The 72,089-nt window shown below is 39.7% G+C and overlaps 1 protein-coding gene and 1 long non-coding RNA gene across 3 annotated transcripts; one reads left to right on the forward strand and one right to left on the reverse strand.

Moving 5' to 3' along the window:
- Positions 1-951: 951 nt before the first annotated feature.
- Positions 952-25,592, reverse strand: LOC308072143. Of its 2 annotated transcripts, XR_013931544.1 has the most exons (3): positions 19,253-25,592; positions 14,383-14,647; positions 952-13,685 (listed from the first exon to the last, which is right to left on the reverse strand). It is a non-coding gene; the product is annotated as an uncharacterized lncRNA (long non-coding RNA). The 2 variants fall into 2 exon arrangements; XR_013931545.1 differs by having other exon boundaries at positions 952-14,647.
- Positions 14,642-55,818, forward strand: HAAO (3-hydroxyanthranilate 3,4-dioxygenase). Its single transcript, XM_080408624.1, has 10 exons — positions 14,642-17,033; positions 21,159-21,237; positions 30,267-30,350; positions 31,983-32,089; positions 34,989-35,078; positions 35,829-35,872; positions 48,023-48,168; positions 49,314-49,382; positions 50,526-50,608; positions 51,990-55,818. Exons 1-10 carry the CDS (start codon positions 16,954-16,956, stop codon positions 52,066-52,068), a joined length of 861 nt encoding a protein of 286 aa, XP_080264750.1. The 5' UTR covers positions 14,642-16,953; the 3' UTR covers positions 52,069-55,818.
- Positions 55,819-72,089: the final 16,271 nt, after the last annotated feature.

The raw sequence follows: 72,089 nt of genomic DNA on the forward strand, positions 1-72,089 counted from the left end.
AAGCCTGCAGGTTCCTCTAGCTATGCACAAAGGGAAGCTGCACATCAGGGTGGACACCATCCCCCTCCAGCAGCTTGGGCTGGTGTTCCAGTTACCAGGGCTGCACCTGAGGATGGTAGACTTGCTGGAAAACTTAGGAGTCCATGTTTTTAATTGATTTTTATTTCCCTACATCTAGTTATGGAATAACGAGTTGCCCTCTCTTCCAAGTGATGGATATGGCCTACTGTAATTGCCAAAATTCATATCTCATTTGCAAAGTGACAATATTTTTCATCTGGACCAAACCAAACTTGTTCACCTAGCAAAAGTCACTATAGAGGAGGGGAAAAAAAAACACCAAACAAACTTGTGAAAGTACTGCAATGTCTTTTTCACTGTGACCTAGATTAGTTGTGGTAACTAAATTTAGGTACACATACAGAGCTCTCACGTAGCATGGTCTGTCTTGCACAACCGTTACCCAAGAAGCAGTCTGACATTCGTGCCCTGTTCTCTACTATTTAATTGGCACTTCTCAGATCAACGGGACTACAGAGTTTATCCTTGTAAAAGACTTGAAGTACACACCAGATATTTTTGTTCCCATTTCACCAGTATAAATCTGAAATAACTCATCCTGACCAAGTGAACACAGACCTCAATTTCTACCAGTGCAAACAAATTAAGGATGTGAGCCACTGCACCAAGTTTAGTCACGCGTGGCTTTACCAGATACACATGATTAACAGTACAAGCCTGATCTGTCTGCCTTGCACCAGAGTAAACAGAATTATAATATACTACTACTGTATTAGAATAGTAGTTGATAATCACTTTGAACAGCTTGTAATCAACCTAATAGGGAACACTGAATGGAAGAAATAGGTCTCTTCTATATACAGGAGGACAAACTCATCAAATGATGAATGTTACACAGCCTGCCTCTTTGTTACCATATCTCATTTCTTAAAAAAAAAATCCATTGGAAAAATTCAGCCTCAATCATATAATCTAATTTGGTGCAGCCCCACAGTAATTATGGCTGATTCATGCTGCATCACTTACATTGATAAAAGGAAATTACCAGGAGATTCCAGAAGCATTTTACTGGACTTAATTCCAAGCGTAAACTTGTAAGTGCTCCATTGATGTCTGTCAGTTTGATTATGGTACAAATCACATACCAAGAAATACTAGCAACTATGTATTTTGCAGTTTTAGTTCCAGCAGTAGCACAAAGAAAAGGCAAAAAAGCCTTTGTTCAGAGACCAAAACCCTAATCCTTAGCTTCATTTTCTTATAGGATGAAGAAAGCCAAATTTTAAGAAAAAATTGAAGTTTGTAAAAAAATTACAGGTAAGCTAACATTTTACACTTAAGTTGATAATTTGTGGACATTACATTAAGACAGACACAAGATGAAAAGACTTTTAGTAACACGTGACAAACAGAATGTGTGGGAAATGCAGTCACAGTCACGCTACACTACAGCAAAGACTCATTTACTCAGAGTAGCTCATAAATACCCACTCAATAAAGAATGAGCAAGAAGCTTTTTGCCACATCAATATTCATATTTACAATTCCAAGCCAAGGAAACAGTAAAGACATTAGATTTGATTACACAAGAGACAGAAACAGCTTTTTTTTGTTGTTGTTCACAGTGCAATGGGCAACATAAGCTTGAAGTTGCAGCCACCAGTGCCACAGGACAGAAGTTCACAGGTTTGAAGTCACCTCAAGGTTTCTTGCAGACCACCAGCATGGTTACACTGATGCATGGCAACTTGAACCGACCACTAACTAGGATGACTTCATGGACCATTGGTGATCCATGAACATCAAGAAAACATCTGCCCTATCAAGCAATCACAGGAGATCCAAGTGCAGGATGTAAAGCACACAAGGAACCAAAACATTAAAAGGCAGGGCCAAGTTCTCCTACGATTTCAATGGATGCAGTTCCACTAACAGTGGTTTCAGTTTGTTTTGTTTTTTCAAACCTCCCACAGAAACCAAGCCAGATGGCTAAATGCTGCTACTACTAATGCTGCTAATACCCTTTCAGGATTATTTATTGAGTGGGACAGCTAAGACCAGCACTTTCATAGCTTGTAATCACTACCAGTTTTTTTTCCCCACTTTGTCTGTATCAGTTATAATTTTCTTTCAGGATATGGCTCGTTAGTCTCCAATGCGTATTGTTCACATCTACTCTAAGACTATTACTTAGCCAATGCATGTACAATTGAATGTAAATGCATTGTTCTTATTTCAACTATATCCAAACCACAATTGTTATTGGAAACTTCTGGTCTAAGTTACTTTCCAAATTGACCCTTAAACCCCTTTCTTATATTGTCCAGCAGTCATTTAACGGAGTGAGCTACAGGAATTTTCACCCCATTATCCCATGGATTAACTTCCAGAGAAAACAGGCAATTTAATAAGTAGAAATATTCCGTATAAAAATTAAATACAGTCCAATTTATATTTCAAACCAGCATTCACTGGAGACATAAAGGAATTGCAGTTTTCTAATTATCACACTGCACATAGAAGCAATCTTAAAGCAACAGCTCACCATGTGTCACACCTGATCAGTGCTGCTAGCCATCCTGCTCAACTCCTGGCTCTACAGAGGTCACACAGCAATACCCCTCCTCATTGGGAAAAGCCTGGTATGCATTAAGCTAAGGCAATCTAAGCTCCAAGAGCTACTAAAAGATGCCCAGGCTAGAGAATTTACTGTGGTAATGGCTCCTTCTATTATTTGCATTTCACTCATGGAAGGGACCTATTGATTTCTGAAGGTCCTCCTCATTCCAAATGAAGGAAACTGAAACCAGATCACTCAGTCACAGTGCTAGCCAAACACATCTGTTGGGACTACCTTGGTTCCATGTTTTAGCAGAAGGTAAAAATTTTATCGTATCAAATGACATGTAAGAATATTGCTAGGTGGCTCTCTATGTACAGGGTAGGAGACAAGCACTGCCTAATGTCAGCAGCCAATGCTATCAATTTCTATACTAAATAAAATGCAAAGCAAAAGATGAGAAAAACAATTTAGTATAAAGAAGTTCTCCCAGTGCAGGATGCATCTAGCTCAATGACCGCAAAAAAAAAAAAAAAGTTTTTAAAAGTCAAGTCACAGACATTTATTAGATCATCTACCAAAGCAGCACTATGCTGACTATATCCTCCAACCCAGCAGCCGCAGAACAGAAAGTCCCCTCCAAAATGGTGCCTGCCAAGTGCAGCAGTCTTCACACGATTTACTGGTCAATACACATAAATACATACAAAGGAGGCGATTATGCCCTTCTAATTTCAGGTGTCATCCAGGAGGATCATTTCCACAGTTTTAGCAGTGAATGTTCCAAACCGTTGCTGTTCTTCCCAGCAATTGTATTTTGTGGTTCTACTTCCATTTCCTTTACTATGTATGCATAAGCAGGAGGCCTCTCTTTGGCCTGAATTATTTACCCTGTAATTTGTGCTTCTGTTTTCAACTAGTATTTACTGCTGAATCACGCCAAAAATCACACATACTGAATATTGCAGTGGGTCATACTTTAAAGCCCCATGAATTTTCTGGTTTTCTCGCAGCCAGACATAAGCTTCCCATTACTCTGGGCCAACCTTTATCCTCTTATGGAACATCAAGCAAGTTCACTGACATCCGTGAAAATGCACCCGTTTGTATTACACATTAATACTACATTTCAAAAACAGCCACCTCAGTTTTGATTCCTTGACAGTTTGGCTTTTACTTTCAGAGGTATTTAGATGACAGAGGATACTCCTGCAAGAATACTTCAAAAAACATTACATTTGCAATAAGAGGTCTATTTGATAGCTATCCTTTACAACATCCAGATGCTTAAAAGCAGGCAGACAAACATCAGCAGACAGGCATCCCTAAACAGCTCTGAAAATCTGTCTAAGTATTGAAAGAATCCTGTCAAAAGGCTACAGTTATTAGGAACCTAAAGGCAATGGCGCAAGTACCCTAATTCTGTATTAACAAATTTGCCTTCCAACACAAAGGCACACCATGGCACTCCTAGTAACCCCCATGAAACACAAGCCTACAACTTCAGGAAAAAAATGGATTTTCAAAGGTGCTGTATGTAAAAAACTTAAATAATGACACAGCCACACCGAACATTTCCTTTATCATGATAAATAGTGGTGAGCATATTTTTGGCTACATTACGCTACAGGCACAGAATAGCTAAATGAGAAGGACAGACACCATCAGATACACCCATCGGTCACAACAGTGTTTTAAACAGATGTAGGCTACTATAGGTCCTGCAAACAGTTCAATATTACACTCAAATCTTCAAGTTAATAGGGTCTAAAATACAAGTGCAAGCACCTCTAAATCTCAATAGATTTGAATGTAGGCATTTTTTTACTGGCATTGATTTAAAGGGGTCACAGCCACCAAGCTGAACTGTCTTTGCAAGTCCAAAGAAGGGACAAGTACTCCTGGATTCAGGGCTGGAACCAACAAAGGACTTGGCCACTGAGTTGGCCCAAGCTGCTACCACCCTGCAGCCATTCACATCCACACAGCCCCTCCTGAGCTGCCTCAGGAAGGGGGTCCTCAACCTTTTTAACCAGGGGGCCGGCGCGCGGATGAAGCGGCAGGCAGTCATCTGCGGCTGCTTGGTTTCCCCCCTCAACCCCTGGCAGAGGGGTTCTGTAAATACGGGGGGCCAGACTGAAGACCCTGGGGGGCTGCATCCGGCCCATGGGCCATAGTTTGAGGACCCCTGATTTAGAGGAAAGCGCTTGCAGCTGCACCGAGACAAGGTGACTGGTGTGGGCCCTGCATTTCGGTGTGAAACCCTTGGAGCGCTTGACCAAAGCAGGAGACAAGTTGAGCCCTTCAGGAGGCAGTTGGGAGTGTGGGGAAGGAGGCACCTGAATGGCTGCTTCCTGCCTTCTGTGAAGCCACGCCAGCTCCAAGGCAGCCCTCTGCTGAGGCTGAGCCCCTCCGTGAAGGGGAAGGTGGCACTGAAGCAAGGTCAGTGGAGAGAGATGCAAAGTGGCCCAGAGCGCTCTAAATTTAAAGGCGCTCAATACAGACACCACCCCTCACCTTGGCCAAAAACACCCTCCAACCCAGCATCAGCTTCCTAGAAAACTCACCTAAACCCCTTAAGCGAGCATATTTTCACTTCTAAGACATTTTCAGTTTGCCACAACAACGTACAAGTTTTTGTGAAAGTGACAGCCATTTTCTAGGAAGCAGCTCACTGACAAAGCTACGCAAATAGTGGTATTAACTGCTTTTTAATATTAAATGGCTTTCGTACCTGCTGGCAAAAGTCTGATGTGACTTTCCTTAAAGACAGATGTATATCCTTCTTTAAACTCTTCTTTTAAACAGGATGTAAATAGTTATTAAAATTAACATATATAGCTAGCCAACTCTCATCCCCATTTCAATAGGTAGGATACATGAAAAAATAGATGCAAACAGTGAAGTCAACTGACTCTTGAGACCTTGCAAATAATTTTGGATGTTCACATTCATGCTCTTCACAAAACCAGTAAACCATCTAAGTCTCTAAGTTACACCATACAGCGACATGACCTGCAGCACAATGGCCCCTTCAGAATTTCACACTCTTTTCAGAGGACAAACATTTAAGAATTGTTGCTTTGTCCTCCCCCTATTCTTCACACGTATAACTTCACAGTAAAGTTCTAGAAGTATTTCTTAGCGCTGCTGTAAGTCTGCTATCCCATGTGTAAAGAGCTCTCAACAAAAGCAGTCAGTACAGGCTCAGTTGCATCCTTCAAAGAAGCATCCCTCCTGCAAAATGTTTAATTACAGGCTCTTTGACTATCCCCTGCCATTTCAGCCACTTCCCCAGCTTGTTCCTTCTCTGAGTCTGCTATAGTTTGTTTTGCTGTGTTTTGAGCCTTTTCCAAGGTTTCAAATATTTGTGCTGCACCAAAACTATTTGAAGAAACCAAGAGCCTTTTTCCACCTTAAAAGCAGAGCCTAACACAGCAAACTCAGCATAAGCAAGAAAATTAAACAGGCACAAAACCCAGTACTGATTGTCCATTTCCTTCCTCTTCCAAACCAGAAAGCTGGGCTCTCTAGCCCTCCCAACACCAGCTCAAATCCCTAGAGACACCCAGAGGTATCTTATATTGCCACACTAAAGTAACCACTCAAAACACAGAGAAGAAAAGCCTGCCTCTTGAGATCATTCTGCTCAAGCAAACTGTACAGGCCAATTTGCTTTCTATAGCAACTCCATCTTAGGTTGGTCCAACTGGCTAACACTTAGTCATTTGTTTTTCACTGCCCTAGGGATCACATTCATATAGCTATAGCCAGACGACCCGATTTTTTTAATTTTTCTTTAAAGCTTCCTTACCTATGTTTCTTCTACATGTTCCCTCCTCCTTTTCTTTGTCTCCCTACCCTTTCTCTTCTTCTTGTTCCCTCCTTGTAAAATACCCTTCCCCAGTTTCAGAAAGCAATGCACGAATTCTTTGTGAGCTTGCTTTTCTACCAATCTTTTGAGTTCTTCTCACTTCTCCTGTCAACCTGCGTTCCAGCCCTTCTCTTCAGCAACCAAGCTTCCATGTGACCATCTGACTTTTTTTTTTTTTTTTTTTAAATCTTCCTCCCCACCCTTACCCTACCTTGCTCCCCACAAAAGTAGCATATTTCTATTTGGTTTAAGAAAGTCCTTCCACACAGTTTACAAGCACCTACATTTTGTTCCTTTCCTCCCAGCTGCTGCTTCCAAGCCTACTATCTCCATAGCATGGGCACCCTCAGTGGGAAGCAGCTGCCTGGACTTCGGGCAGCACTACACAAAATCCTCTAACACCAGCTATTCTTTAAAAAAAATAAAATAAAAAAATCAAGAGAATCTAAGCCAGGCCTGCTATGCTGGCACTTTGACACAGTACTGAATTAATACAGATTTCGAAAACATAATACACCCCAACCACCTCTGTTACTCCAAACACGACTATTCAATAAATTTTAATTTCAAAAAGGTCCTCAAAAGGGGAAGGAAGAACCCAAAACAAAACCCAAACGCATCTATACCTCCATGGACTTTGTTTTCTAAGCAACCCTTGGAATTTTTGCCTATTGTTCTCTGCTGTGCACAACGGAGCATTTAGCAAGTGGTTTCTATTTTTAGGATGTCTGGGAATGCTTTGCTTTGGTTTTTCTTTCTCGCTTTGTGGGACCACAGTGCCATCTATTGGAGAAAATATGAAGAGCAGACCCTTAGCTACTATTTACTATTTGTAAAGACTTAAAACATTTATTACTTCGGTTTCAAAATACTTAGGTGGGCTAAGACTTTATCACAGGCTTTCATATGCATTTCTTCGGATATGCAAGCCCCAGTATTACTGAAGCTTTCAGTCTAATACATTCAAAGAAACTTAAGCAAACACTTAAGAGCCTCACAAACACTGAAACTGTACTAACATGCCAGAAACAAGAGTTACCATTTCCAGAAATAAACATTAGAAAGGCCTGTCCTGCATGAACCCGTCTTTGCTTCTCCTAGATCCTGCATCTCCCATTCCAGTGGGACTCCCTGTTTTAGCAAGATCATGTAAACAGAGTCTGCTCCCTAACCTAATTATTATTAATTCTCCAAGGTCAGTCAATAGCTAGATGTTTGTAAATTCTCCTTCCAGTAAAAAGAATCATGTGCGTAAAGTTTCTCTGCATCTATAAGCAACCCTTCATTCTTTCCACAGTCAGTGGAAACTTAGAACAGCCAGAATAAGCTCGTACAGTACATATAGTCTACACTCAACATTAAGCAAAGAACACAAGTTTTATGAAGAGGAACCTTTTTTAAAATGGACCCTGTGAGGATTTCAAAGGAATTAGGGAGACATCGGCCTGCAGGCATGTCATCCCCACCAGCAAAACTAATAGAGAGAGAAAGAACATGGCACAGGCTAGAAGAGGCAGCCCCATAAATAAACCAGGCAGCATGGAAGACTCACCATAAGGAAACCTCCCGAGTGCACTTCCAGGAGCACTTACAGCCTGCCCAAGCCCCTTGCAAGCTGACGACAGTCCCCTAGCCACTACCTGCAAGGGCAGCAATGAACACCCAGCTCAGAGAGGGGAGCATGAGGTCTGGCAGTTGGTTTTCAAAAGGAAAACGAGGCACAGGTGAACCACATTATTATTTGGGGAAGAGGCAGAAGGGGGAAGGAGGGACTACCTCCCTCTAGATCACATTAGCACAGCTGGTACTTTGCTTCGCTCACACACAGCTGTTTTCTAATTATGTCATCTGCATACATTAAAGACTTAGGAAAGAAGATAGCACTCACACGGTCATCAAGAGGTCTCCATAATGGTAGAAAGCTATCTTTACATGTACATATATATGTGTGTTTACACATATCTTTAAGCCACTAGCAACTAGCATTAAAGCATTAGCCAACAACTCAGGACCAAAAAGCCCAACATAATGGACGTCAGCAGAAAAAAAAACTCACCTAACTTTTTTTTCATATGCCTGTAAGACACGTAATGTTGAGGAAGAAGTTGCAGATACAAGCAGCAGCTTGGGACACCCCACACTTCAGCCCCTCAGAGCTGGTGAGGCCGTGATGGCAGCACCATGGCTGCCCCAGGTCAGCACAGCACCCATGTACACAGGAGAAATTCTGCGGAGGCCCAAGCCTGGTCTCCCTTCCCCAGGCACAGCTGCACCCCCAGGGGCACTTGGGCTCACCTCATCCCCACAGCAGCCTCCCAGCGAAGGAAATAAAACAGACTCACAAACCTCCGCCCCAACATGGCGCCCTCCCTCCTCAGGGCCTCCCCAGTGTCAGCCCCACAGCACCCCCCACGGGGCCGGGGCAGGAGGCCCCTGCGCCACCCCGGTGCCCGCAGCCACAGCGCGCTGCGCAGGGCTGTTTCTTCTTATTTCGCAGCCCTGCTTCCCTGTCAGGAAGCCCTCATGTTATAGCAGCAATTCACCTTATTTTGTAAATACCCGTTAGATAAATAACATTCTTGCACTGAGCAGGGATATCTAGTAAATCCCCACAAATTGTTCTGATTTATCACAATTTTCAGTGTGAAATCCCCATCTCAGAACGTGTTTCCCTCTGGTGTCAGGCATAGGAGTCAGTCAGGAGCTAAGGGCTCTGCTGCAAGGATGCAAAAAAGGTGACGCTTCAAATGGTGATTTGTTTTTTACTCTTTCTTTCACCAGAGGCATGACAAAAATCATCTTGGAGAGAGAGTAAAAGCTCAGGTAGACCAGGGGGATGAAGGAGGCCTTGTGCAGAAGGCCGTGGCACCACACAGTGCACACCACCTGTCCCGGCTGCTCTCTGGCACTACAGAGGCAAGGAGCAAAAAAGCCATGAAGGCAACGAGCAACACCTGCTTCATCTGCCTCATATTTGGCAAAAAATTGCACAATCGCTCCCCCAGCATGCCAAGACAGGACTCTAAATACAAAACTAGGGGTTCCTCCTTGTCCAGGGAGCACAGGAGCCACTGCCTGTGCCTGGAGTCACACAGGGGATGGGGGAGAAGAAGCAGCATCATCTCCACTCAGGTTCTGAAAAGAGTGGTTTCTGTCCAGGGAATGGAGTGCCTCTCCCTCTGCTAGGTGTTTTTTGTTTTGTTTTGTTTTGTTTTCCCCAGTTAGACAAGAGCAGCATTTTTTTTTCTGTCATATTTTCAGCACCTCTGCAAATATTCCTCTGTACTGCTCAGCACTGGCACATGGTACTACTTATGAAGGAGAAAACACAGAACTCACTGCAAGCAAAGGATGAATTTTATTTACCCTTCCATATATTACAAATCTCTCCTGCTGATTTAGAGTTCCTTACATCAATATGGCGCATGTGTCAGGCACGACCGCACATCACTGAAATCAATGAAGTTAATGTGAAATTCAGAGGGGACAAAGCGGTAACTAGAATGGGGAAGCAGTGATACTTTAAAACTTTGAAGTGGCCCATCAGGGAGTTAACACCTGTGGTACAGAGCCCAACAGGCTGATTTGGGTGATAAAGGCATCTCTGGCTGCATGAACTTGAGGGTCCCACAGATGTATCTCACTAGTAACTTTTTGATATAAATTGTACTGTGAAAGCAGCACACTAGGCCTTAACACAGAAATGAGTTTGCAGGATCTGGGCCTAAATATTCAGGCAGTGTCCCCCACACTTCTCTTCCAGGAAGCTGCCCTTTCCCCATGGCTCTGCCGCCTGTCAGGTAACGAAAATAATTCTGAAATTATTTGGATTATTTGCCTTCCTGCCACGGCCCACGCATTTGTGAAGCCTTACCGAGGTAATGAGCAGTTACAAAGGGCATCACTGCCAAAGCTGGCAAGGTAAGGGGGGAGATTGTGTCACCCTCCAGCGGTACTGACCGCACAGTCAGTATTTACAAGCACGCTGTTTGAAACAACAAAGCACAGAATAATCCCCGTGTTCTGCAAGTTATACAAGCAGCTCCTATGTGGAAGGCGCTCCCTGGCACACTGACAGGCCGCGCTGACCATGGCGGGCTCCCTCAGCGCCGACCGCGGCCCCGCGCTCACAGCCCCACCGGCCGCCGATGGGCGGCCCCACGCACGCCCCCTTCCCTCCCCCACCCCACGGCCAGCAGCCCGCCCGGGCCGAGGCGCGCCCCCGCTGCCGGCAGGGTGCACGCGTGGGGGCCCACGCTGCCGCCACGGCTGCATAATTTTTCCGTGAAGTTTTTTCTTTCTGCCGGCGCAGCGCGGTCAAGTCCCAAAAAAGCCCGTTTTCCCTCCAAAAAGCTCTGTGCTCCAGGTGAGGCTCGAACTCACAACCTCGGCATTGCTCGGCTTTGTACTGCTGTATAAGTACCGCGCGCTAACCGATTGCGCCACTGGAGCCCTGACACCAACTCCTCCCGAACGGTTTATCAAGGACTCGCCCGGCCCCGGCGGGGGAAGGGCGGCGGAACGCCCGCCTGCGCCCCGCGCTGGGCAGCGGCCCTGGGCCGCCCCAGTTTTCTGCCGGGGCGGCGCTCTCGTCATTGACGCCCGCGTTAACCACAGCGCGGAGAGGGGAAAAGGGTATCGGCGGGCGCTTGCGCACCCCCAGGGCGGGCGGCGCCCGCAAGCACGGCAGGCAGGCGCGCCCTGGCCGGGACAAAGCCCTCCCGCCCGCTGCCTCCCCAGGCATGGCGGGCAGCGCGGCGGGCCCGCGGCGGCGGGGAGTGCCCGGCCCCTCCGCGGCGCGGGCGGGGCCAGCGGCGCGGGCGGGGCAGGGAGCGCGGCCCGGAGGCGGCGGGGGGCCGCACCGCCCCCTGCGCTCCCCCGGCCGGCGGCGGGGCGGGAGGGGCAGCGGGCTGTGCCGCGGCCTGCGCCCCCGGCCGCGCACGGGCCCCGCCGTCGGCTGCAGCGGCCTCTGCGTGCCCTGCTGCGGAGACCAGCCAGGGCGGGGCGGGACCGGGCCTCCGGGCGGCCCTCGGCAAGAGGCGGCGGCCCCCGCTCGGCGAGGCTCATCCGCACACCACGTTTACAGCGGCGGGGAGGCAGGCAGTCGCCTGTGGTGCTCGGGTCCGAGCCTGGGGGAAAAGTAACTCGTTAGTGCCAATAAACGGTTGTCATTAGTGCCAATAAACGGTTCTCTCTAGCTGGCCGTGCGCCCTAGGGCTTTGTGGGCTGATTGCCGCTCCACCGCCACGGTGAGCCACACAAGGGATGCCCTGGCACCTTCAAAACAAGCAGTACAGGTTTAAAGGAACCATATACAACCATTTTTGCATGATGGTTAAAAGAAATAACCAAGAACATTTAGGTTTATCCCGGGTGGATAACTCATCAAGGGCTTACTTCACTGTAGTACAAGAACTTTACTGTGGAGCATCTGTAATACAAAGATGTCACATATATAGGGTCTAAACTGCTTGTTTCAATACCTGAAGGTTTTGTCTTGCTTATTCCTGAAATTCATGGATGGAATCAGCTGCTGTAATGCGAAAATCCTGAATAGATCTAAAAGGCTAACATTACTTTATATACAGAAACTACACTGTGGATATGATATATTTCCATGCTTCAAAACAGTTACTAGGAGAAAACACACAGCCTAACACACTTATTGAAGTATACTGCTAATATGGATTTATTCTGCAGTCAGGTCTGCCTTTATGTGGCAGGAAGATGGTAAACATAACTGGCATCAGCACATATATCAACCCAAGCAATGCTCCAACAGTTACATGGTTCAGACGGAGACACTTTCTTTTCCACCCATGCTTAGGCATTGTCACCATATTTACTTTCCTAGACAGCTTTGTTGGGTTACCAACATAAGTACTAGAAAGCGTTTTCCTTTCTACAGCTACTTTACAGTGGGGCAAAGCGAAAAGCCCTGGGCATTGCATTACGGGGCAGGTGGCTGTAGAGAGTGCTACACAGCGCTTTGGGTTTCTACAGCCTCTAAAAATGAACTGTTGGTGGCCCAGCAGCAGGTGACAGGCACTCAGCCAGTTTTAAGTAAATAGCACTGATCTTCCAGCTACTTTTGGCAGCTTGAGTGGCAGCTATGTGTGACTTCGTTACCTCCACCCCCCACCTCTGATCCATAAATGAGCTGAAACCTTTTGAGACCATTTTGGATGGAGATGAGGCGCTTCTCACTTGTCAAGAAAGTTGTTATGCTGTTGGTATACTGTAGGCATTACTTGGAATATATTTCAGTGATATACACCATTGGCAGGTGAAGTAACATTCAGTTGCTGTATCTGACCATTGATGAAGGTGGCTGGCATGGAGAAAAAGAAAAAAAAAGTTAATTTCTTAAAGGAATTTTCCATTATCTCATAGGTTTAGTTAGCATACCAGAAAACAGCAGCTGCCTTCATTACCCTTAGCAGGGCATCATTACCCTAGAAAATGAGATATTCTGTACCATGTAAAGATTGCCGTGAACATAATTTCATCCAAACAAGTGGTTTTTTTGGAAATACAAGAACGATGGGAAGAACCAAAGCTGAAGCTGCGAAAGTACAGACAAGCTCTTTATTGCAAATTTAACCTTAGACTCAGCCAAGACAGAGGACTCAGTGAGTCTAATTTTGGTGTTCATACAGATGATAATCACTGCTTGTTGTATTTTAATCAGCCTCTGCATAAAAACAACAGTGATAATGGTGAAGATTCTAGTAGTCTTCATGGGATCTTTAACTCTTCTGTTGTGCTTTGTAGTTCACTTGCTTCTTATGTTGGTCCCCGCAGAGACTGAGGCCCTTGATAATATGTTTCTGATATAGCAGGAAAATTGGCCACATGAATTAGTTTTTGGGCACATAACTGTACTTGGGTTCAAGTAGTAGGTTTGTTACTGATTGGGTTTTTTGTTATCAGCAGCTATATAGAGTTTGTTAACATAAATAATTCTTCATTTTTTCAAAAGTACTTCATTTGTATTTGTTCTGAAAGTACAAACAGAAAAAGCATAGAATTGACCAAAAATAGGAAGCATGTTCAACCAAGTGAAGTGGATTATTTCATTATATCTATGTCTTCGTTTTTCCATTTCGTCACAATATTAAAAAAAAAAAAAACAAACAAAAAACCCACGGAAGTTAAAGTTTCCTAATGCTGCAGAATGCTTGCTTCCTGCTGCTTGCAGAATCTCCAGATTATCACTTCATTGTAGATCTTTAAAAATAAAGAATAATCTTTAACACCAATGTAGATAAATTGCTCTCTGTATTGCACAGGGATGGAAAAGCAAAGTTGAAATGATACTAAAAGGATTTTATTCTCAAATTGCTGGTGAATGCAGACCTCTCCTAGTGAAGATTTTTAAGAATACTTCTTAGTGCTAAGTATGAAAAACCCAAGGCTTAAGAGCCAATTTGCACTATGCTGTTTGCTTTCAAGAGTAGAATGAGCAGAGTGGAGCAAGTAGCACCCATGCTTGCTGGCTTTGTGGCCTGTTTCCCTCTTGCCTTCCCAGGAGCTCTAAACCATTCTAGGTCTTTATTATCAGTTCTTTAGGTGAAAAAAAATAACATAGTAATGGAAAAATGACTAAATATCACTTTAACACAGATAAAAATCCTGCCCAACAAACCTGAATCACTCTTCTAACCAGAAACACAGTATTTAGCTTATGTGCTTTTTGTTAACATATCCTGTTTGCTGGATACCAGCTAGTAAATATAAATCTCTAATAGGTCTGATGGTTGGTGAAGGTAGGAAAATAGAATAGGTACTGTCCTAAACTCATTTTTCCACGCTACCACTTTTTTCGTGCATGGTTAATGCAAAATGTGGATTTTTGTGTAGCAGTTTTGTGCTTCAGTAGTCTTGCACTTCTCTGGCAGCAAAAGCTGACAAATTGAGTCCTTACCTTTGTGTAAAGGGAAGGATCTGAACCAAAAGCAAGAGCAGACACTCCAGATGCTGGAACAGGCTTTGATGGATGTGAAGTGTCATTGCAAAGTAGACTAGCAGGAAAAATTCGGGCCCCAGTCAGGTCATGAGACTTACGTATTTACTTGAGTCTTACAGAGAATGCAATGCTGGCTCTTTTCCTTGCCTCTCCAATACACTTCACAGAAATAGGGTTTCGTGGCCCAGTACTTCCAGGTCATGCAGACCATTTCTTAGCTCACCTAGAAAAAAAAAAAAAAAAAAAAAAGCAATGTTCCATTATACCTGTTATACACATGGAGAGGCCATTAACTATATTCTGTATTTTTGAAAACCTATTGATTTCAGAAGGTTGCAGAAAATTCTACCCTGTGATAATAACATCAGCTTCATAATAATGGTGAATTTTATAAGTGAGCTTCATTTGTTTCCTCCCTGAGTAGGTCTAGCTATTGGGTTTTCATACCTCCCTCTAACCACAAAATGGATTTATGAGACTGCAACGGAGACACTTTTCTCTGCAGGTAATAGTACCTTGTATTCTGCCTAGTGGAAAAAAGTGGAGACTAAGGATTAGAGTAGGGGTTGTGAACAACAGCCCTGCAGTTAAAACTGGCACATTAATATTGAGGTGAGCAAGGCTTGGCTCTATCTGTTCCAGGGTCTGTGCTTTTTCCTACTGTGGCTTTGTACAATCTCTTGGGTTTCATGCCCGGCAAATCGGAGTCCTGCTCTGCAATACACGCTACTAATGATGAGGTAGAGCTCAAAACCACAAACTGTGGTCATTAAAATAGAGTGTCTTCTATTCTCCTGGTTCTGCCAGGCTGGGTCACAATTCCCCTAAGGGAAAATGCATTTTGAGCAGAAGATCTCTTTCCTTCATAGCTAAATAGTGTGCCAGCAGCCTACAGTACAAAAAGCACTGAAATATTCCTGTCTGTAGGTTCAAAACAAGGCCTAATGACTTTGCTATGCACTGGTGTCTCACCACAGCCATTCTGATGGTAGAAATTTGGTGTCCTAAATAAATAATGTGGATTTTTTTATAATTCAGCGAAATAATAATTATTCTGGCCTTATTTCAGAGGAAATTATTGCCATTCCCATTGTGATTGTACTAATATAGCGGAACTGTAATCCACATGTGGATCTTTTTATCCCATAATAAATGGATTTTCTTTTACCAATTGTGCAATTAAACTAAACTGCAAAGAAGTGATAGAGATGAAGGTAAAACAGAGTCACCCTTACACATACTGGAATAAGAGCATGGTATTAGTTCAAACTCACACTGCATTGCTTTTTTCCATTGGAAATTTATAATGGTATAAGGTAAAGAACTCCCAAAGTTGTACTGTTCCAACATGCTGACTCTTCAGTCCAGCAGCTGCACTGCTCATATGAGCAAGCCATGGAGGATGTACCAGTCACTTTTAAACAAACCATATTATAACTCTATACCCATAAGCATTCTTCCACTAAGCATAGTGTAGATACAAGCAAAAGACTAAGCTATGTCAAGAGCAACTGGAAATGCTAAAATTTTGTAATGTCTTGGGGTTTTTTTGATTACCACCCATTTCATGTATTTTAGGTCTGAAAATAAATGTTTACACATTTGCTTATTAAAAAAATGGAAGTGGCAGGGAACAGAACGAGCAATCCTGTAGGAACTATGTAGACGTTGATCAGAAACTAATGAGGGAATAAAGACTAATATGGATCTGGAAATCCTGCAAGTTGTCAGTTTCTTGTTTGCATAATTTGACGACAATATGCTGCGCTTTCCCAAAAGGCATCACTGCAGCAGGTTCAGCTCTGCAGCAAGCCCTGCTACAACATTGGCAAAGAGTGGCTCAAATTAAAACGAGCATTTATGGAGAGCTGCTTTGGGTTTTACAAATGCAAGAGACATCTTTATTTTTGTTATTTGGCAGAAGAAGATGGCAATATTTTTAAACACACACCCCCAAAAATTCAGCCTAAGGAGGTTGAGGGGAGGTGGTGAAGAGGAAATGGGCCTCTATTATGACGCCTGCAATACCTATATATAGTAATACATGTATAAAGATATTTTTTATATATTATATGTAACTAAACTTTGAGCAACTGCTCTCAACTTGCATTTAGCTTTGAAACCTGGTTCTGTGTTAGACTTAAAGGGTGTGGATGCCCATGTCTTGCCCATTTTCCTAACTCTCAGTTTGCCTATGCAACAAGGCAGTTTTTGTGGAGAGGTACCGGACACACGGCAGTTGATGCAGTAAAGAGAATTAAGAAACCTCCTGTGGGCAGAATCAGTCTCTGATGAGAACAGATATTTAAAAACACAAGTCAATTATTAGCTAAGCTGCTGAAGCATTAGTACTCGTTATGCAGTAACCTTTGGCTGATGGACCTGTCCCCTTTGACACTGAAGCCTGGAGACACCTCTTCTACCAACCAATCCCCTGGGCTCCGGGGATGGAATCGCACGCAGTTTGCTCACGGGAAGAGCAACTCTGCGAACTAATATCTCTGTCAGAACTTTCATAGCTGGTGGACCATGGAGCTTCTTGTAAATGTAAGAAAATGGATAGAAGAAAACAAAACTGCGTTTTTGCCACCTGTGTGTAATAAGCTTATGTAAGTAAATGAAGGTTACGATTTTTTACCCAGTTCTTAGATATATAAATATTTCTAGCTATAAGAGGAAGCTGCTAAAATGTGTACATGGTAAAGATTAGTAAGGAACTGTAGTTCCTCTCAGACTGCAGGCAGGCAGAGTGCTGTTTCAAAGAACAGAAAGTGACTGAAATCTGTTTTGCAGTAACACAGCAGAAGCTGTAAAAATCAACTTGAATGTAAGATATTTGCCTTAACTCAAAGTCTCTTGTAGGCAATTAGACTGGGTTACGGGAATTTGTGTCAGGCCCTGTGACAATAAACTCACAGAAATCAAAGGAGATGGCATCACATCCACAAATTATAAGATTTAGCTAACAGATTGAGTGCTACCAAATTACAACCTGAAACAGGTGTCAGAGCTTCTGAGAGTCATTCCAGCATTGCAGAGGAACCATAGCTGCAGGAGTGCTCAAAAACCTAAAAAACCCCAACTAGCAGGACATATCGCTGAAAGATAAGGAGAAAGGAGTGGCAGGGACACTGGTGGAGCAGGTTTCCAGGGCACTTCCAAAGCTGTCAGGGCAGGATAGGGAGGCTGAAGAGGCAGCTTAAATCTGTTAACCAAATTCTGAATGAGAAGCTAATATAAGAAAAAAGTGTGGGCGTTATACAGTTGTACAGCATGCACATTTTCAGTGTGAAAGCTTGTGAACAAATTCCAGTGTAAATAACCCAATATGTGGTACCTTCTAGTCGCAGTATTAGCAAGGATGTCTTTTGTCAGTGAAGCTGAGGACAATATATTTTGCCTAAAACTCTATATACAGGCAGCTTTAGTGAGAAAGGGTTCCTTTTAAAGAGTGATATAAGCACAGTTTTTATTTAGAAAATAAAAAGCATTTTTCTTGCTTTTAATTAAAAAAAAAAACTTCACAATTTTAATCATTAAAAAAGTATCAAAGCATATACCTCTTGCCCTACCCTGAAGTGCTACCTCTAATCAAAAGCCAAATGGGCAGCACTGTAGCAGAGATATTCATTTCCATTTACAGGTGCAAGAGTTACTTTTCAAAGTAATGGTTGCAAGACAAAGATATGGTAAAGGGCATGTCCTGACTGAGAGATCTGTGTTGAAACCACAATTGTATGTTTAACTGAGAAATTATGAAAATTGAATCACTTACAGTAGTTTCGTAGTGGGACAGAATGAGGAAAGTGTCTTCTTATAAGTGTTTTCATTTATTTTGTTTTTAAAATGGATTTAGGAAGCATTTTGTAAAACATATCCATTTCTAAGACTTACCAACTATGGTGATAAAATTTTACTATTTTGCGTATATGGAATATTCATGGGTTTTTTTCTCATCAGTAAGATGACCCTTTTTTGTTATTATTGCAGTGTTCCCTATGCCTGCCAGCAGTTCTGTGTAATCCTGAGGTAACTCTGGAACATGACATCTATCATAGGTCTTCCCTATAAACTTTGCAAGAAGCCACAGTGAAACAAGGAACTTATTTTGTGATAAAAATTGCATAGATATAAAAAAAAAGTAATCCATTTTTCCAATGTAGCTTCAGCCTATGAAGGAAAGGAAAGCCATCTACTATAGGGATTCTAGGTCTCTAACCACCTGCTCTGTGTGCTACCTAAATGTTTTCAGGGTCTTCCAATAAGTTTTTAGGCGATTTTCCAAGAAATTACTAATAGATGTACAACATCTTTTCAAAAACTTGATCCTTTACGTGCTCAATAGAGATCTATAAGTCAATCTTCTCACTACTTTCTACATCACTGTAAGGCAACCACCTCAAAACATTTAAGTAACTTACAATCTTATATTTCAAGAGAAAATTAATGGTTAAAATCTAGGTCTTACAGCAAATCAGTAGGACTTATGGTGTCTAAATTTATTATGGCTTTCAAGATTTTATTTAGTTGTATTCCATACACTGGAGAAGATCAAAAGTTTCGAATACCTATTTGGGATTTCAAAACAAAACTTCAGTTCCTGAAGCACTACTTGTTTAGATTTTTACCAAAGTCAAGAAAAGGATACAATGTAAGAGCTGCAAGTTAATTACATGTATCTTAATGACACTATCTTGCAAATTTAAATGCTTTTTAACCTCAACAATGAGCAATTAGTGCAAAATCAGAACTCTTGACATAGCTGGTTTTTACAGGGTAGCTATGGCAGTTTTAAAGCCCTTTTTTGAGTTCAGAGTATGATACTTACCATAGGGAGACCTGACAGTTATCACGGAGTATTTGATTCTTCATGGTCTCGAGACGTTTTTAAAAGGTTGCCTGCTGGTACCATTTTCTTTATGTGGTTAAAAAGAGAAATGTAAGAGTATATAAAACTTAAGAGGCCATCGATTAGCACCTCATTCTAAAAATAGTACAACCAAGTCATTCTCACACCCCTGAAACCTTTATGATACTCTTAACTGCATTTTGGCAGTCTTAACTGAAACTGCTTTCTGTCCTTATGATTTTTCTTCTTAACTTAATGCAACTATATTAACCAGACAACTTTATTAAGTAATATGAACAAATAAACATATTGGAGTTTCTGCTTGTATTTCATAGCTGGAATTTTTTGACGATGTCATTATATAATTGTTAATGATGGGAATGATTAACACATAGTTGCCTGTTCGTTATGTAAAACTCAGCTAAATCTATAGGGTAACAGATTGGGAGATTTCCCAAACAAAAAGTTAAGCAACAATGATCTTTAGAGCAAGATTTTCACCTTTAGTTATTGAACTACTAACAAAACTGTCTGGGTTCCTATTAAAAAATTAACTCGTCTTAACAGTGGGCTACTAATTGTAAACTAATTGGATATTTGTAGACATTGATAAGATCCCCTCTCTGTCACCTCTTCTCCAGGCTAAGCAGACCCAGCTCTCTCAGCCTTTCCTCAGAAGGGAGATGCTCCATTTCCCCCTTCACTGGACCTTCACAGCCCTCCACTCGACCCTCTCCATTAGTTCCCTGTCTCTCCTGAACGGGGGAGCCCAGAACTGGACACAGCACTCCAGATGTGGCCTCACCAGGGCAGAGTAGAGGTTCCTTCTCATGCACCCCAGGATCCCATTGGCCTTCTTGGCCACCAGGGCACACTGCTGGCCTGTGGGCAACTTGCTGCCCACCAGAACTCCCAGGTCCTTCTGAGAATAAGCTGAGAATAGCTTCTCTTAATTAAGGCTTTTAATTAAGGCTTAGGAGGTGCTGCCATAGAGGCACATCATTCTTCCCCATGTTGCAGGGGAGTGTTGCTCTGCTGGTTCTTTGTCACTAGGATCTCCTGTTAGCCCAAGCATTGCCCAGAATCTCCTCACTAAAAAGTAGAGGTCAACACACCTCAATTCACATGTCAAAAAGAGCTTAAGAACAAATTCTGAATCACAGCTAAAAGGCCTGATTTATAGGGGTTTTTAGCAAATGAAAACCTGGTACCTTACCTCTTTATTAGTGTAAGTGGACTGACAGATACTTGGGGTGATACCTATTTTTTGTGGTAGCTGAGAGAAGTGTTCACTGGGGCTTTTAAAAAGGGCAGAGTTATGATAAAGGGCCTGAATTTTCTTTTCTGAATTAGCCATAGCCACAGTGAAAGCATTGTAATACTGTTCCACCTTAGCAAAACCAGTATAAATAGAAGAGAAATTAGCTGATAATTCCTACCATCAGTATCTCAGTAATTCTGCCAACGAGAAAAAAACACAACCTGGTTTTACCTTTATTAACCTTTAAAAGTGTTTTACCTTTACAGATCCTGATTTGATCAGCTGAGGTTGAAAAGACATTTTCCTGTTGTTCCTCTCTTACATAGCATTCTTCATCTTTACAGTTCAAAGCTCTTTCCACAGCTGGCAACTATTGTTGTCCCCTTTCAATAGCTGGAGGCACTGAAACACCATGTGGGATGTAGCTGGCCTCAAGTGACCCAGCAAGACAGTAACACAGGGAAGAGATGCATCCAAGGTCTTCTGAGTTCTCATTCTGGATGTGGCTTGTCACTCAGCATTGTTTGATTGACTCACTGTCCTCAAAGAATTAAAAAAAATACTTATAGGAAATAAAGAACATCATGAGTGGAGGTAGCTTTAAAATCTCACTTTCTTTCCTAGGCATCGCCATCAATTAAATGTGATGTTTGTTGGAGGGCCAAATGAAAGGAAGGATTATCATATTGAAGAAGGCGAGGAGGTAACCTATAGGCTGTTTATATTTTGTTGTTTTAATTGATTTAGTGATTAAAATCCAGCTACTTTTGAAGCTACAGCTACAGATTAACAATGCCAGGCTCAGTGATGTTGTATTTATTAGATCTGTTCAAAGACTTAAACAGAATCATTCACCAGAACCACACACCATCTGTGCACTCCTTTGAAACAAGCTCATGAGATCAGAACTGTTTGGCTATAATTCATTTCCAACAGGAAACAAGAGAAAATGTTCTGACACATCAAAATGTCTCATTTCAACATTTTGGAACAAAACTTTGGAAAGGTAACAATATTTTTAAAGTGATATTTTGTTGCAGAAGATTGATCTGTATTTCAAAATTTCAAAAGTACCTTTGAAATTTAAAAATTAAAACTAAATATTTTGAGTGGCTTGAAATTGTATTTTTCTGGACTTTGTGAAAGTAGTCAGCATTTTCAGCTTTCATTCAGGTTTGGAAGGTTAAGGAATAGAATCTCTAAACAATATTCAAAGCTGTGCCCTCTACTGCACATCTTCTGTACCAAAGGAAAGCCACCCCACTGCTTTGAGTGGTGAGTAGCCATTGTGTCCAATACAAAATAAAGGAAAAAGAGTAGAAACCTATTTTTTGAGTTTTTGACAGAACTGTCTGCTTGGCCTGAGGACTCCTCTGAGTCAGAGGTATCGCAGCTGGCTCTGAAGGAACCCTAAGGGAAAGGGGACACTAGAGGCCTGGCAGTAAGAATTTCAGGGTGGGAGACAATTTCCCGTGCTTCCCAGCAGAGTAATTTAATTTCATATAATTCCAATAAAATTTGGCCACCTGATTTAAAGTACCTTTGGAAACCCAAGCCTAAGCATCTACATAGTTCAAGGCAGAAATGAGTTAAGTTTAATAAATCCTTTCACAAATAAACAAAAAAATCTGTTTACTTACCATTGAATCATTTATCACAAAACCAACCCAGCCATTTCACAATAGGCTTCATTTTCTGTTACGGTTGTGCTGAGCAGGTGTTGTAGTCACCATAACCGCACCACTCTGAAAGAGCAGATGTTATCACTGAGTCATGCCAGCTTTGGTTTGCCACCATGGTCTCACAGCCTACCCGTGGCGGTGGGCACAGGCACGTCCGTCACTTACCAGGTTACCCAACATGGTCCATTATGTCCCTCATCATCATCTGCTGTGCAGGGGGAGCTCTGGCAACACCCATGACAATGAGGTCAGGTTGTTTGGGCTGGTAAGAAGGCAAGCCAGGTTTCAGGGCAGTGTGTGTAAAGTGACTGTTGCTAACCAGAAGGATTTAGCATCCATCATATATTTACAAGGAAATTCCAGAGATACTTAGCTGAGAGAAACAAAATGTGGTTTTGTCAACATCATTATGTCCCTGGGGAAGAAGCAATCCCATCTGTAGCATGACTGCACAGAAAGCACTGAGAAGATGATGTGCACTGATGTTATGGTATATTAAGTGTTATATGTTAGATTAAAAAAGAGTTAATTTTGTTATCAAGGTCAACTACATCAAGGTTTGACAAAGCATTAAATGAAGGTACATGAAGGTATATAAGGAAGTTAATGATTCCAAATATTTTTTCTGTAACTTAACCTTTTTGGTTTTATACAATTAATTTTCTTGCTCTGAAGAATACATTAGAGCTACACACTAAGGGAGAACATACAAAAATGAGCTTAATTTAACTGGTACAATGATTTCCACTACAATATTAAACGTATGGTATTTTTTTTTAGCTTTCTTTACGATCTTGCCTCTCCCTGCGTCTCTGAGTTCATACCAGATTATCCTTGGTCCCTCACCCATTCCTGTACTGTTTCATTTAAAAAAAAATATCTATCTTATCCTCCCCTTCCCTTAAAATGAAAGTTAGAGTAATATAATTTGCCTCTTTTTTTATTATTATTTTGCAAGATGTTCCTGTGTTCGAAAATAATCTGGCCTACCGTTAGTAAACCTAAACCTATTGTATGACTTCCCAACAGTATAAATAGTTAGCCGTATCTATAAAGACACAATTTAGATCAGTATGCAACAGTATAGTAAAATATTGCTAATTCAACTGGAAACAAGACTTTTTAGGTGTCAATACATCCTCATTTACATAAAAAATTTTCCACAATTACTCATCAACCAAATAATGGAAACATAAAATTCCTGTCAGACAGGAGAACTGGAAATATACCCATCAGAAGCGTTACCAGTTATGTATCGGTTTCACATATGGGCCAATTTTGTCCACTTTTCTGGAGGTACAATGTAGTGATAGCCAGGTACGGTTTTTTGTCAGACACATTTGCACCTTCCTGTGATCTAATTTAGATCCATGTTTTTCATTAGAGAAGAACTGTGAGGCAGAGAGTAACCTCATAAAAGGGCATACTCCTAAATTAGACTTGAGATTAAAAAAACATTCAAAACCATGTTTGGCTCATTATTTTGGCAGACAAAAGGTCATTTATAGTTCTGAGTGATAATTCAAAAGACAAATTATATAGGCATGCTGTTAGCAGGCCAAATCATGAATGCAAAACCCCACAATTTTTTTACGCAAATTTAGCTGATGTTATTCTGCTAATATTCTGATAGCAAAGAAGGGTTGGTTTAGAAAAGGAAGTTAAATTTAGGATTGTTTATAACTGTTCACTCATTATTTTATGCCTGTTATCACACAGCTTGTAGCGTGCCCTGTGGCATAACTTGCACTTGTCAGCCTGCAGTTCACAGCAGTGAAGGGTTCATGTGCAGCGATAAGGGCTTTGGAGCATCCTCCTGCTCCCAAGCTGTTCTCTGCTGGTGCTGTTAACGTGCAGGTGTATCGGGAAGATCACCCTGGCTGGATAATTATGAGAAAAACAGAGGCTTGATTTGGATGCTCTTCAAAGCCTTTTAGGATTGTCTCCTGAACAAGTAATTTAGGCTGAAATGACAGCTAGTCTCACACACTATTTTTCCTCCTCTCAACAAGCAGGAGTTTTCTAAATGTGTAACTCAACATGTTCTTCCTTCTTCATTTTCTCTGTACTACTTAACTTCTTTCTTAATTTTCTGTGCATTACTTATTTGCCATCCCTCTGCACAGAAGAGATACCTGAGACATTGTTTTCAGTTGGACAGGTTTTACACGGAGCAAGCTGCACCTTGCAAGAGATAAAACATTCACATTCTTTGGCTTGACTTTACCACTATGTCATATTCATTCTTTTTCCTATTTGTAAGTGTTAAGTTCCCCTGTGCTCCTTTCTCCATCAGAACAGAGAGAGAGTCAACAAACATCGACTCAGGTGTTTTCTGCCTCTAAATCAGACTCCTCCTCAAAATGAAACTGAATTGCTTTGGGAAATGCATCTTCTGTTGAAACATGCAAAATCCTGCTGTGACAATGCAGCCATATAGCTATACAGACAAAACTTTCTTAATATGCACTAAAAAGAAAGTGTCTGTGCTATACAGCTAGTTTTGTGAGGTTTTCGTACGAATAATTCTTCCAATGTACCTCACTTGCCAAGAGAGCTTTGGATTACACGGACTAGCGACTACAATTCTTGTGTAGTCAACTTGTTGAGACCACTGAAAGTGTATGTGGTGGCCCTGATGTGATGCTCAACCTTGGTAGCAGGTAACTTGGTAGTAGGTGCATGCCAGGTACCAGGGAACAGTCCTCAATATACCTTTGTCTCTTGAACTTTGCATCATACAGTAGCATTTGTAACAAGAAGAGTTTCGGCACTTAGCTCACAGATATCATGGTACATTTATTGCATTTTTCCTTACTTACAAAGCCTGAGGGGGGAAAAGATGTTCTAATCTTACCTTAAAAAATTCATGATAAAACTTCCAAAGAAATAAAGTAAGAGAAGAAGATGACTGAAGGGGACTACATTTTGGAGGAAGTTAGTGACAGACAAAAACTATAATCATAGCAAAGCTTAGCTGTAGTAAAACAATTTCAGATTTTCTTTACTAATTGCATAGGTTGCTTTGGGGGAAAGTGAGATATGATAACAGGTAAATCTAGGATCACAAAAGCAGTTAGGCTTCTGTCTCTTTGCCCACTTCACCACTTAAACACAAGGAATCTCAACTAGCTAACTTTGATTTCTTAAGAATTTATATTCTGACATTGAGTGTACATAAAAGAGTGCAGTTCCATGCAGAGGAATTCAAATCAGCCTTTCATCTGCCACCTGCAACACATTTGCATTGGCACAATATTATGCTTGGTTGTTAAAAGCCCTGCTTCTCATCATGCTGTGTATAACTTACCCTGGTTTTGCACTCAACATCTAGGTTGTTTTCTATAGATGGAGCCACCTGAGTACTGATACAGCCCCACAGCAGGCCTAAAGAGGACTCTCAGAACAGAAATTCCCTCTCCTTTGATCATCTTGGCCAATCTCTTCAGCTTCTTCTAGCATATTTACATGGTCTGACAGATACAGCAACATCTCTGAACAGCTCTGAAACACGATACAGATTTCGAGTCACATCTGCCACAGCTCATCTGAGTTTTCTAACCTCAGTTTTGATTTGTTTGTCCCCCTCACATACACACTACAAGTAAGACTTGGCTCCAGTTTCTGACAAATTACCTGCTTAAATGAAGCCTGGCCCCTTCTTGTAGCACATGCTGCTCTAATCAGCTTGCTTTTGAGAAACCCTCCCCTGGCAGCTCAATTCTCCCTTTACATTGCATGGTGATACTGGATGCCTAAGAAAGAGGGGAAAAGAGGGGCTAGGTGAGCATGCCAGTAGGTAGTTTGGCGGTGCTTATCTCCCCAATAAAACTGAGAACGAGTTGCAGCAAAGCAAGAGAAAACGTTTTGCTTCTTTACATTTTAAACCCCCCATATTTACCTGATGAAAACTTTTTGAATATTTTAATAAGAAACAAAGCACCTATTACAAAGTAATGAGTGATGGTCCTTTTGCATCAGAAAGATATTGTGGCTTCAGAAGTAAGTTTGCTGCATAGACTTGGGGTGAGTTTTTGCTAGTGTTGAAGTTGTTTCACAGATGACCGGTAACTGAGCAGAGAAAAAACTGAAACCCAAACCCCACAACAGTGTTTTCTCTACCTTCCTTATCTGTTTGCCTTCCAGACTTCTGATGGCTAAAAAACCTTGTGATGAGAGAGGGAGAAAATAGTTTTTCTGTGCTTAAAGAGATCAGTCGCCACCGACCTCTGGAGAGCACCCAGGCTCTACTCCCACATCAGAATTCGATTTGCTCTGCAAATTAATTTAGCACTTAGCAATCTGACAAGGAACACAAGCCAGGATATGCCAAGTCAGAGCCTAATTCCAGAAGTGGCTGGACAATTCCAAATTCCGCTTTCAGAATCAGTCAGTACGCAAAGTACACTGCAGGTATCTTTAGAGGTCTGTGAATAAGCTGTCGGCTAGAAAAGCCCTCACAGAGCTCTGGGCTCCTACATCTAGGCAGAGGTTGATAGCCAGGGTGGATCTAAATTTAATTGTATACATTGCTGTACATAAGATAAAATAGACTTGCTTTTTTATTGGCCTATACAAATCAGCTATAAATACTGTGTTCTTCCCCTACTACATGCTTCCTTTACTCTGCTAGGATACACATACCTGGATGAAGGAACAATACAATTCTCACCATGTTAATGTGGTGGGGATAATAGTTCTATTTTTAGGGTGATATCCACACTTTCTACTACACGGTTGAAATTAATTTCTACCAAGACAAACAGCTTCAGCTATGCTTCCACTAAAGGCAACAGTGAGCTCCCACCTCTTTGCACCTCCACCTATTGTCTCCAGAAACGCTGGCATAATTTATTTTATGAGTCTTTGTAAATGACTGAAATACCCCTTTACAGACTTGACTAAGATTCAGCAGTGGTTATGGTGCCTTTCAGTGCAGCTTAACAAAATACTATCAGGTTTGAAGCATGATCAAGAAGGGTGAAGCAGACTAAGGAAGGAGGATGCAATTTTCCTATAGTAAGTAGAGTTTAAGGAAAATTTTAAAACCAAACTTTCAATCTTAAGGTGCTTTCAGGTTAGTTTTCATAGGTATAACTGCAGTTTTAATGATCATATTGAGCAATGTTATGAAAACATGTTATGCTTAGGCTTAGGGTAAAGAATGACTTCTAGGTGGCTCATAACATCTAGAGTTAAGTGAGAATTAGTAAGAGGATGTGTTTTTAGTATAATCATAACAAGAAGTGCCACATAGTAAAAAAGAAAGCAAAACAAAAGGCAAAAGTCTGGGAAATGGAAGGAAGAAAAGAAGGTATAATAATAAGCAAATAAGCACATTTCACAACAAAAGGGATAAAAAGACTAGTGAACAATCTTTGTTTCTTTCTTGATCCATATATTCACCCAGAAAGACAAATCCATGTCCATTTTGACCCATTATGCAGTAGTAACGTACAAATCTAGGCTTTTCTACAAGGATAAATATATGTGTGTATATAGATATATCATATGTAACAAGATGCCTTGTCATTAATAAGGTGCTAATAGATTGAAAATGTTGCACATTTTCTCAGTTTTCAGTACTATGATGGAGAATGGATACCAGATTATCCCAGTATAAACAGACCAATTAGAAAAGCTCATATTTTCAGGTGGCATGAACTGTACTGACTTACTAGCTATATATATATGCATACAGATTTGTGTATACATATATACGTGTATGCACACCACACACCCCCACCTCCCCAGTACTTCTTTAGTTAGGCCTTGATTTTTCCAGGAGGTGCTTAGGAAAAGGTTAGATTTGCCTGGGAGGCAAAGCTCAGTCAGCATTTAGAAAAAACATTCCAGCAAAAAGAGAGTATGATACTGTATTGGGCATGGACTGTAACTCACTGAGATATTAAACAGTTGACAGTTTTCTTGATAAAAGTTCAGGGTACAACATAAACACAGCAGTAGATTCAGTAATTATTAGCATTTGTATTAATCACAGTTACGTCAGATGATTTATGGAAGACTGAAGGACTCAGATATTTCTCAAAAAAAAGTTTTAAAGAACAGACCATAATTTGCAGTGAAAGGTACTATTTAAATTCAGTCAGAAAACCACTTTTATTGGTAATGTGCAACCCACTTCATTTCTCTTTTCCCATTGCAAAACAATTCTTTTAATTCAAAATCTAGTGTTCAGAATCTTTCCTGATGACGGTGATGCTCAACTACTGAACTGGACGGCCCCTTTCCCTTCTCCAGTCTTTCATTACCAGAAAGTTTGCTTAGCTCTGTGATCCATGGTCACAAGGATAATAAAACCCTGCCTCTCTTGTCCTTTCCCTCATCTACACGACCTGTGCAAGTGTTCAGTAATAACTCCCTCAGCAGCTATAGGGAAGACAGACTCCAAAGCTCAACGTTTCAAAAAGCATCTTTCAATTTCAGCATTACCAGTTCCGTATTACCAATGGCTTGTATGATAATCCATCAGGATCTTATGGTCTTAAATAAGTCTTTTTTTTTGAAATGAAGGAGAGACCATTTCCCCACTCAAATCACTGTATGTTGTACAATGAGCAGTTAGCCCTGCCAGATGTGCTCTGTAATGAGGGTTGCTATAGCATTTCATACCGTCATTCAGTAACGCCAAAGCAAATGACAGGAAAAGAACATGGGGAGATGAGTGCAAGGAGGATAAGTAGCCTGGCGCTGTGGCCATCTAGGAGAGTTATAATTTACCCGTGGTGATGCCCCTGGCACAAGGTGGACTTTCAGTTGTGTAAGAGCTCTCAGCATGAGCTCTTTTCCAATATAACTTCAGTTCTCCCTACTGTGTCATTCCCTTGGGAGCATATTTATTCTTTATGTTCATAGAGGCGATTCTTGAATTCTCAGCGGAATGTATTAATATTTCAACACTCTCAGAAATAATCCCAATTAAAAAAAAATGATTAAGCTTTTCTAATGTTAGAAATAGGGGGGGTTATATACTTTGGTGGTTTCTTCTTTCCCCTATTTATTTTTTGTTTTGCTAAAATTTTAGTGAATTACTGTAAATAAAATTATTTTCATTCTAGTTCTAATTTTTAATGAGATTTCAGACAATTTCAGCTGCACTAGCAATTATATGAATTCATCTGTTTGATTTCTAGATAGGGCAAACAGATCACGGAAAGTATAGAGAAGCTTGGCAGAGTGGCAGAAAAGTAAAGTTGACTTTTTGAAGTATTATGGTTCTGTATTATATAAAATGAGGAAAACCATGCCCATTATTCCAGGTCAAAGAGAGACCTGCTTACAGCTCACAGCACAGTTCTGCCGTGAAACAAGAAGCTAGGTCTGAGCACCTCAGAGCCCCTACAAAGCTGCTCTGAAGACAAAGCTGTGGAAAGGTCACTGAAGACAGAATTATGAGTTCAGTGGTTCTGTCCTTATACATGCCTCGAATGTAATCCTTTTACACACACAGTAGGAAGAGGAGCAGCTGTTGCTGGGCTTTGAGAGTATCCACAGAAATAAAGCCGTACAGCTTTCAAATTGGCAATTATTCCCACATGAGAAAGCTCCATTACAAAATGAAAAAACACATCCAAAAAACCTGTGCATGCATATTTGGAGCTTATTTGGAAAAGTGACATTTAATTTGACTGGATGTAATAGTGAAGACCTGATACATGTAAAATGAAGCTTTATATATAGTGTAATTCACAGATATCTGAACCATAACATCCCAGCTCTACAAAGAGTAATCCCTAGGAGTAAAGACAGAGCAATGGAATTCCATTGGGTTCATAGAATAGCCCTATAAGCAGTTACAGGCTCTTAGACTGTCAAATGTATGTAAGATAATGGAAATAATACATATTTAGTAACCTTTTCAAAATGCAAGCAAAAATTGGAAGCCTGTTGTTTATTGCTAGAAAAAAATATCTGTAAATATTTGCAATTACAGATTGAATGTATTTATACATGTATTCTTTATATATAGAATACAAAGGATAGAATGTTTTGGAGTAGTCACCTTAATGTTATTTTCCTATTCCTTCAGCTTTTTTACCAGGTTAAAGGAGATATGTGTTTGAAGATAATTGAAAACGGGAAACAAAAAGACATTGTCATCCGAGAAGGGGAGGTAAAATAGGGTTGGTTTTGTGTTGTAGTACGTATGTATATTAAATGAATATTCTATGAAGTATTTAAAAATCAATGTATCCCTGCTGTGCAAGAAATGGCATCAGGATTAAAAAAAAAAACACCAAAAAACCCAACAACACAAAACTGGATGCAATATAGCAAAGTCCATGTAATTACAGCAAACGACAATACACAGTGTTCAACATTTCATGATTTCAATAACAGATAAAAGTATCTGTGAGCATTTGGGATACCCATTCAGACAGTCAGGAACATACTGAGAGGAGTTCTTACTCCCCCGCATGGCATGGAATCTGCCATGTGAATTCAGGTGGGTCATTCTTTTATTTACACATTGTCAGGTACGTAGTGCCCACCCACCCAAACTCGCCATTAAGCAAACTGCCTAGGACTTCGAAAGTTACGAGATTCAGCTATTTTCAGCCCTCTTTAGTCCTCACAGCTACCCTTCACAACCATCACAATATAAGAACAGTTTTAAAAGAGCAATTTATGGATAAAATGTATCCCGCTGCACTCAGTTATTTCCCCTGATAGTAGTGGACTTGCTGAAGTATAGATTGCAGTGCTCTTACGAGAGTGTGACTGGGTATTTTACTTCGTGTCACTACAAGTTATTAAATGTGCTACAACTGCTACTCATTATTGTCACAAGCCTGAACTGCACTGTCTTTGAATGGATTATTAGATCTAGTAGGGCCAGCCATTAAAAAGGAAGATATATATTAGACCATATAGCTTGATGTCATTAAAAGTATTACAACATTTTCAATGAAGAAACGGATCTATGTTTTCAAACCTATAGACAGTGAGATTCTGGTCACAATGGAGAAGTACATCCAGCTGAGATCTTGGCGTGTACCAGAAGCATTAATGAAAAGGAGCACACAATATCCTTAGTGGGAAGGCTGACACTAGTCTGGGTGAAGCACTGCTTCATTAGCTCTGTTTTGCAGAGAAATTGTAATGACTTGCCCAAACTTGAATAAGGAATCTGTACTGCTGAAGAACAGTATAGGCTTACCACCTTCCTACACAGTCAGACAGGTGCTAGTAAAAGGGTTGTTCTCAAACTTCAGTAATAGGCTTCTAACCAAATGCTTATTCACTTCATCATTTGCATGAGTAAGTAGCTCCTCATTTATTATTTCTGGAGAGAGTAACACTCCTCATCATGCAATCACAGGTGCTTCCTGTGTTGCAGGGATGCACATGGTTGATTAGTTCACACATTTTCGTGAGCTGACAACAACCTTGCTTTTTATTTCCATTTCTGCTACTGAGAAATTGCAGTACCTGTATAAATTCCGGATGACTTAACTGTTTAGCTTTTCATTTCATTGTGTCTAGCAATGACGATCAAACTGGGAGGAGAGCACCTGAATGCCACAGAGGCGGTGCTGATGGCAGTCAGTGGTCATTCACTGGAAAAGCAAGCAACAGTGTCTGCTAAGCTGTTGGTACCAAAGTGGGTGCAGCTGCAAAGGACCAACACAGGATCAACAAAGAGCAGGGGAAGAGTGGGGCAAGGATTTTGCAGGCGGGGGGGCAGGGGAAGGGCAACACAAAGAACAGAGACTTCCTGATACTTTCTCATTTCTTTGAACAGATGTTCCTCCTACCTGCTAGGATACCTCATTCTCCTCAGAGATACACAGACACTGTGGGTCTTGTGATTGAGAGGGAAAGATTAAAGACAGAAGTTGATGGGCTCAGGTGAAGTATAAACTGCTGGCTAATCTGTTAGGATTTGTAATATAAACTAATTTCTCATGTAAATACAATACTGTACTGTACTTTCCTGATATCGTATCAGATTCCCCCTGGCAATTTTGTACTAATATTATTCCACACATCTATTTATCTATATATACATAACCAGAGATCTCATTTAACATTTGATTTAGTTAAGGAACATGTTGAAACATCTTAACTGCATGTTGTAGTTATAGCTATCTGCTTATGTATTGCCTACTACTATCACCTTAAGTTTTAAAATCTCAGAGCTCTGTAACAATCCAAATTAAAAAAAATAAATTATCAATTCTGGCAAGCAGAACTTTAATTGCTTTGTAAGCACTGAAAACAGAGAGATGAAGAGCTTTCTTGGCAGGTGTGTGGGAAGCTGGAAACAAAAGTCAATTTTCTTAACACTAGCCCCTCTACATCGTACACACCTCTGCCTAGCTTTTATTGCCTTTTGAGAACAACATCTTCAAAGAAATGAGATGTTTTGTTTGTATTCTAGTGGAAGCAGAACTCAGCCTTGTCCTGTGGTCATACAGAATTCATAAGTCTAAGGCAGCAAGTCACAGCAGTAACGTTAGCCAAGTTAGAAAAGCTGTTTTGATATTAACTAGATACAACTGACCAAGGAGAGTTTACAGCTGTTCATGCACTTTATAAAGATTTAAAATGGAGATAATATCTGTAACATACTGTCCGTTTGCCTACAGCTTTGAATGCAACATAGGTGGTGTCACAGCAGGAAGACTGCAAATATGCAGAGCTAGGAAGATACACTTTTTCGTTCAAACAAAACAAAAAAAACCCAACAAAACTAAAGAAAGAAATAAGAAACTAAGGAAGGGACCATTCAGAAAAACATGTGATTGGAATTCCAAGCTAAAGACAAATCCAGTTCCTTTAAAGCACTGTTCATCTTTTGGCACTTGCCTCTTTTTTCCTTTCATTACAGGTCTGTGAATTGTGAGCACTTACGTTATTAAAATGATATTTTGATCCAGAAACAATTACCCAGTGATTCAGATAACAATGTTTATTTGTAATAAAGCAACATGATTAGCTTTAGGTAACTTTAAGTAAAATAACCTACCTTGTACATGAAGTCTGTGAATGGTAAGAGTTAAAAAGATGCTGAATGCCTTTTTAGGAATCCCAAGTAGATCTAGAGAGTGGCACTCTATCAATATAGTCATGCCTCTGTGGAGAAATGAAACTAAAAGCTACCATATGGTTTGCAGGTGGGAAAAAATAATTGGATTAACAAAGCATAGTCTTAATTGAAAATATCTCATCAGGTGCCTGAAAATAATTTACTCAGAGGTTTTCACACAGATGTGATGAACCTGAAGTTTTGCAAGTGAACAATCATGTCATACTTTTGAACCTACGTTGTCTTTCTGTGTGCTCCTGGGAGAGGTGGGGATTTACAACCAGAACCTCTCATCTTCTCAAACATTTTTCACTCCTAGCCACCTGCAGCAAAGACTGTACAAGAGGCAGTCATAATGAACTTTGAAGTACGCTGACTCAAGGTCTACTATTATGTTACTGTTCCATTATTAATCATGCCTATAAGGCTCAGTCATAGAGTCATAAATCAGACCCCCCAGCATACCGATTACTGTACAAGTGAAGAATAAGTAACCTGACTCAGTGTTTCAGCCCAAGTAATGATTACATGGTTTGTACTGTAAGAAAAATGCACTAGCTAATGTTAATCCTATGGCAAACAAGGACAGAAACAACTAAGTTTGATGTTAGTTGTGTGGTTGAATTCTTTACCTTTAGTAAGATGCAAAGTCCTTGCCAGGTACAAAGCCTTTTCCCAGCTGAGACATCTGTAGCATCTCCCTTCTCTGTAGATTCTCTGTGCTCAAAATCTGTGCTTGCAGCACAGCTTTTTCCTTATTGGAGCCATTAGTAATGCTATTGTATTCTGAGTACCCTGTGTTTGCAAAACTCGAGGAGCCAAAGAGCTCTTAGAAAGTTTCTGGACAATACATATATAGATACGTAAGACAGACACAAATACACAAATATGCACAGTATAATTATATACTCCTTGTTTCCCTCTTCAAACACACATTCCAGTGACTAACTCAAAGGACGTACGGGACCTATTCACATCCTATGCAACCTATGAGTCACAATATAAGTGACTGAACTGGAGCATCACTCCCTTACCAGTACACAAACTCTTTTTAAAATCTGTAGGTAAATCTTGTATTTGCTATTCCACAGATTACAACAACCTTGACCTGTTGATCTCAGCACAATTTATTTGTTGAGACATAAAGTAACACAAGAGAAATGCTAAGTTCCTCTTCAGAATGGTGGCTAAACAACACTTCCCAGATTTACACAGCTGACAACCATCTATTTTTTGCAAAATGAGTCCATAAACCACCTTGATTTCTTATCAGTCCATGCATGGGCAATAAGCAAGTTGAATCTCTGAAATATGAGCATTTATCTCACAGTTGCATGGAAGCAGTTACTGGAAATGGTATTTGGGTCCAGTTATTTTTGCAATAACTACGTCCAAATTGCAAGTTCTTGGTCCCAAGGGACTATGGCAGCAATCATTCCCAGTATTAAATCTGGAGAGTTGGTAAAGGAATTTGGTGACTTAATCTGTGGCTGATCAACAGGACTACAAGGCCCTCCACAGAAGTTTGAGCCCCCCCCCCCCCCCCCAAGTCAGCTAACCAGGGAAACAGAAAGCTTCCCTAAATAACCATTCTTCAGAGTCAAGTACACCAGGCTTGAGAACAACACACTCTTGCACATCAAATAGCTGTTTTCTTGAAAAGACTGAAACTGCCTGATCACTTAATAAAAGGATTGACTAATGTTTTTACTTTGTCAGGTACTATGTTGGAGAATCAACTAATGTCCTCTTTGAAAAATGGTTTCACTGTGAAGATCTTGGCACTCAACTTCTACCAATAATTCAAGAGTAAGCTTTTTTCTGTGTAAATTTTAAAAGAAGAGTTAATAGATCTTCATCAGTCTGTGACTTACATAGTGAATTTTCTATTTATGCTGCATTTTACACAGACTTGTTAAAAGTTAATTGGTGCTCTAGGAATTTTTAATCATATCTTGTATACCCCAAACTCATTAAATCAGATTTTAAAAAAATATAAAAATCAGGTGCTCCTCACATCTACCTGGAACATACTTTTTGAACAAGTAAAAGCACAATGCTGCTAAGTGCAAAAAGAATTGAATGAGGAGTTACCACTGGTTGATGCAAGGTTAACATAATTCAATTAATTGCCTTAGGGCTTCTTTTGCTTTAATCTAAGTACTTTTAATCGATATTATTCATGAATAATAGAACTGTGGCATATTTGGAAGACAGCTGCTTTCTAGGAAATATGTGAATGTCATCAACAAACAGCAACTGTTTAACAGATCGTTTAAAGTGAACAAGGAAATTGTTTAGTGACATGAATTTTGGTGGACTTTAAGAAAAACCCTCTGTCAATAAAATAGGTATGGCCCTATTTTATTATATATATGTGTGTAACGTATATATGCACACATATGTATGCGTGTATATATATTGTGAATACATGTGATAGTAGCTGAGGACGTGGCACATCAACACAAAGCTTAATGGCCAGCATTACTGCCTGTTCTTTGTTAACCTACAGAACATGAACGTGACTTTTTACTGGTGTTTAAATGTTTATTATTCCAGGTTTTTCAATTCAAGACAATATCAAACTGGAAAACCAAATCCAGGTAATGCAAATTAATTATAGAATTAGAACAATTACCACATTTATCAAATATCAAATTATAACAACATCTGGTTGAACAGCAATGATCATCACATAAAATGACTAAGTTTCTGTTTTTCTTTCTGATTATGTAAATTAAAGTTACTTTGGGAAGTAATTCCTTCCATTACCCCAACCACAATAAAACCAACCATATACATGATTATCAACAGTTTTTCATGTGATGCCACCATAATGATCTGTCAGGTAAGCATACAGTGTGAAATCTCATTATCTCTATCCTTGTGTGCTATTCAAGTCTTATAGTAACAAAATTTCATTTCTGGCTGCAGAATGAGATTTTTTTGCAAGTTGAGTCTATACACTCTATACCTACTTGTACTCCTTTAGCTATAACTACACACTGTGATCTACTCTTGGCAAATAAGGGTACCTAGAGAAAGACAGATACTTTTAGTTCATGTAGGGTCTATTTAAATCCATTTAACATTTTATTTCCATGCTGTCTTGCCTTATTTTTTATTTTGCCTCTACTTGTGCGTACTGATTGCATCTTCCACACTGAAGCAGATATTCCACTCGTAACTCCAACGCAAGTCTGTTGGACAGAGACATAGGACATAGAGAGAATGACTTGAAGAAAACTAGTTTATTAGTACCTTTAGGATCAAACACGATGGTCGCTTTCCATATGACAACCAAAGTCTCTATTGCAAGGATACTTGCAACAACACCTTCACTGGGAATCTTGTTTCACTGAAATCTTACAGTCCTGTTGGTCCACAGCTGTACATGGACATCCAGCACATACATGATCCATTGCAATTGATTCACATAAATTATCTGCAAAATACCACCCACTTGTCTTAACTAGATACAAAAGACTACACTATGTGACCATTTCTGCACCTGCAGGAACAGTTTCTATGGACTATTTGTGAGTGGTTTAGGTGCAACTTGGTCAGTTCTGCTGCAGGAACTAATTGGAAAGTTTTCGTGACGTTGCCAGGTTCTTAATTGACACATGGAAAATTGCAAATCAGCATAAGCACAGCATTATGTTGTACCCCACACATGTGGGATCTCCAGGACAGCCTTAGATTCCCACCCGGACAGTTCCTGCAGCAGTTGGCCAAATGCTGTTGTGAAGACCACCGTTGTCTCGACCAGGCGTGCAAAGAGCCAACATACTTATTGCATGTCTGCGCAGAGATGGGTGCTAGGTGGTAAACCCACAAAGCTAGCACACCTCTTAAAACACAGTAAATCATTTTAGATGCTTTGAAGAACCATTTACAATCACATTTAGTCACATTTAATTCTCTTTGGTTCTTAAAGTCCTTGTCTCCATTTAAAGGTACAGAATTCTTTTTTTTCCCACCCACATGTTCTGTGGGGAGGGGGCTTTGTTAGTAGGGGGCTTGCTTTGCTCGAGGGTGGATCTTTTAGTATGCTAATTAAAATAATTCACACATAGTTCAATTAATTTTCTGTTTGCTCTCATTAACCATTTGATTCTCTTTGAGCTTATTTTGTTATGCCCCAGTTTGATCTATTTATGGTGTCTATTACCTCTCCCAAGGCCATCCTTTGTTAACTATTTGTAATAGTCTCTGGTTTTCAAATTCTTTCTTGTTTTTTCATCATAGATATTTACATATTTTGTCTAAATTTCAGCAGACTGACCTTCTATTAAGCACATACATGCACACATCTGATCCAATACTGAGCCAGCTGACCACACCACCAGTTCAGTCAATCCCATTGCTCACCTAGGTTTGCTGTTTCAGATCAATCTGTTGTCTCATCTGTGCAGATGACTGATGGGGGGACATCCTGCACCAACCAGGAAATTTATGGCTCAGGTGCACTTCATGCGCACACATGAACAGCCATAACACCCAGCTATGATACTCTTATAACTCCATGACAAACTTGAATGTCATCCTTTGGTCACATCCATAACTTGTATTCCATGCCTCTTGCCACAAATTAAAATTTTAGCTCCTCTCTCTAAGAAATTTTTAGAACCAGTTGTCTTTAATCTGCATATTCATTCCCAAATGTCTTAAGATGTCTTTTTATGAATTACTCCAATAGAGACAAAAGTTCTAATGAAAAATCATTTCCACATTATCCCATTTCTCAGCTTGATAGTAACTATAAAAATGTCACTGCCTGCTGTCTCAATCAATAACAAAGATCTTACTCAAATCATAAAATCAAGGAAAGATGGTTTTTTGCACATCTTTTTTTTTATTTTCCTAAACATCACTTTTCTTAAAAATAGCTAAGTCATTGTCACCAAAAATAAAAGTTCACAGAAACGTTGTATAGGATAACAACCTTACAAGCCCTTGCAATTAGGAAATGGTAAACCAGTCAGAAACCCTGCCTGAAAGACTTTGCAGCTGAACCAGCTTTTGGCATTGGCTCTTTGATGGACAAGGAAATTTAAGTCTCAGAAAGATCTCCGTTTCTTACAAACAAAATGTTGTCATCCCCAACATCTTACTTTTCTTTATATGCACCGTCAGAATGTGTTTATTTTTTAATATTTTTTTTAAATGAGCTTATTTTAATTGGAACATGTCACCTGTGTGACGTTTGGGTGTTGCTGGTTTGATTTTTGTTGGTTTGGTTGGTTTTTTTTGTTTTTGTTTTTGTTTTTTTTTTTTTTTTTACACGTGCCAGGGGATGTAGGTAAGTGCAGCTACTGTCTCTCACTGTGTGTTCATACAGCACTGAGCAGAGGAAATATAATTTCAGATGAAGCCTCTAGATGCTGCTGTAATAAAAAAAATACTATCTTACCCATACTATCATTGTTCAATACAGTGATTTCCAATAGGCATCCTTCACCAGTTTGAGCTAAGAGCTTATACATCAGTAACAATTATATCAGTGCAGAAAAGAACATTAAAGATTTATACTGTTAATATTTTTGCAGAAGATTAGAGCTAAAGAACAAACCTAATAATCAATCAGAAGCTGTGGTACATCTTGATGCTTTTTTTTTTTTTTTAACACAGAGCTCTGAGAAATTGTTATTGATAAATCCAGTACAGAAGTTCTTTCCTTGTAATTTATTCAAAAGCTGTAAAAAGGCCAAAAGGCATGAGACATTTCCATTAAAGCTGAAAAAAGTTTTTTTCAAGACATAAAAAATAAAGCACGTAAACATAGTTACTTTGCTCAGAGCTCAATGCACCTTTTTCTCCTGAATGGACACTCCTCTTGGATTAGCTGCTAAGTCAAAACAACAAAAATTTGAGATGCCCTTGGCCTAACTCTTGCTATAAGCAAAAAGCAGTCAACAAATTATATGGCAGGCTTTCAGCATGGGGAATGGCTCCATTTTTCCAGTTTTCAGTTCTCACGGACAATAAGAAGCTCAAATTCTCAGTAATGTCTTACACATGAGGAAAATACCCAACATTTTTAGTTACAGAAGTTTTAGCTAGCAGCTCCTGTAACTGTCAGTGAGACTTGTGTTAAAAAAAAAAATTAAAAAAAATAATCCATCAAACAAAGTTTGACTGAGATATGAGTAAGCTGGTAATATGTTCCTTCTGGAGATATACCCAACTGAGACAGAAATAATGCTTTGGATTTATTCCCTCAGCAGCTCTCCTTTTTTTCTCTTCAGAAGTATAATTCAACAACCAGCATGACACTTGTAACATATAACAAGCTACCACCAGTTTCGCATGATGTTTCACTGAAAAAATATTTTAACAAGGTTTGAGCTGACCTATGCAGAGATCTGGGTTTCAGCCTCCTCCTGGCTGAAAATCCAGCATCTCCTCAGTTTAAAAGTGCCAGCTGAAGCACTCTCAGGCTTATCTCTACATAAGCCTGAACTAGTGCCTCACCTTTTTAGAGAGAAATGGAATAAAATTGAAGAAAAACATCTTGAAAGAAACCCCTTGATAGCAGCTCACTCATAGAGGAAAGCTATAAGTGGAATCAATCAAGCTCCAATTGCTTTAAAAGAAACACCACCACTCCTAAAAATATCTGAAGTCCAGACTTATTCTTGATTTATTTATGGTTTCTGGTTCAGCCAACAGTAGAGCAAGTCCCTCTGAAAGCAGGGCATTCCGAATATATGAAGAGACAGCAGTAGCTGTTGAAAAGATAAATTTTTAGAAGAGGGACTCAAGTAGCGTCAGGTGAAATGCAATCAGAAACGTATATTGCATGCAATCCTTACTTGAGGCATCTTCCCTGGAACTGTTTTGTACTGAATTACTGGCCTCTGTTGTTACCACGTGTAGAAATAAAGCTTGAGAAAACTCTCCCTTCTATCATTAATGGTCAATGTGTTTAGGATATAGTCTAAACACGGACCACTCAGGATAGGTTGGTTTGGTTTAATTTACACAATTTTTGACATGAGGAATCACAGGTATCAAAACCACTCTTGCTACTTTCAGTTGAGTCAGACTGGAAGCAAAATTCTCTCAAGGCTTCCATTTCATCCCAATTTTAGTCATGAGAACAAGAGAGTTCAGACATCAGACAGACAAACTTCAGTTCTAATAAACAGGGATGGCTGAATATTGTTCGCAGAGGTATCCAAAAGTTCAGATGTTTATCCTGCCATGCTCACTGAAATAATTCAAGCTTCTTTTATGAGAAATTTGATGAGGAAAAGTGCAATAAAAGACTTTTCCCAAGTTAGGCTTGTTTAAAAATGAATCCTAAGAACATTAATGGTGTAAGTAGAATGTCAGGTTTTTGTTTATCCAAACCAATTAATCTACTTCTAATTATCAATGAAATTTTAATTCCCATAAAAGCTTTCTTGTCAGTGGACATACAGATATATAATTAAAAACCAGTCCTGTAGTGACTTCACTAGCAAAACTTTCATCAGTTCTAGGTGTATCTATGGCAATTTACAGTCTGAACTTAAAATTTGGTTTGTGTTGTTAGGATACAGCACAGTTCTCTGCTTGTGATTCAGAGCAGACAAAACCTCAGGATCTGAATCAGTATGAAAAATTGAGTGGTTTCTTCAGTCAGTTGAGTAGGAATACCATACAGCCTCGGGCACGGTCTATAAACAAATGTTTTCTGGTTTTCTGGTTTCAGTAGTGCTATTAAGCAAGTTATAAAGGTGAGCTCAGCACTATAAAAATCAGCTTCTGTACTGTCAATCCTCTGTAGCTAATCCAGTGCAGCCTCTGTAGACAGTATTAGCTGTTCAGTCTTGTTTCACTGATGTATAAAAAACAGCAGATCAAAAGAAAAGAGTGTTAATAACTGAAAATAAGAAAAAGCTAAATAATAAAGGTAAGTGGCTAGTGGGCAATATTATTAAATTAAAACTACCTCAGAAAAATAAAAACAAGGAGCAGAACAAATTGTGTCTTCATTTACACTAGAGCAAATACAGGGCCATTCTTTTGAACTTAAAATAACTGTATGTATATGCCTGTGTTGTAGGCATCCTGAAATAATTCTAAAGATACTATCACTGTGTGTTTAATTAAATAAGAATCATTATTCTGGAAATAAATTTGATTTGCTATAGAGCCATTTAGAAAACTGAATATTTTATTCTCTTTTCTCTCATCTATTAAGGACTTCCCACGTATCTAGATAGATAGATCCTTCTATAATGTAATTTCTTTCTGCTTTGAGTACTGGTATTAAAAGAAAAAAACATGAGCATTTAGATATTAAGAAGTGTTCCTCTAGGGAATTTATTTTGAAAACAGCCACCAGGAGGTCTCTAGGACAGAAGGCTACTCAAACAGATACAGAGCCTCAGTCATTTAGTTTTAGACAGTCAAACTGTCTAGACCCACCATAATTGTACAATTCTCTGAGACACTGTCTGTGACTTCTATCAACAACTTGAATCTACTCCTTTTTCATACCGTCCTCACTGTCTCTGTTCTGGCAAAAATGCCCACATAAATGCACTATTGATCTTTATCCCATCATGCCTGAATACTTTAAGAAACTTCCAAGTCATGTTCATATCTCTCCCGAAGCCCACCTGAGCTGCAAAGGGCACATGAATCACTGGGTTCATCCATTTCCCCTCCCTTCATATTTAACAACTTTCCACACCACACCAGTTCCACTGAGCACAGAGCCAGCACTGGAGATGAAGAGCTCAGACAAACCAGCCTAAGTCAGCAACATTTAATACACAAATAAAGTAGCATTACAATGTATGGAGCATGGCTGCTATAATTTGCCATATGAAAACTTCCACTAAACTTTTTAATCCAAAACTACAATATATAATCCAAAACCCTGGACTGCAGGCTGCACATCGCTTGGAGCCAGGAATGCTCTGAGCCCAGAACAGCTAATGACAACAGTCACCAAACAAAAACCAAAGTCTCCAGGAACAAGCTTACTTCTCCCACAATATTCTCTGCTGAGCCTCCTCAAAAAGAGGCAGAATATAAACTGTAATCTCCAGCTCCTCTCCTAATGCTTCTCCATGGGAACGAAGCCGCTACTGACCTTTAGTACATAATGTATATAATAAACCTATCAGGGAAATTGGAAGAAATGCCCTATAAAGTTGTTTTTCTTTCTGTTCAGACTTTAGTGGGGAAAAATATCTGGTATTTTTAAGAGCCCTAAAGCTCAGAGCAGTTTCACAGCAGGTATGTCTTTTCTAATAAGACATCTTCTTTCTTCCTTATGCTCTTAAATGCTCCCCAAACAGCAACATCTGAAACAGAAAACTCACTAATGGAGTCAATCTGACATTTTCACTAGTGTTTCTAAGGCTATTTAGTAGTAATAGCTCACACATGCTGTACAAATCCTTGTCTCACAAATGTAGTGAGGTCTCAACACTTGTTATAATGAAATATCCTATTCCTCTTCTATGGAAGCAGAAGTTATACACAAAGACAATTAAGGAAATGCCCACAGTCATATAAAAGGCAGATTCAGAAACCAAAATTAAGATTCCTGGTTGTAGCATTGGAACAGTGGTCAGTATTTCTAAATACAATATGACCTATCTATACCATGAAGAGCCTTTAAACATAATTATGACCTAAATCTTGCAATTTCTTGGTTCCAATTTATTCCCTTCCATCTGGCTGCTGATACCTCTTTTTGAAGAGGCTGTATTTCTTTATTACAAAAATATTTTTCAAGGCTTTCCTCAAACTTCTTTGTTTCAATTAGGACAAAAAAATTGTTGTTTAGTTTCCAGCATAGATTTAATGACACAAAGAAAAATGTGCCTAGAAATAATTACAGGGACAAATCATAAATTTGCAGTCATGCCAACTCTCAGGGCATGCTACAAAACCAAATACAGTTACACGGGGAAATGTATGATTACACCGAGTGAGTGCTGAATTTTCAGCTGTTTCTGCATGCATACTCAACAGCAGTGAAATGAACTAACTACCCCCAAAGTAATCAGTCACTGTCAGTGCTTTCACTCTGGATTTTTATATGCAGTGAGCTAACTACTTGCTTTTTCAAACCCAGATGCCTGAAATTACATCCCTCAGTCCACAAGTTTTATCTACAGAGGTATTAAACTCCTACTAGTCTCATTGACATTTCTGTTAACATGGAGAATAAAGCAGACTTCTCATAAGAATTAGGTAGGCACATATAGGAAAAACATCCCAGGGTATATATTATTGCTGGCATTGGAAATTAAACATGAAATGCTGCAAAATGGTCACATCAGAACTATTCATTATGATATAGCAGTCTGTAAAAAATGGAAGGGATGATTAGAAAGTGGACAGAAATAAATGAATACATAATTCTAAAATAACTTGTGAGCTCTTTATCCCATCTGGACCATTTTATGCTCACTTAAAGAGTAAGAAAACAGAAAGCATCCAACTGCTCCACTTCGGTTAAGCATGTCTTCTGCTTTTGCAGAGAGGGAGACACCATTTGTAAGGAACTTCCTCATGTCTTTGCATGGAGATAGGGCCACAGCATATAGGGACAGACTGTTTCTGAGGCAGCACAGTGACTTAGGATGGAGGGGCTTTCACAATTAGTGAGAACATATAAGGCGATTTAAAGATTTGAAATCTAGAATGTGCTGCCTAGAACTGAGGGATGGCATGTCAGCAAAAAATAGTTTTTCATAAAGCCAACATGTAATCAGTTTGATAGCTGACACTATTTCAGTATATCATATTTCATGTGCTTTACTGCTCTTTTCTTTTGCAACAAATCTTGAAGAAACAAGGTTTACAAGATAGCTATGGAAAGAGCTTGGGGACAGAAGGCTCAAGAAACACTCTGGGAGAATGAGATGGTCTGATTTCTTGACAGGAAAGCTTAGGCACATCCCTGGGGCGGGGAGAGGGGGGTTACCATCTAACATGTGAGTCTGGGAAAGCAAATACACTCCCATATACCTGGTATGCCAGGGGCAGTCCTCTTTTACCTGCCCTCTTTATTGCTATCAGAAGTACAATATTCCCAGCAAGTTCCAACTCTTCCTTAGGTGATGTCTGTGGAGGCTGTAACCACCTGTATGTTCACCGGCTGTTTTCCTGCAAGCCGCACTCTCCATTTTTGCACACCTTCATATTCTCAGCCTTAGTACAGTCTCTATTGCTGAACTGAAATCAACTTCCTCCAAAACCTGTAATTCCTTTTTTTAAATATTTACAAAGTCATTCAGTAAACATGATGTATTTTTCAGCTTAACATGATATCATCAGATTCTAATTTAAAGCTGAACAGAGCTATACAATCCATAAATAACACATTGCTCTGATACAAATATTTAATAGCTACAAAAATGGATTTTATTATTGAACTATTGAAATAGATCTGCTGAACATGTAAGAAAATACTAGATTTGATGTTTCATTTAGTGATATATTACCTGGAGATACATACAAAAAGCTTTTAGCTGACTAGCTTAGAATCACCATCTTCCATTTTGCTGCTGTATTTTTTACCTTTACCATCATTAAACATGCTGTGTCCTTGCCTCACAGTATTACTAGAACATAAGAGCTCTGGAAACACACCAACTCGCACTTCCTGAGATATTGTTGAAAGCCAATGTACAGGCCAAGATGAAATATACATAACAATGTCTAAATATAAGCCATTAGCCTGATAAGAAATGCTCGGTTCCTTTGGAAGCACAAAGCTTCAACTCTGACATGTGTGGGATCCCAAAATATTGGATCCTTCTCATCATAGCTCATTATCTCAAGTTCACAAGCACTAGGGCAGCTGCAGCTTTCATACAAGGGATAAGTATTAGGGTTAAATAAGGACTCGGTCACGTAGGCTATTAATAATATCAGATACATGTCAGATACTTCATCATTAAAGAGGTCTCTGCTCTGCGGTAACAGGTAATCAAATCATCATCCTGGATCACACTGAAGGTTCTTTTCATGCAGACGCAGTTTTCAAACTGCTGTTATGCTATCACTGGGCAAGTGTCATTAACATCAAAATCAGTAACGAGCTAAAACCCCACCACAGGCCAGGGCCTGCTGACAAGTGTCAAAATACAGCTCTTGTCCTGAAGTACTTAAAGCCTAAATACATTTTTTTTTTTATGTCCATCTTTACCTGAAAGTAAATGAAACTGTTAGAAAGTGCCTGTATATCACAAGCAAGAAAGGACAGTGCTCTGTAGTAAGCGTAGGATGTATGACACTTTACATTGGCCCTAAGTATACATAGGTCACTTTACTATTGTCCTGTGCACGTCGTCCCTGTTTTGCGGTACAGCTGGAGTTCTCCAGAAAGAGGAAAACTAGCAAAGTTATGTTTACAGGTAGCACTGACAGAAGTTAAGCTGCAAACTTAGAAGTTTACAGTTGCTTCTCATTGTTAGATTTGTGTTGCTTCTTGGTCAGAATGCAAACAAGTACTTTGACTTTTTTGTACCCCAAGTTCCTTGCAACTCACGGAGAACGTTCATAGTTCTGCTTGCCTAAAAGATCACACTGCCCACCCTGGAGACTTGGCTGTTCGCTATCCTTTCTCCAGCACATGAAGTCTGAACTTACTTGTTAGCTTGACACTGGAATTCTTGACCTGTGGAGACATGTATTCCCTTGAGCTGAGCAGGATACTCAAGGCCTCTCAGTATTTGTCTCTTATCCTACAGGTGCTATATACCTTTATTTATTTATTGTAAAAAAACCCAACAATTTCAACAAGGACATGCATTTTAGTAGAAAGCCCTACCAATGGCTTTCTTGTATTCCAACAGGCTTTTCTAAATTCAAGTGATCTGTTTTATTCTGATAATAGAAAAAAAAAAACCACCTCTATCACCTTTGTATTACTTTAGAAGGTAAAGATTGCTACTATACATGAAACAAAACATTTAAAAATCTATTGGAATACTCATTGCACCGAGTACCTTCTGATGAAATGTCTTAATATGTTATTCTCCTCTGCTGTGTGTGAATATATATAATAATATTCTAGACCTTTATTTTATATCTCACCCTAGCCAAAAAATAACTTTCCAATACAGCTGTAGTTAAGCATATCCATAATTACAGGACAAAGTATATATAAATATTTCTAATTACCTGCAAAGTGAGTTTGATGAACCTGTGAAAATTAAGAAAAAAAAAACCAACAAACAAACACAAACCAAACCAAAACAACCAGAAATATTGCAGTGTGGAAATAAATCACCAATGACCTTAACACTGATTTTTAGTGTTATCCAAAAATAAAATATGGAATGTTCAGACCAGATCTTTTTAATGTTTCCAGGCCCAGATTAGAATAAATCTAATGTAAAGATTTTCTTTTTCTTTGTGGTGTTTCTTAATTTCTCTGGAGGAGCTTGCTTTTCAATAAACTGTATTAAGTATTTAGGTTAAATAGTGGAAAAGTAGGAATCTTTTTCTTAAAAGCTTGAAAGACAAAAAAGCTTTCAAAACAAAAAATTTCCTTCTTTTCCTGCAGATTTCTTCAGATTGCTTTCAGTGTTTCCTGAAAGTGGCATTGCTGAGACAAATCATTTGCAGAAACATTTGCTTCTTCCACTTAATTCAATAAAATGGAAAAGAAATTTGAATGGCAAAACCTTTATCTACAATAAAAGGGTTAGCATCCCATCCAGATTGTCTGGAGATGGGTGTAGATACTGGGTGCTTTTTAATCTGTTAAACAGCAGTAGCTTATTCAGTCCACCACCATCCCATGGGCACATGGACCTTCTCACACATTGTTCAAAGACTACGTACAAAATGGCCTTCCATTGAAAACTGAAATGATACATTCAAAACACTGCAGAGCAGAGAAAGACAGCTTTAGCTTTTTAACTTTAGTGAGTTTTTCCAGCTCCTAGTTGGCATTATTGCTTGAAATTACTCCATGGGTGTTCCCCCACGGTATCTCAGAACAAACTACTCTGGTTCACCAAGGTGATTGCGCTGTCTCTGCGCATCACTCTGAGCTGGTAAACAACTACAGCTAATTCCATATACTAGCAACACACAGCACAAATCTTGAATTTCACCACCTACACTGAAACGCCATTTAGTCCTCCAGCTCTTTTAAATCAAATCAGTTGTGAAGGAGAATTACTGGAAATTAAATCCAGCTATAACTCCAAGAACACCACAAAAAAAAAAAAAAAAAAGGCATTTTATTAAATTTAAGGTTGTGATAACTGGTTTGTTTCACTATGGTCAGTGTTTTAAAAACACATAGGGGAGAAGAAATGTAACAGCCAGTACTAACTATATAAAAGATATAGAGTAAGCTGGTACTACAGTCCTAATTCCACTTACATTAGGATATGTAAGGGATGACTTGGCAAAGGCTCAGAGATGACACATCAGATTTTACCAGTTCAAAAGCTGGTCTCAGGACGAAGAATATGCCAGCAAGAACTAGGTGGTCTATTGCATGCTGTTTGAATGCATTTTTAACAGGTGTGGATGAAAAACACTTCTGAAAACACCTTTAAAAAGCAACTCCATAAAGATACACAAATAATACATGCATCTTTCAATCTCAGGTAAAAAGTCCTGATAATGACCATAGCACTGTTTACTGTTACAACTGACTTTTGACTAGATAATATCTGTAAACTGAACCCTTCAAGCTTTAAACAACAATAAAATGCTTGCAAAGATCAAGGGAAAAAAGCATCACTGACAGCCCTCTGCCTTACTTACAGATGAACGCCTGAAAGAAACACCTTTCCCACTAAATTCCGCTTCTGTTATGGAGCCGTTTTCCTTCTCAGGCTGGTTAAATGATCATCGCGGAGAAATAAAACAGAAAAAATCCTTGAGTATGTTTGGAGATAACTTTGAAACAGAGGTAGGGGGGAAACAGGGTGGGGTGGAGCGCGTGTCTAATTTCTCTGGCTGTTCAGACTGATTGAATCCAGACCTGGGAATAGTATGTAGTCAGCAGAGAAAGTTACGTACCCCTAGAGAACAACCGTCTTAGCCTGACCTGCCCTTCAGAAGTGCCTGCCTTCATCCACTGATTTCACTAGCTTAAGGCAGGAGCTTCCTAGCTCAGAAACTTCCATTCATGGAATCAACTTGAACCTTATTTCCACTGGGATTAAGCCAGCTCACTCTCTCCATAGCCCTATCCCTCCATATCTCCCAAATCAGAAACGCCGCCATGATACAAATACTACTCGCAACCGTGTTTGGCTTCCCTATGTGTTTGAACAGCATTCTTGGTGCCAAGTCTAATCTGGGATCTGGGTGTGGAAATACACTTTTTTTTTTCCCCCTCCCTCCCCCTCAATCTACATAAAGTGGAAACAAGGAAAACTGGACAGCACCCGAGAGCCTGGGCTGTGCTAAAGCATCGCATTTCTCAGTTTAGTCAAACACAGACTAGCTTGGGTGTAAATAAAGCTGTCACTCGTTTGATATCTGTGTTATATGCACAATAGTTTACAAAACATACTCTTTCCCTGGGTTACTTGGAGTCACACTCTGAAGGATCCAATACATTTGACAGCAAAGTGACAGAGAGCGTGGGACTGTCTCGAAGAACACAGAAAGGGCAGATAATGAGAAAAATAAGGTCCAATCTGCAACTTTTTTAATGGTAATGGAAGAATCTTCTCTACTTCGACAGGCTCTTGACAGGGCCCAGAGTTCATGAGGAGGAAGTGCCTGTTCCAAGAACAGAAGCAGGAAGGATATAGATGCAAAGCTGAGAGTGGGAGGAGGCAGAAGGAGTAGATAAGTGAGGATGCAGAGAAGCATAAGGAGTGGCAGGTGTGATCAGTTCCCTTTTTATCAGCAGGAATCAATATGAGAATACCAAACGTAATGTGAATTTTAATGTCTGTAAAAATAACATCATCATCTATGAATATTTTTGCATAAAAATAGAACGTTTTAAATGCTGTTGGAAGATGAATATGTGCACTTTGGTCACTGGGATGAATCCATTACTTTTCTTACCTTTTTCTTTTCATTTGTTTTTTTTTAAAGGTTATAGCTTACGGACCAGGAACAACTGAGAAAAGCAAAAAGAATTCAGATATCTGGATATGGCAGCTGGTATGTGGCACATTTCTTAACCAATGAGTTCATGTTTCAGTTCAAACTGAACAGTAGTAAAGCCTTCTAGCACCAGCAACAGAAATTAAAATTATTACCTTCTTTCTCATATAAAAGATCATCAACCATCCTTCAGCTTTAAACTATCATGAAAAATAACTGTAGACTACTGCCACCATAAAAATAGTCTCTTTTTTTCCTTGTCTTGTACACTTCCTCCATCAGGTCTGGGTGGGGTTTTTAATATACCCTACCTAAGGTATATCCTGTAAATATACCAGAACACCTCCAAGTGATAAAAAAGCATCACCTATTACTTCTGCCTTGAGGCATTTGTCCTCCTACTGCAGTCAAACTGGAATCAGGTAGAATGAGCTAATAACCAAGTTCTCAGACTTTTTTATACTAAAGCACAATGGTAGATCATCCAGAGGCTCTTCATTCAGCTGGCTTCTAGGAAACACGTGCAGCCCAAGAGAGAAACAGAGAAAAGCTAGTTTTCATTTACACAATTCAGGCCAGTTTGGGAGGCAGATATTTCTATCAGTTCCTGTTCTTTTGACATTCTCAGGGACTATGAAATACTAATTTGACATAACAATCTTGAAAGACATTTGTTTACACTGCAGCTGACAGCAGCCTATGCAATCAAGACCTCATTGCTGGCAAGAACCTGGCTCCTCTGCTTGAAAGATAATGACAAGTCCATTCCCGTGTGGATGGGCTCCTGTTTGTGATTTCTGTCAGCTCGCTGCTGACTTGTGAACTGCTTCCAAGACTTGAAAAGATATTAGGAATCAGAAAAGTAGAAGAGGAGCTTGTAGTACTCCAGGAGGTTACCTCTGTAATTCTCAGCACCATACCAACTTGCAGCCTGCGAGGTTAGACGGGTAGCAGTGTAGCCCCAAGAGTCAGGTTGCTGCTTTATGATGAGGAACAACGAACCGTGAAGCATATTTTCATTGATGCTAATAGTGTCAGACAGGGAAGATCAGCTGAATATTTAGCTAGGCCTCATGAAAGAGAGCAGGTTTGAAGTGCTCTTTCAGTGGGAAAGATCTGCATACTTACCTGCAGCACGCACTTTCTGCTAGTGACAGGACATGGAAAATTAAAAGCTGGTTATCTGTCGTTTCCCTTCAGGAGGGCACATCGACTGTTACCATGGATGGCAAAACCCTGACTCTGTCTGCTGGTGACAGCCTGCTTGTCCGTGCCCAGTCTGTGTGAGTAGAGATGAACAGTGGTTCAATGATGATTTCCGTGCTTCCAACAACATAAATTCTCTGTATTTGGTCCACACCAGGCTGGGCATCAGCTGCTGCAGAAAGACAGCATCTGTGAATGCAGGATTTGCAATAGCCTCCATTATTCCTCAGGGCAGAAGTTCTTCAGAAGGAAACAAAGTCAGACATTCATTCTAGTTCACCTCTTACAATTGAAGCTGGGGAAAATAAAAAAGATAAACACTACCAAGAAAAAGCAGCAATCAAAAGACCAGGCATAAAGGTAGATGGCATGGATACACCAATCAGCAATTCACAGCAGATCCTCTAAGCTTCAGACCAGGCTTAATCAACATCAATGCAGCGATATTTGGGGTTCAGACTAAGAACACAGCCCTCTTCCTGGAATAGGATGCATATGGCTGTTTCATAATCATGACACATGTGATATATGTAAAGGAAAAAAAAAAAACCAGTGAAAATAGTTCCCAGTGAGAACGGAGAGGGAAAATACTCGCCAAATCTTGTGAAGCATGGCATAAGCTGATAAAGTGCCCACCGTCAAGAAGATGAAGGATGATGTAAACTAACTGGTAACGCAATGCAGCAGATTATAGGGAGGTGATAAAAGTTGCTGCCTTTCCTACAGGAAAAAAAAATGTAATAAGTAGTAGTGCTGACATTTGCACCTTTTGTACAGCACTGACAACAGTTGCTGAAAGATCTGAGACCATCCAGCTGTGCACAGAACTGTTCTCTGCACTTGTGATTCCAACACGTAGCCATGTCCTCCCTTTACCATTAATTCCATCACTTCTGTGAATCAGTTAAATTAATTCCCAGTCCTGCAGCCCAATCAATGAGCATGTGTTTTCAAAATCATGGCATAATGCATGTGCAGAGATCTGCCAGCACAGTCCATATTGCATTAAGATGTTCATCAGATCTGTACAGCAGACACCTTTTATTGTATGCATCACCATTGCACACTGATTGATCTCTGGCTGTCTGTGCAACTGGCACAGAAACAGCTAGTAAAAAAGCGATGGCCACAAGAAAAATACTATTGAGTTCATACTTATTTCATTAAAATAGTATCTGTATCGAGGCGATTCTGTTCCAATCCTCATGTCACCGAGATCAGAATAGATGTCTTCCCCCTTGGCTCAGGTAGATATACATTCTTCCCCACCATGTCATGATGTCTGGTTTATGTTAGTGATGGTGAAGAGTAATTCCCTGAAACATCACAAGATATACCAGTATGGAAAGAACAAGTGTAATCAGAAAAGAACCTGTTTGTTTTCCCCTACTTTTCAGCAGTGTCAATGTTTAGTTCTCCCCCATACACACTGGATTATCTCTCCTTCTATTTTTCCAGGTACTGCTGGAAGAGAACAGAAGAATGTGTTGCACTCTGCATTGCTCAGGATCCAAATCGCAAGCAGCCTTATACCTAGCTCCTGTCCCAGCTGACTTCAATGATAACTATGTTTTAACCTAGTTGCCTTATCTTAATGATCTTTTAGTCAAAATGCCTAGAAATTTGAGTAGTCAAATATGATTACACTGAATTAAGTGGAATCAAGTGCTGTGCCAAGTTAAAACTTTTTTCCCCCCAAGTGGAGTTTCAGCAAAATCTACCATCAATAGTTTTTTTAAAAAACAATATTTCATATCTGAAAGAAGATGAAAACATATCTAAGTAGCAGGATTACTTATGTGATAATATATATGATATTATCTAGAATAAGTTAAAGACTTTTCAAATGAAGTCTCTGCCACAAAATGTAGGAAAAGATTGGACAGATACTGGCATGCCTGCTTAGGAAACAGTCTTAATTTCTTTGTCTCAGTTTTGTCATTTGTAATAAATTGGGTATAACGCTAGTTACCTAGCCCACAGTATGACAGCTTTAATTGGCAGTGGCTCACAGATGTCCCGAGATCTCTGGCTAAAAAGCCCTTTAAAAAACAAAACAAACTATCTGCTGCTGTGCTCAAGGATCTCAGGGAAAGAGCCTGCAACATCAAGCATTACTTAGATCACCACCTGCACTTGCTTCAGGTAATTTACTAGCAGTTTACCAAATCCAGCAATGCAGTAGCAATCACAGTTATCAGTACCATGCCACACTGGATGCTGTCTATACACTACACTATCAAGAACATAGCACTGCAATATGACTAACACAAGAGCATCTGGGTCCTGAGTGTTCCTGTGCAGCAGAAATCTCAAGTCAAAGTAGCCCAAGAAGTGTGTTGGGAGAAAAGGGAACAGAAAAATTACTATAATCAGTTCCTACTGAGTGCTGCTTCTTTTTGAACAGAGGTTTCCTGCAGAAATAACAAGTGTCAAATTATCTTTTCCTGCTTTTATTCCATGAACTCTCCAGAGGGGGATTTGTTTTGTTTGTTTTTCAGTTGTTTTGTTTGGGTTTTTTTTTTTTAAATTGTCCTTCACATTATCATCATCAGAAAACAGGTTGCTTAAATGTCTGCAACTAATATCAATTACATGTTTGAGAAAGCAAAAAGTTACCATTTCTTGATTTTTAAAATAATTCTAATTAAGTTCAGAAAAAAATTTCTTTATCTATCACCTACAAAGCTCATTAAACTGAGTTGTCATGTGTGTTTTACTCAAATGTTCATTCTTTTGATAAGAAAGGCTCAGATGGTTTGACTTTAATTTATAGCTTCTATTTAAGTTCACTAGCTTTTCTAGTAAAGCATACAGCAGAGTTTTGCTATATCCTCCTAATAACAGGGGCCCTAATTTAAGGAATTGAGCCTAGTCCTTAATTCTGTTATAGGTGTGAACTGTCACACGTGAAGAGGAGCTGTAACACCCCCTTCAAACAAGGGAGTCATTTATCCGATTACCATTGGTATTGGTGTGCTGCAGAATTGCCTACTCCTTCAGTGAACATCTATGGTTGAGGGATCTAGGGTACCAAAGTGTTACATTTTTAGTCCACCAGTTAGAGGGTAACCACAGAAATATTTCTATATTTCATACTGAATGATAAGTGAATAAAACACAGTAACAGGTAGAACAATGTCCAGAAAAATCAACAGTTCTTCACCCACCCAGGGGCACTAACTGCCATGAAAATTTCAGAATAAAAATTAATGTACCTCTGGTTAGGTACCTCCCAGGATTTAAAATTAAAACTCCACTCAAAATACATTTGTGATGAAGTCGTTTTTTTATGACAATTTGTGCTTGAACACCTGAATTCTACCCAAGCCCTGTGCTAGGCACCTGAAATCAGAGCAAGAACCAGACCAGAAGCATTAAGCTAGAGCTGCACCACCCACAGTTCTGCCACTGCCTGTGCTCAGAAACCAGAACTGAGCAGGTCGTCAGTAATCTTGTGATGAGCTGCTGTCGTGTAAAAACTAGGTAAGAGGTGTCCAGTCCCATAAGTATGAGTAAGAATCAAGATCAAACAAGCACGAGAATATTTGTAACAAGGTTTACGCACCAAGCACTAGGAGAAAAGATTTTTGTGTTCTAGTGTCTCTTTTGACTATTGAAGTTCTTTTTCTTCCCCTCACCTTGCACTCCCAATCAATAATTACTTGGTAGCCAGAGCACAAATGGAAGCACAGAGAGAACCTGTGATTTACTCATTTCCAAGATGCTTAACAGTGCAATTTAGAAACCTGCAATTTCTCTTTTTCCAAGACTTCAAATAGTTCCAGGAGGTTCCTTATCAGTCAGTGAATCTTTTATTCTTCTTCTGTATTATGGATATTGTAAACTGCCCCAACAACGGTACATTTTAATTAGAAGCACCCATGTTCCTCTGCTTGTGACGAAGTTGCCCAGATAAGAGTTTGATTCCCAGAGCCCTTTTAGCTGCCAGGTGCTGTTTCTGTGTATGTGTGGTCAGCTCAGTAGATATTTGGCATCGGGTTGTTGGGATCACAGTCTGAGGACCCCAATGCTAATCTCGCCTCATAAAGAAGGATTCCAGGTTTAGGTCCAGTGGCGAAGGCTTAGTTAGGTGCCTAAATTGTCTGCAGAGTGCCCTAATGCACCCCTATTGACAGTGTGCTTGTATGCATGGCCATGACAACACACCGGCGCAAAACCATGCCCTATGCCTATACGTGACTTCCTTACAGCCCTTTTTATGCAAGGTGCACCCGCACCCTGACTTGGGCACTCATTTTCTGTCTGAATTGTACAGATATTATGTCACCTCATACTTAATAAATTTACTACATTTTTGGCAGGAGCGTGCTAACCTCACTAGTACAGTACTGCATAGACAATCCACTGTTGCTCACTGTTTCTGCAAGGCTCAGAAGCCTTTAGACAAATGTATATTCTAAGCAGTATTACAATAAAGCCTACACAGAGCAGAAGCCATTCATTAATTAATTGTTACTTTTAAACACATGCAGGATTGTCTGGAGTCACAAGTTGGAGCTGACTTGAAAGCTTAGAAACACACACAAAGGAGTTTGAGCCTACCTACATGCATCCACAGAGAGTTACTCCAAGCCTGAATCTCACCCACCCTGGAAGTCAGCAGCATCCTTTCACTTCAAATGCAGCCCAGTCTTGCCAGTTGTTAAATATAAAGAGAGGCTACAGATGTTCAGTATCCTTAAAATGTTTAATCCCAATGAGAAAACTGGTAAGTTTTGTGAAGATAATGCTCCTTTTTAGCTATATAGATCAAAACTATTTAAAATTACTGTCTCCTATTGCCATTAGGCTAGACAGGTCTGACCTGATAGAGTACTTAAGTTCTTATTTTTGAGTGATGCTGACTTACATGAATTATGGAAATAAACTGATAATATCTAACTATACTCCTGCTTATTAAGTGTTGAAATATGAGACCATAACAAAAATATGTTGATTAGCAAGGTTACATTATACACCAACACCAGTTCAAAACAACTGATATTGCCTGAAGTAATCATAATACTTAAAAAAGAAATAATCCTATTACAGTAAATAAAGCTTAAGTTTTCACTAGCTATTTCTGTAATATTGAAATAAGACCTACAAAAAGCAAGTTTATGCAAAACACGTATGTTTATGGTTCTGAGAGAACTACAGAAGACAACAATGACCCTCACAGATCACTAGTAAACATATTGGAGATCAATCGAAGAACTCAAGATTGTTCCATTAAAAAAAACACAACAAAACCAAACAAAAACACCAAAAAACCCAACCAAAACACAAACCAACAAAACCCAACCCCTCCCCCAAAAAAACGAAACACAGAACAGTTAAGGCAAGATAATGATCTAACGGTAACTACATTTCATCCTGCAATGCATAAATTGACAGCTTATAAAAGTCAAGAAAGGAACTCTTCTTCCTCCATGCTTGCTTTAATTTTAGATCTTGCTTGTTCTTTTGAAATTACAAACCTTAGCAGAGGCAGAAAACTAAACTAGGTGGATGAGTAAACTGGTAAAATCAGGTGTGTTGTAGTAAACTCTTTCCTCAAACCTACACGGTATTTACTCACACCTGTAAACCAACCTTATCTTACTCCATGAGGATAATAAATGCTTTCATTCTGTTGTTAAAAACATCCATTGTACTGTTTTCTCTCCAGACAAATATATATGTTATAGAACAGATGCACAGAAAGCAACCCTCCCACCACCATTGCACATAAGTAAAGGAAGAAAAATTACTTAAGCTATTTAACAAATTCCTACAAAAACAGCTTCTGTTCATAATGCAGACATTTCAGGGCTTTGGGGTTTCTTTTTAGGTGTTTTATTTTCAGTTAGCAATCCGGAGTGTGCTTGAATGAACACTTCAGGCTAATGAAGGCCATCACCTTCTGGTCTGTATCTGATTGAATACACAAGTACTAGTAGAGCTGCTCTCCAACATCAAAGGACAGAGAATAATAGCTGGTTGGAACCAAAGTGAAACCCTTGATTTTAAAGCAATAATGAAGACAAAGTTAATATCTACCCTGCAGCTCAGAGTAAATACCTGACCTACAGGTCCTAGTGCTATCTGGTACAGAAAGATCTTATGCTGGGTCCAGTGAGCAATATTTTCAGTGATGGTCCAGAAAGTGTGGAAATGCATAAAACCTCTCCTTTTTAAATGCTACTGGAATTTTGATTGAAGCTTGAAAGCTAGGGTAATACACACACACATGAAGTCAGTTTATATTCAGCACCCTTCCAGAAACAAGCCCTGAAAAAGCGAAGTCATTAGGCAAATCGATCCTAATGCACACATCAGATTCCCCTCTGCAGACAGCTCTCCTGTTTGGGGTCTATAAATCGTAGAACAGTTCTTTCTAAATTGCTGTTGCTCTAGGTTAAATACATCTCCAAGATCTTTGGCCTGATCATTCATTGTAAGTTCCATCAGAACCACATGCTGGAAGATTTGAACACTGCTTTGTATTTTTAGAGTTGCTAAACAGGTGCACATACATGACCATTACACAGCTAAATAAAAAAATTATGTCCTTGATTTGGGAGATAAATTAAACTTAAGTTGCAGCAAAATTATTGCCTTTTTTTTTTTTTTATGAAGCACCCCACACTTCACTTTTTCCAAAAGCCAAGCAAAGCTTATTCTCTTCTTGCAAATCACAGCTGGAGAGTGATAAACCCATTTTACCCAGTAGCCCCAAGAAAAGAGCAGTCTCGCAAGAAACAGAAGCCCCAGAACAGCTCCCACCCCTACCAAGGGGAAGCAGGTTAAACTCAGATCTTTGCTGTCCTGCAGGAGCATCCCAGTGACAGGATCTGCTGTTAGAGGCTTTTCCACCCCATCCTGGTACGGCTTCACAGTATTACAAGGTCAGCTAGGCCAGGTGGGAAGCACCACAGTGTTGCTAGCAAGCTGTAAGATAATTCCTGCTCCCCAAATAAGAAAACAGTACTCTATAAAACAGAAGCAAGTGCTGACAAAAAGCACATATCGTAACACCTCAGCCGCTGTTCCATGGCGATCGTTTGCCTGAACACATTTGTGATCTGTCTATATCATCTTGGCATACATTACAAAAAGAAGGTGAACAACACATTTTGACTTGGGGGGGGAAAAAAAAAAAAATCATCAACAGATTGTCAAACCACAAATAGATCAGCTTTGTTTATGACAACCTGAGAAAAAAAGTTAACAGTTGCTTATTGCTTCCTGATACTGGTAATAAACAACACAATGGTTCAAACCCTACATGCTTTATTACCGAGTGGCAAATAAACAGTCAATGGACAGGTCGCCTTATCAGACAATATCTTGTTATTCTCTTCAGAAGGAGAGCAGTAAACACTGAACAAAACTGAGTAAGCTTCACAGAATGACAAGAATTCATTTTTTTTATCCACCAAAACCTATTAGATTATCTTTACTTTTAAACCAAGATAGGAGACTGCATGCCAGCACCGGAACCAGGAGTCAGATCGCCTTATTCCATCAGACTTAGAGTTTAAAACGAAAATTAACCAACTCTGGCTTCTATTTCCAATATGGATGACAACGTTCAGTTGTCTGAAGCTATTTATTTCATCTTTCAGATATAAGCTAGGCAATTTACACCCAATTTTTCAGTGAAAGTAATTTGCCACTACTTACATCTTTGCCGTTTTAGATGCAGCTGCCCTGATTTATGCCAGTATGTTAACAGAATCAGACTGCTACACGACAATGAAGAAACGTGGCTGTGCAGTGTTCTGCACCCCCTAAAATACAATTGTATCGTTACACAGAGTTTACTTATATTGTATATATGCGCACACACATTATAAACACACACACAAACAGACCTATATATGCCTTAAGAGTATTTTTATGCAGGAATGGGTTGTATTTTGCCCATATTGGTGAAATTAGTGCCAAGCATACTGTATGTGCTTGGCATTTTGTAACATGACCGGCCCATTATTGGCAGAGACAGAGATTGATACTAAAGGTCATTTTTATTTATGTCAGACACAGGATGTTTCAGGAGCTTTTATGAAGCAGCTACATCTGTGCTCTCTGTGGGTTGGATCCACTCCATACATACTGCTGGAGGACAGAAAAAGCAGATCGTACAGGAGGGAAGCACTATCCTGGGCTTCACTGGAAGCCAACTACACTAAATGCTCCACCTAACCCAGCCTTTTCAGGGAGGCTGTGCAGCTCACAGCTGCTCCTCATGGAGGGCCAAAGGTTGTTTTTTGTTATCAATTTTAATCTAACAGAAAGGTTTCATGGTATTTATTTCCTCTACAGCAAAATTAACTCTACTTGCAAAGCTTCCTCCCCCTCAGAGGGAAGTAAGATGTAGGCTCGGAAGCCCGAATCCGCAATGATATTTAAGTGCCTGAGGAACTGTGCCAGAGTGTCTGGCAGGGGAAGCTAAACAGACTTAATTTTAAAAGGGAACATAGTGATTGGAGAGACAGGCTGAAAGCTCAGGAGAATGAAGTACTCCTTTTATCTACTATGGGGGGAGCTGTTAAGTGGCAAAGCACACTTCTTTTCTGTTCTTGCTCATCTGTGTGCTTTAACAGACCATGAGTGCCACCTCCACCTGCATTAGAGACTGGCCTCAGCTGCAGCTGGCACCAAGTTAGTCACAGATGCTATTTCCAGGACATCAACATCAATGCAGTGGGAGCTGGACAGAGATACATACAATTTGTATGATCACAGTCATCTTCAAGTTCCTTGCCCTGCAGGACTAATAAAAATACTCTTTGTGAAAGGTACCAATACTCATCTTGCTTAAAACCAAGACACACAGAAACAGTAGAAAATATTTTGAAACGTGTTACTGTTTATTTTCTAAAGTTTGTGTGTTTTGTCATTAAACTGCTATTTTCCATATTTATTTCTTTACATTTTGCAATGAACCCATTTTATTAATTTCCTCATATGTCTATATTGGTACAAATGCTATTCTGAGCTGTATTTGTATAAATATGCAGCTAATGGAATTACCCTGATGTCACAGCACTGCAACAGATAGAGAGCCAAATTGTCCTCTATGTAGGCATTATAGCTAAAGCCAGACACAATGATGGAACTGCATTAGCACGCGAAGGTTGCTGAACACAGGGTACACTCCAGTATGACACGTATCTGCAGGTTATAACTTCACTCTAATAGTGTACCTTACTCAAGATAATAGAACAAAACTCTTGGTGCTTTAACACCCGTATTACAGCTGAGTTAGTCTTTATAGAAATGCTAGAAAACCAGAAATTATTAACTGTATTCTGCTGAAAAAGAACAGTTTTCAGATGTCAATGTTAACGTCTAGAGAGGTGGAGAAGATGGCACTGGAAAGCAATGAGATCTCAAAAAAAAAAACCAAAACAAAAACCAACAAAAATTCTGTTAACTAAATTCTTTCTCATTCTGGAATTCAACTAAAAAGTGTAATCCAAAGCAATCTCTAAAATCAGCTTGTTAAGCATCTAAAAACAACAAAAAAGTAATTATAAACTGAAATTGAAAGACTATTCATACCTTTCATTTTTTTAGATTTGACCCTGCCCTAGCAAAGATTACACCGCTCAGAGCACAGTACAGCAATAGAAAGCATTCAAATGCTTTCCAAAATTATGGGAGACAAAAATGTTCCTAAAACCTCAGCATACAGAAGTCTTTAAAAAAAAAAAAAAAAAAAAAAGAAAGAAAAAGAAAAGAGGTTCATCTGAAAATATTTTAGGGTACTAGGATCTAAAAGAGATGTCTTTAATTCATTGTGCTGCTTTCTCAAATCAATGCATGCTATTAGATTCTGACATTCATTTGTTTGATTTAAAGAAGTTGGGAAACGTATGCTAGAACAAGCAAGTAGTAATTCTTGTGCATGTGTTTTAAAGGCACGCAAAACCCCTTTCACTCTAGTGCCTGATGTGTTTAAGGAAATAATAGACATAATTTAAGTTATCTGCCATAAGGTCTTCACTGAAGAGGTTCATGCTGTGAGGATTTCCATGGCAACTACTTGACGTGACATAAGTGTTCATTTTTGAAATTGAGAGCCCAGGGACACGATTAGCTACAGTAATAATACCACGTAAACCACCTAAACAGAGATCTTTTGTTCAGGGCCAAGTAAACTAACTTTCCTTTTCCTCTATGGGGACCACAGTTCACCAAGTTAAAAAAAAACCTTCTGGTTTCTAGCAAATTCTTACAAGAAGCAATAATGCATTTACTTATACACATATAACCGAACTAGCGAATTCCTTAAATTACCCAGTATACAGTACATCAGGTAGTCTATAGAAAGTCTACATGAAGACGATTATACCAGGGGCAGCCCAAAGAGGCACAAATACAGATATTTCAGAACATTTTCAAGTCTATTGAAATTCACCTGAAAGAGATGCCAAAGACATAAGTGCTCAATCGCCATTAAAGTATTTAAAAATAAGTACTCATCAGTATATTGAAGATGATACAGCAAATTAAAGTTCTAGCATAACATAGCAGTAAAGGGGGAGCCTAAATTAATAAGCATTGCTCCACAGTGAAGAAGGAAAAAAAAATACCCACCTTAGGAAACACAAAACTAGAGCAGCCAGATCCTTTATACCTGTTTCCCTGCCCGCCAGGTATGGTCTTGATTTTACCAGCTATGAGTTAGGGGCAGGAATTAAGCACCCTCTGCCAATCCCAACCTGCAGACTCTTCAGAGATCACAATCAGCCAGCACAGGTGCAATCCAAGGTTGATTTATAATGGGATGGGGCTGATGGGGAACAAGTCCTAAAACCACTTGGCCTCAACTAACTCTTCTCAGCCCTGGTGTTCATGTTGATTGCCCGATCCAGCTGAATGTATTCAGCTCAGGGCTGATGGCTGATACCTTTACTCATCAGCTGTAGTCGTACTTTCAAAGCTCTCCTTCTGCAATATGGTGTGCAGTCGATATAGATCACTAAAGCCACCTTGAAAAAACAGTTTACTTTTATGCAATCATCTGAGAGAATTTTATATCTACTAGAGTAAGGCTCCGCATAACACCTAGTTTTTATATTCTCTTTAATTCTCACATCTATTTCAGCCCTCCATTAAAACTGCATAACGTTAATTTATTCAGGAAAGCTTAATAGTCTCCTGTTGGAATATTCCTCCATTAAGTTGATATTATGTCACTTCATGGAAGGCCTGAACAGATGTCCATTTTTTCCTGGAGGGATTATTATTCAGAGCTATGCTCACAGATGCACTTACAGTAAAAGTGCCTGGAAATGAACATTCTCTGTGATATACCATCTCATCTTCTTAACTGACTGGTCAAACAATGACAAAACCGTATTGTTCGTTTTAAAGGATGTTTAAGGACTCATTCATGAAAGACCTAATACTGGTGGAGAAACGATTCGAGGAAGAGCAATGAGTCAGACCACTGGCAGCCACCTTCAGCTGGAGGAAGCCACAGATATCCAGGCTGCACATGAACTCCCTGAACAATTCTACTCTGCCTATTTTTAGCACTGAAAAACAGTTTAACTTCTACTTCCTCGGGAAAAAGGAAAATGGCAAGGTTTGAAGGGACTTGTCCTGGGATTGCGGTGATAGGCAGCAGAGCCTTTGCTATGGGTGCCCTTCACATGGGACAAAGGAAAAGATGAGCTGAGCTAGAGGAGAACAAAGGCAGAGTTAATGCACAAATTCTGACACCTGCCCATCAGCTAATGTCCTGAAAGGAGAGACCCAGCACAGAAACAACCCCATTGCTAGAGCTGAGCGGCGAGGGGATATTTATTCTCACCACCCCCGCAGCTAATGTTACTGCCTCTCAACCTGGGCACCGGAGAATGACATATCCTCCTTGTCTTTATTTGTTCCCACTGAGTTCATTAAGTGTTTTTCTTCATCAGAGATGAAAATATTGAGTTCTTGAATATGCCGTGTGTAGGGGTTTTACTGCATTTGCTACCACACACAGCTACGAAGCATGTGGATAAAAACATAGTGTGCTCTTGTGTGACTCAGATATTGCTGTTGCTGCATACTCAGAGAAGTTTTTCTTTAGAATTCTCTGTCCTCTGAGAGAAAGCTAACCCTCTCTCTGCTTTGGCTTGTGCTGTTGCTGGAAACCAGGAAGGAAAAGCAAAGCTGCACAGAAGGCAAATCCCACTATATTTCAGTGGTCAACAAAGGAAATACTCCTTGGTGTAAGGCTCCCATGTTCAGCAAGGCACAGTAAAAACTGAGGTTGAGACAATCTGTTCCCGAGAGGCTTGTAGGCTAAATGGCAAGCTACAGAAAGGGAGCTACACAGCAAGCGGAGAACGGCATCTGAAAAAAGCCTCATTAGCCCTCCAGTTCCTTCACCCACAGCATCTGTTTGTTTCTTCTCAGAGCTGGCATTTCTGAAGGTCTGTATGCTCAGTACTTATCCCAAGTATCCAGCAGTGAGAAATAAAGACTGCATAGTCCTCTGAGTTAAGGAGTTATTGTGTTAAAACTTTGCTTCTCTAATCAGTCTGTGTTGTGAAAATTCAGGTGCTGAACTGAGAAAAAGACATCTAGAGTAGAACAGAGATGACTAAGAAAAAGATTCCCGCTGTTTTAATTGCTTTTGTACCAAGGTATTACCTCTTGATGGGTAAACATCAAATCAGCAATATTCTCAGGGTGAGCAGTAAAACAGCAATCAAATAATTCCTTCCAGCTATACAGCAACAACTATGTGCTGTCCTGTCCTGCTCGTTTCCTCAGTATTTGGCACACTGCACATTGAATATACTTAAAAATAGCCCTATGCTGTAGACACTATTAAATTCCAATTATTCTATCCCTTTGTACTAACTTCATAACTTTGAAGCTTATCAGCACTTGTGTTTCCATGTTATAGAGAGAACTGTATGCCATGGCTGGCAGCAGCAACGTGGGAGTCAGCGAGCCAAAATGTTACTTCAAGACCCGTGTTTATACACCGATGGCTCTCTCACACATTCCACTGGCATCTGTTACAGGGAATTTGAAATCCAGCATTATCCAAACAAGTTTTAAAATAATCCTAATATTTCTTAGCATTAAAAAATAAAAAAACTTTTATGTAATTTTTTTTAACCCATATTTCTACTTTAATCAGATCAGTTTCTGCATTACTGTCCTGTCACTACCTCACACTTTACTATCCTTCATAATCTGAGTACATACTTAATCATCAGTTTAGACATTTTCTAGGGGATCTTAATTCCCATTGCAAAAAGGAAAGTATTCACATTTTGGAACTGTATGACACAAGTTCATTCAGTAAATTGTCTTGGATTACCCGGTGATTCGGGATGCACCTCTGTTGCCGAACAGGCAAGTACTGGAGACGAAACTGACAGCTATTCCTCGTCTCATCCTGCAGCTCTGTTGTGGGGCCTCCTAAGGACCACTCCCTGCAGGATGAATGAGGTTACAGGTTTGCCTCCCTCCAGCCTCTGGCATTACCCCACCGTAGTTTGCATTCTCCATCAGTCCTGGCATACCCTCATAACACAACCCAGACCATAACACGTGGCACAAGCTCCTCAAGTGCACCATGTCCTCTCAGTAAACACTACCTTTTAGGACCTTCTCATTTAGACCATCTCGTTTTCAAGTCAAACCAAGCCTGCATTATTATTATCCACAGCTTATTTCCTACTTCCCCCAGAACCACAGATCTATACGTTTATCCTCTTCCTATAATGTATAAATTTACCTGACTACGCTAATTACACATAGCCACATTTGAATGAATATTTACAATGAAAATGTTGCTTCAGTGAATGCTAGGGATGAGTTCTCTGAGTTCAATCAGCAAAAACTCAATAGATGTCAACAGAGTCAGTTGGGATTTTCATCTGTATAAACAGGAGCAGGATCTGACAGCCATACAAATTACATCTGTTCCATTGCAGCCATCTGTAATTCAATCTCCAAAATATTAATCAAGTTTATCTGACATGATTTTTCCTCCTTCATCAGCTCACTCTGCTTATTGCTTCTTGGTCTGTTACCCTTATACGCTAGATTTTTATTCCCCTTAATATTTATGCCTTTAAGAGAGATTGCTAGATTTACTGGACAGCTTTTAGTGATCAATACCACATTACCTTCTCTTTAATCATTCTGTACATATAATTTGTTTGCTATATGGTTTTCTAAGGTCTGGTCTTTCTTTGCACTGCTAACCTAACACAATACGCTTAGGCTTAGCAGTACATTTAAGTATTATAACTCACTGTACACTCAAAAACTAGTAGGTCAAGCACTATCTTGATTTTTATGCCAATTTCGTTTAAGTTTTTCTACAGTAAAATACTGCAGCTGCACTCTCACATCATTTTACCTTACTGTCTTCTCCAGGGGTGACTGGCTGTCCCACTTTTTTCCTGTGCATTTGTTCAGCTGTACTTTATATTATTTTTTCCTAGAATTAATAAACACAATATCAAAACACTTCTATATTCCAGTCTTGGCTACTGAATCCACTTAGATAAATATGGGATTGTTTCACCCCAATTTAATTTTGCAACTTCCAGATATTAGGTACTTATGAAAAGCCTCCACTGAGCTTCCTGAAAGTATTTTCTTTCCAATTTTTATTAGATCTCATTAACTATTCTAAAGACTATTACAACAGAATCAAAGAAAATGATCCAGGTGTCCTAGATATTTAATAATCATCTTTGACTCCCCTCTAGGACCTGGAAGAGTCCACCTTCCTTGATCTTTGGGTCTTACTGATGCTATGTATTTTACATGGAAATCTCTATATCTGTTTTTCTTAAAGAATCTTCTATATCTTGCTAGTTTTCTCATTACCCAGCATAGAACCGTGTACCAGAACAATTCTTTACAAAAATACATATAGTGTATAAGTCTACAATTGCTTGCATAGGTTAACAACTAACATTGGATTGAGACAATCTAATTTCCTTCTAGAAACAAAGTAAATAAAGGAGAAACAGTAACTGTCATATTTTGACCAACTAAGGCCCTAGTTCACATAAGACAGAAGCAAATCAAGGAAATAATGTCTAGGTGAAAATACTCTCAGTTGAACTTCAAGCAATACTTGCAACTAGTTGAATAAAGTATTGCAGAGAACTGTTAGCTATTGACTGGCAAAATGGTTTTGCATTCAGTGCTGTATAAATCACAGTAATCTGGATGATACAATAGGCAGCATATGAATTTAAAATATATGCAATCCCAAACGAGGTAGAATTCCAGCATCCTAGAGGTCAGGATTAGAAATCAAAACTTTCTTGATACATTTGTAGAAAGTTCTAAAAACAACAAAGTGAATCTCAGTGGGGACAACTGAACAACAACGAACACACACAAGCACAAACCAATCAACTGCATAAAAACATGGGCAACAACTTGCAATGCAAATGTTCTGCTGAAAAACATCGGGAGGTTGTTCTGGATCACAAGATGAAAATGGATCATCAGCAGGGCATTTAAAAGGAAAGAACAAACGGTACAGAGATGCACAAACAAAATCCTGAAGGAATTCCTTCCAGTCTGTGGAGGACTCGCAAGGCTGCAGGCAGTGTCTTGCTATCAGTTGTGAGCACCGCATCTCAGGAGTGAGGTAGGCAATACATAGTTACACCTACCCCCCTCCAACCAACCACCCTGCAAAAAAGTCAGGCTAGTTTTTTTAAGTAATACGCAACATCTGAATACTTTCTTCACCAAGACAGAAGAGATACTTGCTCGTAAGTCTTCACATAAAGTTTATGTGTTAGACTTCTCAAAGCAAAGCACCTTTCAAAGATTCCCACAGTATCCAATGCTGGTTTTAAAATTTTATTTTTAGATTTTAAAAATTTGTCTAATCAGTTTTGGAGGAAAAAAAAATTAAACACATGCTAATTCTTCACGGGAATGTTGATTTTAAGCATGGTTGACAAAATCTGAAAGACTGAGATGAGTAAAGCAGTGTCCATGTATCAGGTGCTTATTATTTTTATCATTCTTCAAAAAGAGACTTCAAATTAGAAAGGCTTGACCTATTCATCCCCTGATACAGATACCAAGGAAGTCATAACAGATGAGGAGAGCACTGTTTCTACCCAACATTACCAAGAAAAAGTCAAGAATCTTAAACAAAAATTACCTCAAAGTGGCCAAAGGACAGACAGTGTTAATGCTGAATTATAATTAAATCTCTGTAGAAGTTTTCTACTTCTGGCACTACAGCTCAAGAAGACATAAATTACTGTTTCATTCCCCAGAGGGCAATTTAGCCTTCTTTTTAATGGAGTTTTAAAACCTTGTAAACTCTAGAAAAGATTCTTCACATTTTGCCACTACTCTGCAAATATTAAGGGTGCCTAGATTTAAAATATTTTTAGGCACATTGATTTGGCATACAGCAAGATGTAAATGATCTTATTTTGGCTTCACTGTTGGGCCCAACTTTTTATTAAAGTAAATCTAAAGTAATACCAGGTAAAGTTAGGGGAATTGGTACTGATTTCAGCAGCAGCAAGTTGTATCGGCATCAGTAAACAAAGGACACACGCACAAAGGTTTTGTTGTATCTGATACAATGCCTATTATTCCAGATGGAACTAGTTACCTTCTGCAAAATTTTGAGATTTTACGCCTTAATAGCCAAAATTGCTACTTTCAGATACTAACAATCCTAATCACAAAACTGATGTAAAAATCATATTTTGTAAAAATAAAAAAGTATTTCAGATTTCCATTTTTACCCATCTAATTTAAGGTTTAACTCACCTAATTTACATATTTTAAAGCATTATCTCAAGAGCTAGAGACATCTAGGAAGCAGGAAATACGCTGGGAAAAAAAGAATCCCTCCATCCCTCGCTGTCTCGCTGCCAAGTATTATATGACTGAAGAAGAGCTTGCAATCCTGGTTATCAGAATTAAAATGACCAACTGAGTGTCTAGGGTTCAAGACCACAATCTAGCCAAGCTGTTGCTCCTTCCCCTTTCATGTGTTTATAACAGCACCTGTACCTTTCATCTTCATAGCAAGTAGCAAAGTTGAAGAAATGAGGCAATTTTCCCTTTTTTTTTTTACTCACCTGCGTGACCTCTTGCCTAACCACTGCCTGCCACTCAGTACACACAACATGTGAAGCCCACCTTGAGAAGACATGAGCCGCTACCATGTTATTTTTGATGGAAAGAAGAGAAGGAATTTTCCTATTGCAGTGAGGGGGGATGATTACACAAGGCACAACTGCTGCCCGCTTTGCAGAACTTGGCTTAGTGAAAGAAAGACAAGCCCATGAAATGTTTCATCATTGAGTTCTCCTGCCTTTTTCTTATCAGTAATTAGTGTGAGCAGCAGAATGTGTACACTTCCTCAAAGGAAGTAATTACTGTGTAGAGGGCCAGAAGTTTTCAAAACAAAGCTTAAAAGACATCAAAATTACATAGGCCTTCTGCAGGATTCCTAGAGGGGCAATTTTTTTCCTCTCTCATTCCAAAAATAAATCATAACTGTGTAATAATTTTGTTACCAGTCTCTATTGATAACAGACAGCATAATAGTGACTAGGCATCCTCAAGGCTGGACCAAAATTCCTGCACTGTTGTGATGAACTATGACACAAAGAACAGGTAACCAGCACTGCTGTCCAGATCTTGAAGCATTTTTGCTGTCACTGATGAGTGACCCTTTCCAACTTTACTCCTGCTTTTCTTAAACTAGCTTTTCATTTCAGGCAGGAAAAGACTGCAGTCTCTGGAAGCAAGAAAATATGAAATTTGTAACCAGGCAAGAAATTTAAAATAACTCTTAAGTTAAGGTTAAAGGCAAAACTCCCACCTGCCCCTTCACCAGTTAAATCCGGTAACGGTGCTTTCTGTCAGCCTGCATCTTCAAGTCACACCAACACCCTTCAGTCTCAGGCAGAAGAGTAGAAAAGATCACTGAGGTCAGTGTGAGGGGTTTTGCCTTTCACGGGACTACTGAAGACAATGAAGCACACCCAGCAGTCCTGTGTTCATGCTTGTCGGTCATTCGTGAAAGGTAACCAGAAACATTTTCAGCGGGAATAACTCATGATGCTCAAGGTTGAACAGAAGAAAGAGAACAAGCACAGGCTGATGATAATATGTGAAGAAGGGAATAAAAAAAGGTAACACTAATAAAGAAGGAGGGACAAAAATACCCACTGAAAATAATTACATCCCCAAAACAGTTGCTCTCAGAAGAGGCTTTTCTACTGGTTCTACAGGGCTGAAGGGAGCAATTATTACTGACAAATATTGCAGAATATCCTACTGCCATAACTATGAACAGATGTTCCCTTTCCAGTAACTTGAAAAGTGCAGCTAAATGTTTGAGAGAGATGGAAGTTTCCAAGCCCCAGACACCAGGGTGTCGTGCCCTCCTGGCATTCTAGCAGGTAAGTGACAGTGCTATTTTGGACGCCACATTCAGCATGTACCCAAACTAACAGCATCACAGAGAATACATTTCCTCTACAGTGTTCTAGGAAAGTTTCAGAAACTGAGATGACAACATGATACCAGAATGCAGCCAAGTATCTCTAGTCTTAGACTATTTTAAAATAGTAAAGAGTCTCCTTACAGCCACAGAAACAGTTGTTCCACACCACATGCCAGAGAAACATGCTAATAAATCCATTATTTTACCTGTGGTTCAGGATCACAGATTTGAGTGGTGAAGGACTTTGGTTTTGATAACATGTTTTGTGTTCAGCAGAGAACGGTAAAGCAAGGGGACTTGTGGTTCAGTCTGGAGGAGACAGGCATTGGTGTGCCTTGCCCCCATAGTGTGCATGCTACATGCTGGAAGAGAGCTTCAGATACAAGGTCTATCGATATTGTCATTGGGCACGATTCACTGATTTAATCTTGGTCATTGTCTCTATCATCACAACAAAATCAAACAGTTTTTGAAAAGGGCCAGAAAAGCTAGGTACTTAATTCCAAGGTCTTTGGGGAAAGTACCTCAGTATCATTGAACAAAGATCAAATTAAAACAGATCAAGAATTTCCCCATATTTGTAAGCGGGAACAGTTTTTAGAGTAAGCTGGTTTTGAACAGTCATGGCAGATAATCAGGTTTGCGGGGCAGGGTCTCTGGCTTCAGAGTACAATTAATATATGAATAACATTTTAAACATAGACCATTGGCAAAATTACTCATCTGCCTCCTCATGGATCCATCCATCCATGGATGACCAAGCAAGTTATTTTTCTTTTTTTACTCTGTGTAATTAAATCAGTTAACTGGAAACTGAGTGATTCATACTTTATACAGAAAATTTTCTCATATAGTTTACCACTCATTTTTTTCCCTCCCATTACTCTACAAAGTGACAAGGATGGACTTACTTGATCCTCTGGCTTTTAGTTCTGTTCATGAAAAAGGTGCGAGGATCAAATCTCCTGTTCAGTCACCCAGTACTTTCTATGGATACTACCCAGCTAACATCAACAGCTACATCAATTCTTAGCCTTTCTGCACCTCTTGTAATGCTAAACCAGGCACATTCCACAAGACCTGGAAAGGTCTCCTTAACTCCATTTGTTTTCTGGAAGGGGCTCCATTAATCACACACACAGATGGGCTCACATTTTGGACTACAGTCCTACCTGACATGGCTTTCTTTGGCTTTCATAGCAAGACATTAATTATTACTAATGTCCAGGGAATAGTGGGTATGCCAGGGCTCCTGTAGTGTCCAAGTGTCTCCTTGAAAAATTACATGCTCCTGAAAGAATCCATGTCTGCTCTATGAGTTCCTTTCCTGAGATCCTTCCAGCCTTTTTCTTCTCACTGATGTTTGAAAAATTAAATGAATGTTCTGGGTACCTGGCGACATCATTTCTGAAAATGCTTCTTCCTGAAAGCACTATATGTTTCCAGCACTCATTAGAGTGTGCTCACATAAATGAGTGTGTGTATATTCCCCACCTTATATCTTAGCCAGCCTATCTGACTCCAGTTTTGCCATCCTGAAAGGTGACAGTTAATTCCTGTTGGAAAGTCTGGGGACTCCAAGTGCATAATAATGCAGGTACAATTTAGGGCAGGTCAGACAGAAACTTTTTTAACTGTGAACAGTGGGACAGCATCTCTCCCTCTGCTCCTCAGTTCTCTGCCAAGTGTTCGTGGACACCCACCCTATACACCGTTTCAGAAGAAAACTGAGAGGTGAGGAATAACAATCATTTAAGTGTTAACAAAGCCGGTATCCATCCCCCAAGGGATGAACTCCTTAAGTTGCTTGATAACTGCCCTGTTTCTAAGGAACAAAACAGTAAATAACATGACAATAATGAGAGATGTCTCTTAGTGGAGTCTATAGGAGTGGCACACCCAGCATTAGCTTAGCTCAGAAGCAGCGAGTTAGAAACAATCAGAGACTGTCACCTTTTAGTTGAAAGAAATGTTCTTTAAATAAAAGTTGCTTCTTAGCCAGACTTCCCAATCTTAAGTATTACTGATTTTACCAACACACTCTTTCCCCTGCCCCCAGCATCATAGACTATAAATTGTCTCAGCATGTGGGGCATATTTTGTAGGTGTTGGAAGTTACTGTTCTGGATTCCAAGAACACACTAGCTGTTCCTTCAGCAAGAATCACTACCAATGGACTTTAACCTGCCATACAACACGCTGCAGTGGATTCCCTATACTGTTCTGTAAAGACACTGTACTTCCTGATGGGCAAAGGGTTCCCTCCTCAGTGAGAAAAACCAGCTGAGAGGAGGTAAGACTACACCACAGATCAGATTGCCAAACTTGCAAAAGACTAACTGCTTTAACAGCCAGATTTCAGAAAAACGCAGGGACCTTGAGAATAGGACTTTAAAAATAAATCTTCAGACATATAACACATGATAGTTTTACAGCATCCCATAAAAGCTGTCCTTCCTTTCAATGAGAAGTAAAGTTTATAGGAAGAGAGCTGCAATTTTATTTTTTTATTTTTTTTTTTAGCAACACAGATAAATTCTGCTCATTCTACAAAGGCTCACACTCAAGGTAGTGATTTCCTTGTCCTCAGACTAAACATGGGGTTCTTCTCTCAGTTCCTTCTGCCCATATTCCTCTCCCTCTGTATCTGACTAGTCACGTTCATAAACTACCAGGGGTGCCAAGCATATGCCTGTGACCCTAGAACACCATTTTACTGGGAGCAACAGTGGAGGCCGTGCTGGCACGCCAGCCTTCTAATGGCACATCAGAGGCAGATCACACCATAGCATAACCCTGTGCAAGATGAGAGAGAGGCTAACTTTCATGTCAGCAAGAATCCCAGTTTGCTGATCAGAGGAGGGCAGCAGCCCATGACATGCTTCACAACACTGACAGCACACAAATATGAGAAAGATGAGGATCCTCAGCACCATCCGTTTTGATCTACTGTTCCACTACTGTGTGCTGAATTACAAACGTAGATAGAGCCCAAGGGAACTAATTAGTTCCCTCCAGAAGAGAGCTGGGGATTAAACTAACATACCCAGAAGTGTGTATAATCAGGGAACCAGGAACCAGGT

This window comes from Falco punctatus (assembly GCF_963210335.1).
Source record: "Falco punctatus genome assembly, chromosome: 12".
NCBI lineage: Eukaryota > Metazoa > Chordata > Aves > Falconiformes > Falconidae > Falco > Falco punctatus.

What these genes read in the sequence shown, in the direction of transcription:
- HAAO (XM_080408624.1), top strand. Translation starts at nt 16,954, where the DNA reads ATGGAGCTTCTTGTAAATGTAAGAAAATGGATAGAAGAAAACAAAACT. An exon ending in ATATTGAAGAAGGCGAGGAG is followed by an intron (nt 21,238 to 30,266) that starts GTAACCTATAGG and finishes CTATTCCTTCAG; the next exon opens with CTTTTTTACCAGGTTAAAGG. An exon ending in CTTCTACCAATAATTCAAGA is followed by an intron (nt 35,079 to 35,828) that starts GTAAGCTTTTTT and finishes TTATTATTCCAG; the next exon opens with GTTTTTCAATTCAAGACAAT.